At 46.2% G+C, this 64,489-nt stretch overlaps 2 protein-coding genes across 5 annotated transcripts; one reads left to right on the forward strand and one right to left on the reverse strand.

The window, feature by feature from the left end:
• The first annotated feature begins 6,631 nt into the window (after window positions 1-6,631).
• On the forward strand, window positions 6,632-18,319 carry LOC120042622 (SOSS complex subunit C-like). Its single transcript, XM_038987440.1, has 4 exons — window positions 6,632-6,923; window positions 12,503-12,599; window positions 17,442-17,517; window positions 17,839-18,319. The coding sequence occupies exons 1-4, from the start codon at window positions 6,905-6,907 to the stop codon at window positions 17,944-17,946; spliced, it is 300 nt and encodes a 99-aa protein (XP_038843368.1). The 5' UTR covers window positions 6,632-6,904; the 3' UTR covers window positions 17,947-18,319.
• Window positions 18,320-23,007: 4,688 nt separating this feature from the next.
• Window positions 23,008-45,727, reverse strand: LOC120042618. Of its 4 annotated transcripts, none has more exons than XM_038987435.1 (7): window positions 45,575-45,727; window positions 42,911-43,138; window positions 40,132-41,032; window positions 29,716-29,895; window positions 25,711-25,920; window positions 24,584-24,741; window positions 23,008-24,397 (listed from the first exon to the last, which is right to left on the reverse strand). In XM_038987435.1, exons 2-7 carry the CDS (start codon window positions 43,115-43,117, stop codon window positions 24,248-24,250), a joined length of 1,806 nt encoding a protein of 601 aa, XP_038843363.1. In that variant the 5' UTR covers window positions 43,118-43,138; window positions 45,575-45,727; the 3' UTR covers window positions 23,008-24,247. The 4 variants fall into 4 exon arrangements, with proteins under 4 accessions (XP_038843363.1, XP_038843364.1, XP_038843365.1 ...); XM_038987436.1 differs by lacking the exon at window positions 45,575-45,727 and adding an exon at window positions 45,408-45,504 and having other exon boundaries at window positions 42,911-43,141; XM_038987437.1 differs by having other exon boundaries at window positions 23,009-24,397; window positions 40,132-41,020; window positions 42,911-43,141.
• Window positions 45,728-64,489: the final 18,762 nt, after the last annotated feature.

The raw sequence follows: 64,489 nt of genomic DNA on the forward strand, positions 1-64,489 counted from the left end.
CACTATGAGCTGAACATAACAGTCAGTGGAAGGGAGGACAGTAACAGGAGACACTATGAGCTGAACATAACAGTCAGTGGAAGAGAGGACAGTAACAGGAGACACTATGAGCTGAACATAACAGTCAGTGGAAGAGAGGACAGTAACAGGGGACACTATGAGCTGAACATAACAGTCAGTGGAAGGGAGGACAGTAACAGGAGACACTATGAGCTGAACATAACAGTATGTCAGTGGAAGGGAGGACAGTAACAGGAGACACTATGAGCTGAACATAACAGTCAGTGGAAGAGAGGACAGTAACAGGAGACACTATGAGCTGAACATAACAGTCAGTGGAATGGAGGACAGTAACAGGAGACACTATGAGCTGAACATAACAGTCAGTGGAAGAGAGGACAGTAACAGGAGACACTATGAGCTGAACATAACAGTATGTCAGTGGAAGAGAGGACAGTAACAGGAGACACTATGAGCTGAACATAACAGTCAGTGGAGGGGAGGACAGTAACAGGAGACACTATGAGCTGAACATAACAGTCAGTGGAAGAGAGGACAGTAACAGGAGACACTATGAGCTGAACATAACAGTCAGTGGAGGAGAGGACAGTAACAGGAGGACACTATGAGCTGAACATAACAGTATTCAGTGGAAGAGAGGACAGTAACAGGAGACACCTATGAGCTGAAGCATAACAGTCAGTGGGAAGGAGAGGACAGTAACAGGAGACACTATGAGCTGAAGGCATAACAGTTCAGTGGAAGAGGAGGACAGTAGCAGGAGACACTATGAGCTGAACATAACAGTCAGTGGAAGAGAGGACAGTAACAGGAGACACTATGAGCTGAACATAACAGGATGTCAGTGGGAAGAGAGGACAGTAACAGGAGACACTATGAGCTGAACATAAAGTCAGTAGTAGGAAGAGGGAGGACAGTAACAGGAGACACTATGAGCTGAACATAACAGTCAGTGGAAGAGAGGACAGTAACAGGAGACACTATGAGCTTGAACATAAACAGTATGTCAGTGGATAGCGAGGACAGTAACAGGAGACACTTATGAGGCTGAACATAACAGTCAGTGGAAGGGAGGACAGTACCAGGAGACCTATGATGGCTGAACATAACAGTATGTCAGTGGAGGAGTACAGTAACAGGAGACACTAGGAGCTGAACATAACAGTCAGTGGAAGGGAGAGGACAGTAACAGGAGACACTATGAGCTGAACATAAACAGTCAGTGGAAGAGAGGACAGTAACAGGAGACACTATGAGCTGAACCGATAACAGTCAGTGGAAGAGAGGACAGTAACAGGAGACACTATGAGCTGAACATAACAGTCAGTGGAGAGAGAGGGACAGTAACAGGAGACACTATGAGCTGAACATAACAGATCAGATGGAAGGGAGGACAGTAACAGGAGACACTATGATCTGAACATAACAGTCAGTGGAAGAGAGGACAGTTACAGAGAGACACTATGAGCTAGACATAAACAGTCAGTGGAAAGAGAGGACAGTAACAGGAGACACTATGAGCTGAACATAACAGTCAGTGGAAGAGAGGACAGTAACAGGAGACACTATGAGCTGAACATAACAGTATGTCAGTGGAAGAGAGGACAGTACACAGGAGACACTATGAGCTGAACATACAGTATGTCAGTGGAAGAGGAGGACAGTAACAGGAGACACTATGAGCTGAACATAACAGTCAGTGGAAGAGAGGACAGTAACAGGATACACATGAGCCTGAACATAACAGTCAGTGGAGGAGGACAGTAACAGGAGACACTATGAGGCTGAACATAACAGTATCAGTGGAAGAGAGGACAGTAACAGGAGACCACTATGAGCTGAACATAACACGTCAGTGGAAGGGAGGACAGTAACAGGAGACACTATGAGCTGAACATAACAGTCAGTGGAAGAGAGGACAGTAACAGGAGACACTATGAGCCTGAACATAACAGTCAGTGGAAGAGAGGACAGTAACAGGAGACACTATGAGCTGAAACATAACAGTCAGTGGAAGAGAGGACAGTAACAGGAGACACTATGAGCTGAACATAACAGTATGTCCGTAGAAGAGAGGGACAGTAACAGGAGACACTATGAGCTGAACATAACAGTCAGTGGAAGAGTAGGACAGTACAGGAGACACTATGAGCTGAACATAACAGTCAGTGAAGGAGGACAGTAACAGGAGACACTATGAGCTGAACATAACAGTCAGGTGGAAGAGAGGACAGTAACAGGAGACACTATGAGCTGAACATAACAGTCAGTGAGAAGGGAGGACAGTAACAGGAGACACTATGAGCTGTGAACATAACAGTAGTCAGTGGAAGGGAGGACAGTAACAGGCGACACTATGAGCTGAACATAACAGTCAGTGGAAGGGAGGACAGTAGCAGGAGACACTATGAGCTGAACATAACAGTCAGTGGAAGAGAGGACAGTAACAGGAGACACTATGAGCTGAACATAACAGTATGTCAGTAGAAGAGAGGACAGTAACAGGAGACACTATGAGCTGAACATAACAGTATGCAGTGGAAGAGAGGACAGTAACAGGAGACACTATGAGCTGAACATAACAGTCAGTGGAAGAGGAGGACAGTAACAGGAGACACTATGAGCTGAACATAACAGTCAGTGGAAGAGAGGACAGTAGCAGGAGACACTATGAGCTGAAACATAACAGTCAGTGGAAGAGAGGACAGTAACAAGGAGACACTATGAGCTGAACAACAGTCAGTGGAAGGGAGGACAGTAACAGGAGACACTATGAGCTGAACATAACCAGTCAGTGGAAGAGAGGACAGTAACAGGAGACACTATGAGCTGAACATAACAGTCAGTGGAAGAGAGGACAGTAGCAGGAGACACTATGAGCTGAACATAACAGTATGTCAGTGGAAGAGAGGACAGTAACAGGAGACACTATGAGCTGAACCATAACAGTCAGTGGAAGAGAGGACAGTAGCAGGAGACACTATGAGCTGAACATAACAGTCAGTAGAAGAGAGGACAGTAACAGGAGACACTATGAGCTGAACATAACAGTCAGTGGAAGAGAGGACAGTAACAGGAGACACTATGAGCTGAACATAACAGTCAGTGGAAGAGAGGACAGTAGCAGGAGACACTATGAGCTGAACATAACAGTCAGTGGAAGAGAGGACAGTAACAGGAGACACTATGAGCTGAACATAACAGTCAGTGGAAGAGAGGACAGTAACAGGAGACACTATGAGCTGAACCATAACAGTATGTCAGTGGAAGAGAGGACAGTAACAGGAGACACTATGAGCTGAACATAACAGTCAGTGGAAGAGAGGACAGTAACAGGAGACACTATGAGCTGAACATAACAGTCAGTGGAAGAGAGGACAGTAACAGGAGACACTATGAGCTGAACATAACAGTCAGTGGAAGAGAGGACAGTAACAGGAGACACTATGAGAGAGGACAGTAACAGGAGACACTATGAGCTGAACATAACAGTCAGTGGAAGGGAGGACAGTAACAGGAGACACTATGAGCTGAACATAACAGTATGTCAGTGGAAGGGAGGACAGTAACAGGAGACACTATGAGCTGAACATAACAGTATGCCAGTGAAAGAGAGGACAGTAACAGGAGACACTATGAGCTGAACACAACAGTCAGTGGAAGAGAGGACAGTAACAGGAGACACTATGAGCTGAACATAACAGCCAGTGGAAGAGAGGACAGTAACAGGAGACACTATGAGCTGAACATAACAGTCAGTGGAAGAGAGGACAGTAACAGGAGACACTATGAGCTGAACATAACAGTCAGTGGAAGGGAGGACAGTAACAGGAGACACTATGAGCTGAACATAACAGTCAGTGGAAGAGAGAACAGTAACAGGAGACACTATGAGCTGAACATAACATTCAGTGGAAGAGAGGACAGTAACAGGAGACACTATGAGCTGAACATAACAGTCAGTGGAAGAGAGGACAGTAACAGGAGACACTATGAGCTGAACATAACAGTCAGTAGAAGAGAGGACAGTAACAGGAGACACTATGAGCTGAACATAACAGTATGTCAGTGGAAGAGAGGGACAGTAACAGGAGACACTATGAGCTGAACATAACAGTCAGTGGAAGAGAGGACAGTAACAGGAGACACTATGAGCTGAACATAACAGTCAGTGGAAGGGAGGACAGTAACAGGAGACACTATGAGCTGAACATAACAGTCAGTGGAAGAGAGGACAGTAACAGGAGACACTATGAGCTGAACATAACAGTCAGTGGAAGAGAGGACAGTAACAGGAGACACTATGAGCTGAACATAACAGTCAGTGGAAGGGAGGACAGTAAACAGGAGACACTATGAGCTGAACATAACAGTCAGTGGAAGAGAGGACAGTAACAGGAGACACTATGAGCTGAACATAACAGTCAGTGGAAGGGAGGACAGTAACAGGAGACACTATGAGCTGAACATAACAGTCAGTGGAAGAGAGGACAGTAACAGGAGACACTATGAGCTGAACATAACAGTCAGTGGAAGAGGAGGACAGTAACAGGAGACCTATGAGCTGAACATAACAGTCAGTGGAAGAGAGGACAGTAACAGGAGACACTATGAGCTGAACATAACAGTCAGTGGAAGGGAGGACAGTAACAGGAGACACTATGAGCTGAACATAACAGTCAGTGGAAGAGAGGACAGTAACAGGAGACACTATGAGCTGAACATAACAGTCAGTGGAAGAGAGGACAGTAACAGGAGACACTATGAGCTGAACATAACAGTCAGTGGAAGAGAGGACAGTAACAGGAGACACTATGAGCTGAACATAACAGTCAGTGGAAGAGAGGACAGTAACAGGAGACACTATGAGCTGAACATAACAGTATGTCAGTGGAAGAGAGGACAGTAACAGGAGACACTATGAGCTGAACATAACAGTATGTCAGTGGAAGGGAGGGCAGTAACAGGAGACACTATGAGCTGAACATAACAGTCAGTGGAAGAGAGGACAGTAACAGGAGACACTATGAGCTGAACATAACAGTCAGTGGAAGAGAGGACAGTAACAGGAGACACTATGAGCTGAACATAACAGTCAGTGGAAGAGAGGACAGTAACAGGAGACACTATGAGCTGAACATAACAGTCAGTGGAAGTGAGAACAGTAACAGGAGACACTATGAGCTGAACATAACAGTATGTCAGTGGAAGAGAGGACAGTAGCAGGAGACACTATGAGCTGAACATAACAGTCAGTGGAAGAGAGGACAGTAACAGGAGACACTATGAGCTGAACATAACAGTCAGTGGAAGAGAGGACAGTAACAGGAGACACTATGAGCTGAACATAACAGTATGTCAGTGGAAGAGAGGACAGTAACAGGAGACACTATGAGCTGAACATAACAGTATGTCAGTGGAAGGGAGGACAGTAACAGGAGACACTATGAGCTGAACATAACAGTCAGTGGAAGGGAGGGCAGTAACAGGAGACACTATGAGCTGAACATAACAGTATGTCAGTGGAAGGGAGGGCAGTAGTAAGTGACCCAACAGTGGTTTGTGACTACTGTGATTTCCCATTGCAGAAAATTAAATTGCAGTAATTCCATACCGATTTGATAACACAATTACAAGTTTTAATCAATTCATTTTTTTTTTTTTTTTTAAAGCTTGATATCTGTAAAAACACTTAACTAATTGGTAGGTCTACCTTTACTTGTTTCTTCTGTGAACTTTCATTATCCTCCCTCCTCACGAAGGAGAGACATTAGAAAATATCTTAAACATATGTGGCTTTTTGGTAACAAAATTACAATTCACAAGTCAATGTTTCATAAACGTACAGAAGGCAAATATTTTCTCCAAAACTCAATACAAGTGTTGATATTAGTTGGCAGGGGGCTTTACTTCAACATTAATGAGTTAATTCTAATCGCTTTTAAGACTTTTTCTGGTAGATGGTGTCTAAGATCTCTTTTCCATCTGTTTGACAAGAGACCAAAGCCTTTGCTTCTTCTTAATTTTTAGGATGGAAAATGGTTAAAAATGTATATATGCCTTAATTTCTTTTTAAAAAATATAGACAATTACATTTCATTTGACAAGCTCCTACGAACTTCGTTGGTGCGCATGTGTCCTTTTAGATGGAAATGCCCTAGGCTTGACGATCTATCATCCCAAAACTACATCAGCACATGAAAGTACGGAATACGGGCCAAACTATCTATTTAGTTAGCTTTTCTAGCGATCTATTTTTTTTTACCTTCCCTTCGATGCTGGTAATGGTGTTTCCGACATCTGGACTGGGTGTGAGGACTGCCGCTGTCTCCTCGGCTCCAAGCGGATGACAGATCTCCTGAATGGGCTTTTGCCCCGACGATGCAAGTGATTTTGGGGTGCCACCACTCATTGCGCAAGAGATGGAAATCCGAGAACAGATTTTCTGGGAAAAATCTTAATTTTTTGGCCTGGAATGCTATTTTTTGTGTGTGATTATTTCCAATCCCGTGTATCAAATGCTGGACACTCTAGCTGCAACCAAAAGCTGTCAGCTGACTTGCACCGCGCAGTCTCGGAAGTACAATAACACTACCGGAAGTAATGACACTATGAGCAATCACGTGACTTTTGTTGACACACAGTAAAAAGTAATTTAGCGGTGTTTGTTTCTGTATCTAGCAAAGTAGTTTAGTTGAAGTCAAACATACGATTATCTGTGATAGTTGTGTAGCTATTTGAACGATGGGTAAAATCTGAAACACCTGCTATCCGTGGTCGATTCGTCTGTCCCCAGTGCAAATGTTAACTAGCTAGCACTGTGATAGCATAGCGGGCTCTATGTATGTTTTATATTGTTTAGGTTGCAACCAGTCTTTCTGACATGGCGTCGCCTGCACCGGGTAAGTCAAGCAGCAAAAGGCAGGGTAGAATATCCAGGGCGTTTTGTGCGGCTTGTTGATGCCGAGTCCTGGGGCTCTATTCAATCCGCATCGCGGAAATTCAGTTCTTTAATACCTCAGTGGTGTAACTGCGTTGGAGCTGTCAAATCGGGGATACAGACACACAATGATACGGTTATTGTGGATAGTCAGATTCATGTAATAGTTCGTTTTAAAACGTTGACATGATTTGCAAGAAGAACGATTTTCCTAATAGTCCTGTTTTTATATGGACACATCTGAAATGTCTACTTAATGATCAAACTTCCTTCCCTATGGAGTATAGATCCATTACACTTTGTGATGGGAAAGCGGAACCAGGAAAACATTTTAAATTAAAAAAAAAATACATATTTTCATTAACCTACTAACTAACCCTATACTCATTAAACCCTATGTGATCCTACCCCAGGCCAACGACCTGAGATGACGGGACACCACCACTCAACATACCCTGTCACTCTTCTGAAGTCAGATCTCGTACCCCCAAGCACTTCTCTGCATCTGCCACCACATCTTTTTTTCCGTGATTTACATTCTATTTCTGCAGTATAGTTGACAACCATTGCTATAAATGCTAAGAAGCCAACCTCACTGAAGAATATCACTCACTAGCCTATCCTTCTGTTCTGGTGTAACAGTATAACTTTAGTCCGTCCCCTCGCGCGAACCAGGGACCCTCTGCACACATCAACAACAGTCACCCACGAAGCATTGTTACCCATCGCTCCACAAAAGCCGCGGCCCTTGCAGAGCAAGGGGAACCACTACTTCAAGGTCTCAGAGCAAGTGACGTCACCGATTGAAAGGCTATTCGCGCGCACCACCGCTAACTAGCTAGCCATTTCACATCCGTTACACTGGCACAGATCTACTATATCACAGAGATCCTCTCAGAATCCCTCACCCTTGACCCCATCCTCCTCTACTTTCTTCACTGCCTCAGGAGCTGCCTCTGGCCACATCAACCTGCCTCTTTCGCTCCGGACACTTCCGATTCCCAGCAACATGAGCACCTCTACAGATGACACACACAACTTTATCCACCCGAAATGACACAATCCTCTATCCCATGACCTCCTGCACACTTCCCACGTCTTGGAATCTCCCTCTTACACACGGCTGCGACGTGACCATAACATTGCACCTGAAACAGTGCAGTGGATTCGCTGCAAAATTTGCACTGACAGGATAGCTGATATCCTAACATGACCTTGTTGGGTAAAGACTCTGACTCAAAACTCTTAAGGACTGACAGTGACTGGTTCACCACGCGATTGGCGTCGCACCACAAACACCAGGAATCTTCAACTTCAACTGCTCCACCTCCACCTGTAACGTTACCCTAGAAATCACTCCTTTCAAAAGGTGCCCTGTTTCTAAAGCCAAGCAAGAAACAGATCTTGACCCAATTTGAGTGACACGGAGCGCCCGCTCCCCCTGGTCAGAAGAAACACAAACAAATATCACAAGTCCACTACAGGTTACCTTCACTGATTCAACTGCACCCAACTCCTTTCCCAGCCACCCTGAAACCACTAATGGATCTGCCAAAAGGCAAGGATCCACCTTCTCAACAAAATCTCACTCCTACTGGACCAGATTCTTCTTTATGCTGTCCATTGATGCCAGGCTCGGGTTCTGAGCTCTTCACCACACCTTCCTCCTTACTTAACTCATGCACTTCCATAATTCAGTCTGGTGCACGGCTCACTCTGTTTAGACTTGACACCAATCTCCTCCAGGTCTCACTCTGTTTAGACTTGACACCAATCTCCTCCAGGTCTCACTCTGTTTAGACTTGACACCAATCTCCTCCAGGTCTCACTCTGTTTAGACTTGACACCAATCTCCTCCAGGTCTCACTCTGTTTAGACTTGACACCAATCTTCTTCGACATGCCATCTCCATTTTTATCACCCTCTTCCTCAGATTCAAAACCAACCTCCTCTTCCTCATTTCCCCCCTCCATTCCTCCTCAGAAATCCACCTTTCTGTGTCCCAATATTCCTCTTCTCCCGACTTTGCTTGCGGCCTGGTGGCATTCCGACGTCACTCCATCTCATAATTGTACTGCTCGCCTCTACGGGCACCGACATTTTGAGAGTATCTTCCCAGTGACCAGGTTAGTCCAATATCTGATGATGGGACTTAAATAAATGCAGAAAATCGACAAATCAAAGTAGACGTTCTACCACAGTGACCAATCAAAGTAGACGTTCTACCACAGTGACCAATCAAAGTAGACGTTCTACCACAGTGACCAATCAAAGTAGACGTTCTTCCACAGTGACCAATCAAAGTAGACGTTCTACCACAGTGACCAATCAAAGTAGACGTTCTACCACAGTGACCAATCAAAGTAGACGTTCTACCACAGTGACCAATCAAAGTAGACGTTCTTCCACAGTGACCAATCAAAGTAGACGTTCTACCACAGTGACCAATCAAAGTAGACGTTCTACCACAGTGACCAATCAAAATAGACGTTCTACCACAGTGGCCAATCAAGTTCTTCCACAGTGACAAATCAAAGTAGACATTCTACCACAGTGACCAATCAAAATAGACATTCTACCACAGTGGCCAATCAAAGTAGACGTTCTTCCACAATGACGAATCAAAGTAGACATTCTACCACAGTGACGAATCAAAATAGACATTCTACCACAGTGGCCAATCAAAATAGACATTCTACCACAGTGACCAATCAAAATAGACGTTCTACCACAGTGGCCAATCAAAGTAGACGTTCTTCCACAGTGACGAATCAAAATAGACATTCTACCACAGTGACCAATCAAAATAGACGTTCTACCACAGTGGCCAATCAAAGTAGACGTTCTTCCACAGTGACGAATCAAAATAGACATTCTACCACAGTGGCCAATCAAAATAGACATTCTACCACAGTGGCCAATCAAAGTAGACGTTCTTCCACAGTGACGAATCAAAATAGACATTCTACCACAGTGGCCAATCAAAATAGACGTTCTACCACAGTGACCATGTTATTTTTGCGACTCCTATTTGAGTTCAGACATATAAAGTTTGTGTGAAAACTATATTTCTAAGATGCATATGTAACGGATGTGAAATGGCTAGCTAGTTAGCGGGTACGCGCTACTAGCGTTTCAATCAGTTACGTCACTTGCTCTGAAAACCTAGAAGTAGTGTTGCAGGGCCGCGGCTTTTGTGGAGCGGTGGGTAACGACGCTTCGTGGGTGACTGTTGTCGATGTGTGCAGAGGGTCCCTGGTTCGCGCCCGGGTCGGGGCGAGGGGACGTACTAAAGTTATACTGTTACACTTCGTGGGTGTCAGTTGTTGATGTGTGCAGAGGGTCCCTGGTTCGCGCCCGGGTCGGGGCGAGGGGACGTACTAAAGTTATACTGTTACACTTCGTGGGTGTCAGTTGTTGATGTGTGCAGAGGGTCCCTGGTTCGCGCCCGGGTCGGGGCGAGGGGACGGACTAAAGTTACTACTGTTACACATACTTTGTTTTTCTACATTCACTTCACTCACGCATAAAGTCATCCGCATGCTTCCCATCCGGAACAGTTCAGAACAGTTCCTGCATGTATTATTATGATGATGTTTTGGTCTAAGCAAGGGAAGGGTTTTTTGGAGAAGGGTGGAACTGCAGTCTGCAATTTGGGGCTTTCCTGCGTCTCCAGTAGTGATGGGCATTCCGAGTATTTCGGTCTAATGTAACTTATCTGCAGAAAAACGTTGTTTTGAGCTCAGAAATAAGTATTATCACTAAGACCAGGATGAATATGTATGAACTTTCCAATTTGTAAGTCGCTCTGGATAAGAGCGTCTGCTAAATGACTTAAATGTAAATGTAAATGTAAGACAATCAGGGAGCCAAATGAACGGCTCTTTCACCGACGCGATTCGGTTCCCGACGTTCACCAAAAAGAGCCGTTCGTTCGTGAACTACCCATCACTACACTCCAGTACAGTAGGTGGCGTTAATGCACAATAACGTTGGATGCCAGCTGCCGATAAACCCCACAGACGGGGCGGTGGAGACAACCGTAGCTAGCTAGCTGTACACCGGTAGACAGTGTTTTCCAGCAGTTCTGTTAACGACAGCGAGGGCAGGAGTTTGGCAGGCTGGAGGGAAGGACACAGTGTGCTAGCTTAGCCAGCTCGTCCTAAGGAGGACTCCGGTACACAGCAGGCGCGATGCCGGGGCGAAACAAGTTCATCAGTACCAATATTATCTCAGCCAAATGACAAGCCATGAAGGATCCTGTCTTTCTCCCAGCTCAGTGCTTTCTCCTTGTGCGCTAGCTAGCAGATAGTGTCGCTAACTAACACGTTAGCTGCTGTGCAACCATAGATGAGTTTGACATTTTTTTCACTTGAGAAATACTGCACCAAACATCTTAGATGTAAAATTGCGCGACTAAGATCTATTTGGCAAAAACGTCAAAGGGAGGATTGGGCTACTGATGCTGGCACATGTACAGATCAAATACACCGCTGAAACTCCAATTAAACTGTGTACATGCCCTTTTAATTCAAAAGAACCAGGTGTTTTAATCCGCGTACTCGTACTTACATTTTGACCTCACGCCGATTTATGATAAACAGAGTAAGGTGTTTACATGCCTATTGCCATACTCAGTTTATCAAATTATTAGTGTGCTCGTTACATTTCCAGGAAATAATGAAGATTTATATCAGCCAAATCGAGGTGTAGATTACATCTCACATTCCAGTGTTTCAACTTGCAAACAAGGCTGCATGGGATTTCTCTTATTGCCATTGGTTGCACAGAGTCACATTGTCTGCTTTAGATATAATGCTAGGAGCCGCTTGTGGATTTGACAGCTCTAACCCAGTTCCACCTCTGACACCGCCAAAAACAACCGCTATGCAGATGTGGGCTAAAGAATATCTGATTGAATAGAGCCCTGAATCTTCAACAGTCCTGGATAAGAGCTAGCTAGAATAGAGCCCTGGATAAGAGCTCGCTAGAATAGAGCCCTGGATAAGAGCTCGCTAGAATAGAGCCCTGGATAAGAGCTCGCTAGAATAGAGCCCTGGATAAGAGCTAGCTAGAATAGAGCCCTGGATAAGAGCTAGCTAGAATAGAGCCCTGGATAAGAGCTAGCTAGAATAGAGCCCTGGATAAGAGCTAGTTAGAATAGAGCCCTGGATAAGAGCTCGCTAGAATAGAGCCCTGGATAAGAGCTAGTTAGAATAGAGCCCTGGATAAGAGCTCGCTAGAATAGAGCCCTGGATAAGAGCTCGCTAGAATAGAGCCCTGGATAAGAGCTCGCTAGAATAGAGCCCTGGATAAGAGCTAGTTAGAATAGAGCCCTGGATAAGAGCTAGCTAGAATAGAGCCCTGGATAAGAGCTAACTAGAATAGAGCCCTGGATAAGAGCTAGCTAGAATAGAGCCCTGGATAAGAGCTAGCTAGAATAGAGCCCTGGATAAGAGCTAGCTAGAATAGAGCCCTGGATAAGAGCTAGCTAGCTATTTGTGCTGCTTATTTTCATGATCTTGTTTTTTCTGTCATCAGGAGTCCAGAACAAGAACCGTGTTGCCATTTTGTCTGACCTCAACAAGGAGACGAGACACTTGATACATAACTCATCCATGAATAACCCTGGAGCTAGGTATTAGGAATGAAACATGTATCTGTCAATAGGGGGTCGTGTCAGTGAAATAAATCTTGGTTGTGTCTCATATAGTGCACTACTATAGACCAGGGCCCACTTCCAGTGTTCTGCTATAGACCAGGGCCCACTCCCAGTGTTCTACTATAGACCAGGGCCCACTCCCAGTGTTCTGCTATAGACCAGGGTCCACTCCCAGCGTTCTACTATAGACCAGGGCCCACTCCCAGTGTTCTGCTATAGACCAGGGCCCACTCCCAGTGTTCTGCTATAGACCAGGGCCCACTCCCTGTGTTCTACTATAGACCAGGGCCCACTCCCAGTGTTCTGCTCTTGACCAGGGCCCACTCCCAGTGTTCTACTATAGACCAGGGCCCACTCCCTGTGTTCTACTATAGACCAGGGCCCACTCCCAGTGTTCTGCTCTTGACCAGGGCCCACTCCCAGTGTTCTACTATAGACCAGGGCCCACTCCCAGTGTTCTACTATAGACCAGGGCCCACTCCCAGTGTTCTGCTATAGACCAGGGCCCACTCCCTGTGTTCTACTATAGACCAGGGCCCACTCCCTGTGTTCTACTATAGAACAGGGCCCACTCCCAGTGTTCTGCTCTTGACCAGGGCCCACTCCCAGTGTTCTGCTCTTGACCAGGGCCCACTCCCAGTGTTCTACTATAGACCAGGGCCCACTCCCAGTGTTCTGCTCTTGACCAGGGCCCACTCCCAGTGTTCTGCTATAGACCAGGGCCCACTCCCAGTGTTCTGCTCTTGACCAGGGCCCACTCCCAGTGTTCTACTATAGACCAGGGCCCACTCCCAGTGTTCTACTATAGACCAGGGCCCATTCCCAGTGTTCTACTATAGACCAGGGCCCACTCCCAGTGTTCTACTATAGACCAGGGCCCATTCCCAGTATTCTACTATAGACCAGGGCCCATTCCCAGTATTCTACTATAGACCAGGGCCCACTTCCAGTGTTCTACTACAGACCAGGGTCCACTCCCAGTGTTCTGCTATAGACCAGGGCCCACTCCCAGTGTTCTGCTATAGACCAGGGCCCACTCCCAGTGTTCTGCTATAGACCAGGGCCCACTCCCTGTGTTCTACTATAGACCAGGGCCCACTACCAGTGTTCTGCTATAGACCAGGGCCCACTCCCTGTGTTCTACTATAGAACAGGGCCCACTCCCAGTGTTCTACTATAGACCAGGGCCCACTCCCAGTGTTCTACTATAGACCAGGGCCCACTCCCAGTGTTCTACTATAGACCAGGGCCCACTCCCAGTGTTCTACTATAGACCAGGGCCCACTCCCAGTGTTCTACTATAGACCAGGGCCCACTCCCAGTGTTCTGCTATAGACCAGGGCCCACTCCCAGTGTTCTACTATAGACCAGGGCCCACTCCCAGTTTTCTACTATAGACCAGGGCCCACTCCCAGTGTTCTGCTATAGACCAGGGCCCACTCCCAGTTTTCTACTATAGACCAGGGCCCATTCCCAGTATTCTACTATAGACCAGGGCCCATTCCCAGTATTCTACTATAGACCAGGGCCCACTCCCAGTGTTCTACTATAGACCAGGGCCCACTCCCAGTGTTCTGCTATAGACCAGGGCCCACTCCCAGTGTTCTGCTATAGACCAGGGCCCACTCCCAGTTTTCTACTATAGACCAGGGTCCACTCCCAGTGTTCTACTATAGACCAGGGCCCACTCTCAATGTTCTGCTATAGACCAGGGCCCACTCCCAATGTTCTACTATAGACCAGGGTCCACTCCCAGTGTTCTACTATAGACCAGGGCCCACTCCCAGTGTTCTGCTATAGACCAGGGCCCACTCCCAGTGTTCTACTATAGACCAGGGCCCACTCTCAATGTTCTGCTATAGACCAGGGCCCACTCCCAGTGTTCTGCTATAGACCAGGGCCCACTCCCAGTGTTCTGCTATAGTCCAGGGCCCACTCCCAGTGTTCTGCTATAGTCCAGGGCCCACTCCCAGTGTTCTACTATAGACCAGGGCCCACTCCCAGTGTTCTGCTATAGACCAGGGCCCACTCCCAGTGTTCTACTATAGACCAGGGCCCACTCCCAGTGTTCTGCTATAGACCAGGGCCCACTCCCAGTGTTCTACTATAGACCAGGGCCCACTCCCAGTGTTCTGCTATAGACCAGGGCCCACTCCCAGTGTTCTGCTATTGACCAGGGCCCACTCCCAGTGTTCTGCTATAGACCAGGGCCCACTCCCAGTGTTCTACTATAGACCAGGGCCCACTCCCTGTGTTCTACTATAGAACAGGGCCCACTCCCAGTGTTCTGCTATAGACCAGGGCCCACTGCTATAGACCAGGGCCCACTCCCAGTGTTCTGCTATAGACCAGGGCCCACTCCCTGTGTTCTACTATAGAACAGGGCCCACTCCCAGTGTTCTGCTATAGACCAGGGCCCACTCCCTGTGTTCTACTATAGACCAGGGCCCACTGCTATTGACCAGGGCCCACTCCCAGTGTTCTGCTATAGACCAGGGCCCACTCCCTGTGTTCTACTATAGACCAGGGCCCACTCCCAGTGTTCTGCTATAGACCAGGGCCCACTCCCCGTGTTCTGCTATAGACCAGGGCCCACTCCCAGTGTTCTGCTATAGACCAGGGCCCACTCCCAGTGTTCTGCTATAGACCAGGGCCCACTCCCCGTGTTCTGCTATAGACCAGGGCCCACTCCCCGTGTTCTGCTATAGACCAGGGCCCACTCCCAGTGTTCTGCTATAGACCAGGGCCCACTCCCAGTGTTCTACTATAGACCAGGGCCCACTCCCAGTGTTCTGCTATAGACCAGGGCCCACTCCCAGTGTTCTACTATAGACCAGGGCCCACTCCCTGTGTTCTGCTATTGACCAGGGCCCACTCCCAGTGTTCTACTATAGACCAGGGCCCACTCCCAGTGTTCTACTATAGAACAGGGCCCACTCCCAGTGTTCTGCTATTGACCAGGGCCCACTCCCAGTGTTCTGCTATAGACCAGGGCCCACTCCCAGTGTTCTGCTATTGACCAGGGCCCACTCCCAGTGTTCTGCTATTGACCAGGGCCCACTCCCAGTGTTCTGCTATTGACCAGGGCCCACTCCCAGTGTTCTGCTATAGAACAGGGCCCACTCCCAGTGTTCTGCTATTGACCAGGGCCCACTCCCAGTGTTCTACTATAGAACAGGGCCCACTCCCAGTGTTCTGCTATTGACCAGGGCCCACTCCCAGTGTTCTACTATAGAACAGGGCCCACTCCCAGTGTTCTACTATAGACCAGGGCCCACTCCCAGTGTTCTACTATAGAACAGGGCCCACTCCCAGTGTTCTGCTATTGACCAGGGCCCACTCCCAGTGTTCTGCTATAGACCAGGGCCCACTCCCAGTGTTCTGCTATAGACCAGGGCCCACTCCCAGTGTTCTACTATAGACCAGGGCCCACTCCCAATGTTCTGCTATAGACCAGGGCCCACTCCCAGTGTTCTGCTATAGACCAGGGCCCACTCCCAGTGTTCTACTATAGACCAGGGCCCACTCCCAGTGTTCTGCTATTGACCAGGGCCCACTCCCAGTGTTCTGCTATAGACCAGGGCCCACTCCCAGTGTTCTGCTATAGTCCAGGGCCCACTCCCAGTGTTCTGCTATAGACCAGGGCCCACTCCGTGTTCTGCTATTGACCAGGGCCCACTCCCAGTGTTCTACTATAGACCAGGGCCCACTCCCAGTGTTCTGCTATAGACCAGGGCCCACTCCCAGTGTTCTGCTATAGACCAGGGCCCACTCCCAGTGTTCTGCTATTGACCAGGGCCCACTCCCAGTGTTCTGCTATTGACCAGGGCCCACTCCCAGTGTTCTACTATAGACCAGGGCCCACTCCCAATGTTCTGCTATAGACCAGGGCCCACTCCCAGTATTCTGCTATAGACCAGTGCCCACTGCTATAGACCAGGGCCCATTCCCAGTATTCTGCTATAGACCAGGGCCCACTCCCAGTGTTCTGCTATAGACCAGGGCCCATTCCCAGTATTATACTATAGACCAGGGCCCATTCCCAGTATTCTGCTATAGACCAGGGCCCATTCCCAGTATTCTGCTATAGACCAGGGCCCATTCCCAGTATTCTGCTATAGACCAGGGCCCATTCCCAGTATTCTGCTATAGACCAGGGCCCACTCCCAATGTTCTGCTATAGACCAGGGCCCACTCCCAGTGTTCTGCTATAGACCAGGGCCCACTCCCAATGTTCTGCTATAGACCAGGGCCCACTCCCAGTGTTCTGCTATAGACCAGGGCCCACTCCCAGTGTTCTGCTATAGACCAGGGCCCATTCCCAGTATTCTGCTATAGACCAGGGCCCACTCCCAGTGTTCTGCTATAGACCAGGGCCCATTCCCAGTATTCTACTATTGACCAGGGCCCACTCCCAGTATTCTACTATAGACCAGGGCCCACTCCCAGTGTTCTGCTATAGACCAGGGCCCACTCCCAGTGTTCTGCTATAGACCAGGGCCCACTCCCAGTGTTCTACTATAGACCAGGGCCCACTCCCAATGTTCTGCTATAGACCAGGGCCCACTCCCAGTGTTCTGCTATAGACCAGGGCCCACTCCCAGTGTTCTACTATAGACCAGGGCCCACTCCCAGTGTTCTGCTATAGACCAGGGCCCACTCCCAGTGTTCTGCTATAGACCAGGGCCCATAAGCCTCTGGTCAAAACTCAAAAGTAGTGCATGTACTATATAGGGAATATGGTGCTATTTGGGACACATTCCTTGATTCAGAGACGCGTGTGACCCCTGACCTCTACCCCTCCATCCCTCTCTCCAGACCTGCCCTGAATAAATCCTTCAGAGACCACACTGAGCAGCAGCACATCGCTGCCCAGCAGGAAGCAGCTCTGCAGGTAAGGTCTTGACCCCGTTGTAAAACTTCAGAAATGCATCCTTCCCTGTTTCCTTTTTAAGTATGAATAGATCTATAAGTGATTGGACGGGTGTAAGCGAGGCGACCACACTATAACTTAGACCAATCCAACCACTTCAGATCTGGGATTTTAACAGGGCCCTTGGGTAGGTGGCTCTAGAGCCATCCTGCTCTCTGAATATACAGGAAGTGCCGTTTGTTGCTGTACTGTCCCGACTAAGGCTCCCTTGTTGCCGCGGTTATTGTTCTCGTACATTATTGTGTAACTCATCTTCCTTGTGTTTTTTTGTTGTTGTTACAGCATGCCCATGCTCACTCTTCTGGTTTCTTCATCACTCAAGACTCGTCGTTCGGGAACCTCATCCTCCCTGTGCTGCCACAATTAGACCCACCTTCACCAGCAGAATAACAGAACCTGAAGAAAACACGACAGAAAGTCCAACGGTTAAAAGCAGCATGTGGCCATGGTGTGTTACAGATCAGCTGTTGGGTGTTGTCCATTCAACATGTAGAATCGTCGGGAAATGAACTGAAATTGGCGGTATAGATATTCTGGTCAGAAGTGGTATTAAATTTTGAGGGCACCCGCTGCGTTTCAGGACATTTAGCCATTAGCTGCTCTGGAGTTTGTTCCCTTCCAGAGGCCACTAGACCTTCCATCACCATGGAGACTGGGGATGTGACAAATGGAGAATTTCTGTTAACTTTAAAACTGCCTGTTTTTTTTATTGGTTTTCCGAGAAAAATTAATACAATTCCGCTGTGCTTCTGCCAGCAACGGTTTGGGTCTCACGGTGCGTCCCTTTCAGATGGTGAAGCATTGTCCATGTACCGCCATTACTTTACCTCAATTCCACCTCCCCAAAGTCTGCATTTCCTTCTCATTTAACTTCTCAAAGTATTACCACGCAGGACTTTGCTGCGGATGCTTGCCTTTGACATTTTTACAGCTGTTAACTATGGTGGTGTAGTGGTGGAGAGTCGACTCCAAAATATTTGATTCCTCGACTCCTTACACGTCAACTCCATTTCCATTCCCATTTATTCGTGTCAAGATTCGATTCCTCTAGGCTTCGATTCCTACGATTCAGTATTTTTTGAACGGAGGAGACTGATTAGTTGCTGTACTTCCGAGAACAGAAACACTTGCATCTTTCATAGCGAGCGACGGAGAGGCACAGTATAGATAGGTCTATCTATCAGTATAGGCAGGTCAGCCACCAGACAGAACCGTGCACTAGGTCGATCTATCAGTATAGGCAGGTCAGCCACCAGTCAGACAGAACCGTGCACTAGGTCTATCTATCAGTATAGGCAGGTCAGCCACCAGACAGACAGAACCGTGCACTAGGTCTATCTATCAGTATAGGCAGGTCAGCCACCAGACAGACAGAACCGTGCACTAGGTCTATCTATCAGTATAGGCAGGTCAGCCACCAGACAGACAGAACCGTGCTCTAGGTCTATCTATCGGCAATCAAAACGCTTTATCTCGCAATTTCTTAGCTTGCAATGTCTCGCAACTTCAGTTGCAGGGCCTATCATCAATGAACAGGCTAGCATATTCTACACGCAACAGACCGAAGAATGAACACACACTGGCATCATTAGTGAAGAGAAAGAGCAGGTGAGCCAGCGTGAGAGAGAGGGGGCAGGCAGAACGAACCATACGTCATCTTGACTGTACCTCGTCCTCTCTGTTTTTATATAAATTATACCAACTTTCCCCAGACCTTTATAGCCTATCATCTAGTTAGGCTATAGCACAGAAAATAACATGTTTTGTGATAACTGCACTGTGAGGGGGGGGGGGGGTTGTTTTTCAGTTAGGGATTTTTCTTAACTTTAAGGATCCCAATTTCATTTTAACGTTTAAATGTTCCGCTCCTAATGGAGACCAGCGGAGTAGGGTGAAGTTGCCCTAGACGCTGATCTTGGGTCAGTTTTGACCATCTTCCTCACTCCTGGTTAAGGCTAGGATTGGGGGAGGGCTAGGATTGGGGGAGGGGATACTGATCCTAGATCTGTACCCGGGGGAAACTTCATCCCAGAGCAGAGACCAACACAAGTGACAACAGACTCTTTGTTGCACGTTTCTCTCTCTTTTTTTGAACAAGGTCTCATTGTTTGTTGAAGATAAGGGTCGTATTGTTTCAGTCTGTGTGTGGTAGAGTGCACCGTACGTCCATGTGGTTTAACAACAAGTCAAAGACAATTTGTTGTTATTTTTTTGTAACATTTTTATACATTAAGGCATAATCCAATAATAAAATCAACACCACCAACATTTGGACCTTTACTTAGGGATTGGCAAACTGAGGTTATAACATGGAACTATGAACATAGATTAGCTATCATTAAAACATGGAGGAACTCTGTCTAGAAGGCCAGCATCCCGGAGTCGCCTCTTCACTGTTGACGTTGAGACTGGACAGAGGAACTCTGCCTAGAAGGCCAGCATCCTGGAGTCGCCTCTTCACTGTTGACGTTGAGACTGGACAGAGGAACTCTGCCTAGAAGGCCAGCATCCTGGAGTCGCCTCTTCACTGTTGACGTTGAGACTGGACAGAGGAACTCTGCCTAGAAGGCCAGCATCCCGGAGTTGCCTCTTCACTGTTGACGTTGAGACTGGACAGAGGAACTCTGCCTAGAGGGCCAGCATCCTGGAGTCGCCTCTTCACTGTTGACGTTGAGACTGGACAGAGGAACTCTGCCTAGAGGGCCAACATCCTGGAGTCGCCTCTTCACTGTTGACGTTGAGACTGGACAGAGGAACTCTGCCTAGAAGGCCAGCGTCCTGGAGTCGCCTCTTCACTGTTGACGTTGAGACTGGACAGAGGAACTCTGCCTAGAGGGCCAACATCCTGGAGTCGCCTCTTCACTGTTGACGTTGAGACTGGACAGAGGAACTCTGCCTAGAAGGCCAACATCCTGGAGTCGCCTCTTCACTGTTGACGTTGAGACTGGACAGAGGAACTCTGCCTAGAAGGCCAACATCCTGGAGTCGCCTCTTCACTGTTGACGTTGAGACTGGACAGAGGAACTCTGCCTAGAAGGCCAGCATCCTGGAGTCGCCTCTTCACTGTTGACGTTGAGACTGGACAGAGGAACTCTGCCTAGAGGGCCAACATCCTGGAGTCGCCTCTTCACTGTTGACGTTGAGACTGGACAGAGGAACTCTGCCTAGAAGGCCAGCATCCCGGAGTTGCCTCTTCACTGTTGACGTTGAGACTGGACAGAGGAACTCTGCCTAGAGGGCCAACATCCTGGAGTCGCCTCTTCACTGTTGACGTTGAGACTGGACAGAGGAACTCTGCCTAGAAGGCTAGCGTCCTGGAGTCGCCTCTTCACTGTTGACGTTGAGACTGGACAGAGGAACTCTGCCTAGAAGGCCAGCATCCTGGAGTCGCCTCTTCACTGTTGACGTTGAGACTGGACAGAGGAACTCTGCCTAGAAGGCCAGCATCCCGGAGTCGCCTCTTCACTGTTGACGTTGAGACTGGTGTTTTGCAGGTACTATTTAATGAAGCTGCCAGATGAGGACTTGTGAGGAATCTGTTTCTCAAACTAGACACCCTAACCTACATGTACATAGTACTTCAATCAATTACCTACTCAAACCTACATGTACACAATCACCCCAACTACCTTGTACCCCAGTACACTGACTCTGTACCGGTACTTCTTGTGTATAGCTTGTCTATGGCCTGTATATGGTCTGTCTATGGCCTGTATATAACCCGTCTATGGCCTGTATATAACCCGTCTATGGCCTGTATATAACCTGTCTATAACCTGCCTATGACCTGTCTATGTCCTATGGCCTGTATATAACCTGTATAAAGCCTCATTATTATTTTGTTAATAACTGCATTGTTTGGCAAAGGGCTCATACATAAGCATTTCATGGTAAAGTCACTTGGTGACAAATAAGATTTGATTTTGATTAGCTGTAATGCTGCTCCTTCAGGTAGCACTCCAGACCACACTGGTAGTTGACCAGGCTGTTGGGTTCATACTCCGAGCCGTCCTTCTACCTGGCGTCCCTGAAGAAGGAGGCCAGGCTGTTGGGTTCATACTCCGAGCCGTCCTTCTACCTGGCGTCCCTGAAGAAGGAGGCCAGGCTGTTGGGTTCATACTCCGAGCCGTCCTTCTACCTGGCGTCCCTGAAGGAGGAGGCCAGGCTGTTGGGTTCATACTCCGAGCCGTCCTTCTGCCTGGCGTCCCTGAAGGAGGAGGCCATGTAGGACTCCAGCTGGCTGGGCAGAATAAAAAAATTAAAAATTCCCAGAGGGAACTTCAGCTGTGGCAAGTCAGAGAAGATGTAGAGACACTATATTAAACATTACAGCATCATTAACACATAAGATCCTATATTAGATACAAGAGAACATAAGTCACAAAAAATACATTTTCAAATAATGTCAGTACAAAACAGTAAGTGTATCTGATGCCAGTACAAAACAGTAAGTGTCTCTCTTGATTTTGTAAATAACGTGCAGGGGAGGCAGTAGATTTCCTGGCTCTCAGATAGATACCAGGAAGTCTCTGAAGTTACGGAGAGCTGTCTGGGTGCTGCGGCTTCTCGTTCTGCTCAAACCGGTCAGCTGCTTCAGCCTCCTCCTGTCTCTCTCCTCCATCTCTGTCAAAACAAATGAGTCAGACAGAGCCTCTGGTGATCAATGGCACCATATTACCCTGGTCTAAAGTAGTGCACTATATAGGGAATAGGGCTCTGGTCTAAAGTAGTGCACTATATAGGGAATAGGGTGCCATTTGAGACAGTCAAACTGAGGGAAGAGGTTCATCAGAATGTTTATCAAATCTTGTGGATGAATGCATTTTATACCGCAGTGTTGTAGTATTGAGGCCTTGCAGTATCATACCTTACACAGAACAGAAGGGACTTTAATCATGAGGAAAGAGAATTGAGAACTGTTAGGTGCAGTGCATTTTACATCTGCAACAACGAATGTTTCTTCTTGTTGAAGTCTCCCGTTTAATAACGATGATGATTAACTGATGATGTGCGTCACAAATTACATAATATTCCCGTAATAGTGCACTACTTTTGACCAGTACACTATGTAGGGTGCCATTTTGGAACACACATTGTTCTGTTGCCATAGTGATGCAGACGTCCACATGCTTCAGAATGTCTTCTAGAACTCTGTTCCAATGTTTAAAAAATAAAGAGGTTTCAGACTACTGAAGTGTTATAGCCATTCATACCAGGTTATAACCATTCATAATCAATAGTTGGAAAGATCTTACGCATTTGCACATACTACCCAGTGTAGTAGGGTCAGGAGTCGAGAAACACTTCAAGAATATCATTTGTAAACGTCAGTATTGTGAAAAGATCGACATGAATTAAAAATAAGTGTTTTCCTGAGGTTTTTCTACTAAAATAAGATTCTTATTTGAATAGTCTTTTCCAAAGGTTTCTCTTCTAAAGAATATTATAATTTTTTTTAAACATCTAAGCATTAATACATCATCCAATAATCAGAATTCATTTTTCCCATAGTCGACCATTACAGTAATGATGAACAACAAAATCAACCATTTGTGTGTACAACAATGTTTTTTAATGACAGCCAAGTGTGCAGCCTACATAGTGTGTGTGTTATCATTGGTGGTTGGGGTGGACAGACGTGAAATGGAGCATAAAGGACAGATCCCTTGTTTTGAAAAGGCATCGGTGCCCAATCACATCCCCATGACAACCACAGGGCATCATAGGACTAGCCTGGTCCCAGAGTGGGTTGTGCCAACTTGGCGAGATATTACAAACTGACAGATCTGGGGCCAGACTATCATGAGGACAAGATGCACCTACAGGAATGTCCGTCGGGTCCCGTCTCCTCTGACTACAGGAACGTCCGTCGGGTACCGTCTCCTCTGACTACAGGAACGTCCGTCGGGTACCGTCTCCTCTGACTACATGAACGTCCGTCCATCCCGTCTCCTCTGACTACAGGAACGTCCGTCGGGTCCCGTCTCCTCTGACTACATGAACGTCCGTCCATCCCGTCTCCTCTGACTACATGAACGTCCGTCCATCCCGTCTCCTCTGACTACAGGAACGTCCGTCGGGTACCGTCTCCTCTGACTACAGGAACGTCCGTCGGGTACCGTCTCCTCTGACTACATGAACGTCCGTCCATCCCGTCTCCTCTGACTACAGGAACGTCCGTCGGTCCCGTCTCCTCTGACTACAGGAACGTCCGTCCGTCCCGTCTCCTCTGACTACAGGAACGTCCGTCCGTCCCGTCTCCTCTGACTACAGGAACGTCCGTCCGTCCCGTCTCCTCTGACTACAGGAACGTCCGTCCGTCCCGTCTCCTCTGACTACAGGAACGTCCGTCCGTCCCGTCTCCTCTGACTACAGGAACGTCCGTCCGTCCCGTCTCCTCTGACTACAGGAACGTCCGTCCGTCCCGTCTCCTCTGACTACAGGAACGTCCGTCCGTCCCGTCTCCTCTGACTACAGGAACGTCCGTCGGTCCCGTCTCCTCTGACTACAGGACATTGGCTGCCGTTTTCTGTTCATTTCCAGATGATTCTACATGTTGAATCGCCGCCGTTCATTAACACCCAGCAGGTGATCTATCGCGCACAGCCAATGTCCCCGCGCCCCTCAGTCCCCGTCCCATAGGACGCGCCCCTCAGTCCCCGTCCCATAGGACGCGCCCCTCAGTCCGGGGTTATTTGCTGACTATAGGTAGCAGGTCTCCCTTGGTTTTCATGGTTTTGATCTTGGCTCTGATGGTGTCGTCCATGGCCAGCCGGCAGCGGTGGGCGTAGTGAGCCAGCGTCTCCTCCTTCTCGTCCCACGGCGGCAGGGCATGGAACACCTAGGATAAGATACATTAAAAACACCAATAATAGTTTATCGTTGACAGATTCAGGACTCAAATTGATTTCCAAAATGGAGATTCGCTAGGACTATGCTTAATAAAAAGGCAGCACATCATCAACGCCTGCTCATAATAAAGATATTATAAAGTCTCGTAGCCGGACAGTCCAAAGGAATTACAAACCTCCGGAGCAGCCAGGCTCAGCTCGGCGATGGCCGCCGTCCGTGAGATGGTGTTCCGGTCGACGCCCACGCGGTCGAACGCCACCTTCATGGAGACGCTGCGTCTGAACTCCTGCAGGGCCGCCATGTATCTGGCGATGACGCCCACCACGTTCTTCACTGGCGAGAGAGAGATAAGAGGACAGGGTTTGTTAAAACTACCAAGACTAACTCATTTATGTTTTAAATGCTGTCTGCCCAACTCTTTATTTTTCAGGTGAGTGATAATGAGGATGTTGACCGCCTGACAGAGGACAATGCTGTTTAAGGGCCATCTACAGTACTGTACTCCCGACTCTGTTTAAGGGCCATCTACAGTACTGTAGTCCCGACTCTGTTAAAGGGCCATCTACAGTACTGTAGTCCCGACTCTGTTAAAGGGCCATCTACAGTACTGTAGTCCCGACTCTGTTAAAGGGCCATCTACAGTACTGTAGTCCCGACTCTGTTAAAGGGCCATCTACAGTACTGTAGTCCCGACTCTGTTAAAGGGCCATCTACAGTACTGTAGTCCCGACTCTGTTTAAGGGCCATCTACAGTACTGTAGTCCCGACTCTGTTAAAGGGCCATCTACAGTACTGTAGTCCCGACTCTGTTAAAGGGCCATCTACAGTACTGTAGTCCCGACTCTGTTAAAGGGCCATCTACAGTACTGTAGTCCCGACTCTGTTAAAGGGCCATCTACAGTACTGTAGTCCCGACTCTGTTTAAGGGCCATCTACAGTACTGTAGTCCCGACTCTGTTAAAGGGCCATCTACAGTACTGTAGTCCCGACTCTGTTAAAGGGCCATCTACAGTACTGTAGTCCCGACTCTGTTAAAGGGCCATCTACAGTACTGTAGTCCCGACTCTGTTAAAGGGCCATCTACAGTACTGTAGTCCCGACTCTGTTAAAGGGCCATCTACAGTACTGACTCTGTTAAAGGGCCATCTACAGTACTCCCGACTCTGTTTAAGGGCCATCTACAGTACTGTACTCCCGACTCTGTTTAAGGGCCATCTACAGTACTGTACTCCCGACTCTGTTTAAGGGCCATCTACATTACTGTACTCCCGACTCTGTTTAAGGGCCATCTACAGTACTTACTCCTGACTCGTGTGTTCTCTCCATCTCTGCTCCTCTTGGAGCTCTTCATCACCCTGTGTCGGTCAAGGGGGTGGAGCTCCACTTCCTCAAAGCTTTCGAACAGGGCCGAGTTCTCAAATACCACGCCCTCGTCAGAGAACCCCACCCCCATGTGGGTGGAGCTGCCCAGCCCCACCTCCATCTGGCTGGATGAATGACCACACCTTTTCTCTAAAGGGAAAAGAAGAAATGAAAAGGCTACTGTTTATCTCAGCTGTCTCGTCATTCGTTATCTTCCATCGGGTCTCTGTCTGGGAAGTGGATCATTCCTCACATTAGTGCCCTCTCAATCACTGTTCTACTCTGATTGGGTAAATGAGAGGAATGAGAAGAGCGTACCTGGGGGGGCGGAATGAGAGGAGCGTACCTGGGTGGGGGCGGAATGAGAAGAGCGTACCTGGGTGGGGGCGGAATGAGAAGAGCGTACCTGGGTGGGGGCGGAATGAGAAGAGCGTACCTGGGTGGGGGCGGAATGAGAAGAGCGTACCTGGGTGGGGGCGGAATGAGAAGAGCGTACCTGGGTGGGGGCGGAATGAGAAGAGCGTACCTGGGGGGGGAATGAGAGGAGCGTACCTGGGTGGGGGCGGAATGAGAGGAGCGTACCTGGGGGGCGGGGGGGTGAGAGGAGCGTACCTGGGGGGCGGGGGGGTGAGAGGAGCGTACCTGGGGGGCGGGGGAGTGAGAAGAGCGTACCTGGGGGGCGGGGGAGTGAGAAGAGCGTACCTGGGGGGCGGGGGAATGAGAAGAGCGTACCTGGGGGGGGGGGGGAATGAGAGGAGCGTACCTGGGGGGGGGGGGGGGGGGGGAATGAGAGGAGCGTACCTGGGGGGGGGGGGGGGGGGGAATGAGAGGAGCGTACCTGGGGGGGGGGGGGGGGGGAATGAGAGGAGCGTACCTGGGTGGGGGGGGGGGGAATGAGAGGAGCGTACCTGGGTGGGGGGGGGGGGAATGAGAGGAGCGTACCTGGGTGGGGGGGGGGGAATGAGAGGAGCGTACCTGGGTGGGGGGGGGGAATGAGAGGAGCGTACCTGGGGGGGGGGGGGGAATGAGAGGAGCGTACCTGGGGGGGGGGGGGGAATGAGAGGAGCGTACCTGGGGGGGCGGGGGAATGAGAGGAGCGTACCTGGGGGGGCGGGGGGGGAAATGAGAGGAGCGTACCTGGGGGGGCGGGGGGGGAAATGAGAGGAGCGTACCTGGGGGGGCGGGGGGGGAAATGAGAGGAGCGTACCTGGGGGGGCGGGGGGGGGGGAATGAGAGGAGCGTACCTGGGGGGGCGGGGGGGGGGAATGAGAGGAGCGTACCTGGGGGGGCGGGGGGGGGGAATGAGAGGAGCGTACCTGGGGGGGCGGGGGGGGGGGAATGAGAGGAGCGTACCTGGGGGGGCGGGGGGGGGGGAATGAGAGGAGCGTACCTGGGGGGGCGGGGGGGGGGGAATGAGAGGAGCGTACCTGGGGGGGCGGGGGGAATGAGAGGAGCGTACCTGGGGGGGGGGGGGGAATGAGAGGAGCGTACCTGGGGGGGGGGGGGGGAATGAGAGGAGCGTACCTGGGGGGGGGGGGGGGAATGAGAGGAGCGTACCTGGGGGGGGGGGGGGGAATGAGAGGAGCGTACCTGGGTGGGGGCGGAATGAGAAGAGCGTACCTGGGTGGGGGCGGAATGAGAAGAGCGTACCTGGGGGGCGGGGGGGTGAGAGGAGCGTACCTGGGGGGGCGGGGGAGTGAGAGGAGCGTACCTGGGGGGGCGGGGGAATGAGAGGAGCGTACCTGGGGGGGCGGGGGAATGAGAGGAGCGTACCTGGGGGGGCGGCGGGGGAATGAGAGGAGCGTACCTGGGGGGGCGGGGGGGGAATGAGAGGAGCGTACCTGGGGGGGCGGGGGGGGAATGAGAGGAGCGTACCTGGGGGGGCGGGGGAATGAGAGGAGCGTACCTGGGGGGGCGGGAATGAGAGGAGCGTACCTGGGGGGGCGGGGGGGGAATGAGAGGAGCGTACCTGGGGGGGAGAATGAGAGGAGCGTACCTGGGGGGGAGAATGAGAGGAGCGTACCTGGGGGGGAGAATGAGAGGAGCGTACCTGGGGGGGAGAATGAGAGGAGCGTACCTGGGGGGGAGAATGAGAGGAGCGTACCTGGGGGGGGGGGGAATGAGAGGAGCGTACCTGGGGGGGGGGGGGGGCGGAATGAGAGGAGCGTACCTGGAGGGGAGAATGAGAGGAGCGTACCTGGGGGGGAGAATGAGAGGAGCGTACCTGGGGGGGAGAATGAGAGGAGCGTACCTGGGGGGGGGGGGGGGGGGGGAATGAGAGGAGCGTACCTGGGGGGGAGAATGAGAGGAGCGTACCTGGGGGGGAGAATGAGAGGAGCGTACCTGGGGGGGAGAATGAGAGGAGCGTACCTGGAGGGGAGAATGAGAGGAGCGTACCTGGGGGGGAGAATGAGAGGAGCGTACCTGGGGGGGAGAATGAGAGGAGCGTACCTGGGGGGGGGGGGGGGGGAATGAGAGGAGCGTACCTGGGGGGGGGGGGAATGAGAGGAGCGTACCTGGGGGGGGGGGGAATGAGAGGAGCGTACCTGGGGGGGGGGGGGGGAATGAGAGGAGCGTACCTGGGGGGGGGGGGGGGAATGAGAGGAGCGTACCTGGGGGGGCGGGGGAATGAGAGGAGCGTACCTGGGGGGGCGGGGGAATGAGAGGAGCGTACCTGGGGGGGCGGGGGAATGAGAGGAGCGTACCTGGGGGGGCGGGAATGAGAGGAGCGTACCTGGGGGGGCGGGGGGGGAATGAGAGGAGCGTACCTGGGGGGGCGGGGGGGGAATGAGAGGAGCGTACCTGGGGGGGAGAATGAGAGGAGCGTACCTGGGGGGGAGAATGAGAGGAGCGTACCTGGGGGGGGGGGGGGGGGGAATGAGAGGAGCGTACCTGGGGGGGGGGGGGGGGGGGGGGGGGGATGAGAGGAGCGTACCTGGGGGGCGGGGGGAATGAGAGGAGCGTACCTGGGGGGGCGGGGGGGGAATGAGAGGAGCGTACCTGGGGGGGCGGGGGGGGAATGAGAGGAGCGTACCTGGGGGGGCGGGGGGGGAATGAGAGGAGCGTACCTGGGGGGGCGGGGGGGGAATGAGAGGAGCGTACCTGGGGGGGCGGGGGGGGAATGAGAGGAGCGTACCTGGGGGGGAGAATGAGAGGAGCGTACCTGGGGGGGCGGGGGGGGAATGAGAGGAGCGTACCTGGGGGGGAGAATGAGAGGAGCGTACCTGGGGGGGCGGGGTGGGAATGAGAGGAGCGTACCTGGGGGGGAGAATGAGAGGAGCGTACCTGGGGGGGCGGGGTGGGAATGAGAGGAGCGTACCTGGGGGGGGAATGAGAGGAGCGTACCTGGGGGGGGAATGAGAGGAACGTACCTGGGGGGCGGAATGAGAGGAGCGTACCTGGGGGGCGGAATGAGAGGAGCGTACCTGGGGGGCGGAATGAGAGGAGCGTACCTGGGGGGCGGAATGAGAGGAGCGTACCTGGGGGGCGGAATGAGAGGAGCGTACCTGGGGGGGCGGAATGAGAGGAGCGTACCTGGGGGCGGAATGAGAGGAGCGTACCTGGGGGGGGGGAATGAGAGGAGCGTACCTGGGGGGGGGGAATGAGAGGAGCGTACCTGGGGGGGGGGAATGAGAGGAGCGTACCTGGGGGGGGGGAATGAGAGGAGCGTACCTGGGGGGGGGGTGAGAGGAGCGTACCTGGGGGGGGAATGAGAGGAGCGTACCTGGGGGGGGAATGAGAGGAGCGTACCTGGGGGGGGAATGAGAGGAACGTACCTGGGGGGCGGAATGAGAGGAGCGTACCTGGGGGGCGGAATGAGAGGAGCGTACCTGGGGGGCGGAATGAGAGGAGCGTACCTGGGGGGGGGGGGAATGAGAGGAGCGTACCTGGGGGGGGGCGGAATGAGAGGAGCGTACCTGGGGGGGCGGAATGAGAGGAGCGTACCTGGTCGTAGCTGGTCTTGCAGGAAGTCACAGATGAGTTCAGCCTTCTTAGTGAGTTCCTGCTGCAGCAGCTCCTTGTCCTGTTTCAGACCGGAGATGGTCTCTCCCATCTGCTCACTGCGGCTCCGCTCCACACTCAGCAACGCCCGCAGACGGTCGATCTCATAGAGAGGAGGACCCACTGATGGAACAGAGACAGGAAGACTATACCGTTTACAAAATGTACATAATACATTTAACTTGTATAGCATTTTTCATTCGAGAAATAATCAAGCGCATAAAAAGCCAAAACAAACGCATTGTAAAGAGACTAAATAGTGTCACTTATAAAATATAATTGTGGTTTGTTTAACATTTGTTTGGTTACTACATGATTCCGTTGTGTTAGCTAATCCAAGTTTATCATTTTAAAAGACTAATTAATTGATCATTAGAAAACCCTTTTGAAATTATGTTAGCACAGCTGAAAACTGTTGTCCTGATTAAAGAAGCAATAAAACTGGCCTTCTGTAGACTAGTTGAGTATCTAGAGCATCAGCATTTGTGGGTTTAATTAACGGCTCAAAATGGCCAGAAACAAAGAACTTTCTTCTGACACTCGTCAGTCTATTCTTGTTCTGAGAAATTAAGGCTATTCCATGTGAGAAATTGCCAAGAAACTGAAGATCTCATACAACGCTGTGTACTACTCCCTTCACAGAACAGCACAAACTGGCTCTAAACAGAATAGAAGAGTGGGAGGCCCCGGTGCACAACTGAGCAAGAGGACAAGTGCATTAAAGTGTCTAGTTTGAGAAACAGATGCATCACAAGTCCTCAACTGGTAGCTTCATTAAATAGTACCCACAAAACACCAGTCTCAACGTCAACAGTGAAGAGAAGACTCTGGGATGCTGGCCTTCTGCATGTCAGAGCAAAAATCAAGCCATGGGGTTGAAGGAATTGTCCGTAGAGCTCCGAGACAGGATTGTGTTGAGGCACAGATCTGGGGAAATTTCTGAAACATTGAAGGTCCCCAAGAACACAGTGGCCTCCATCATTCTTAAATGGAAGAAGTTTGGAACCACCACAAATCTTCCTAGAGCTGGCCACCCGGCCAAACTGAGCAATCGGTGGAGAAGGGCCTTGGTCAGGGAGGTGACCAAGAACCCGATGGTCACTCTGACAGAGCTCCAGAGTTCATCTGTGGAGATGGGAGAACCTTCCAGAAGGACAACCATCTCTGCAGCACTCCACCAATCAGACCTTTATGGTAGAGTGGCCAGACGGAAGCCACTCTGCAGTAAAAGGCACGACAGCCCGCTTGGACTTTGCCTAAAGGACTCTGAGACCATGAGAAAAAAAGATTCTCTGGACTGATAAAATCAAGATTGTACTCTTTGGCCTGAATGCCAAGCGTCACATCCGGAGGAAATCTGGCACCATCCCTACAGTGAAGCATGGTGGTGGCAGCATTATGCTGTGGGGATGTTTTTCAGCGGCAGGGACTGGGAGACTAGTCAGGATTGAGGGAAAGATGAACGGAGCAAGGTAGAGAGAGATCTTTGATGAAAACCTGCTCCAGGATCTGTCGCAGCCGGCCGCGACCGGGAGACCCAAGGGGTGTCGCACAATTGGCCCAGCGTCTTCCGGGTTAGGGGAGGATTTGGCCAGCAGGGATGTCCTTGTCCCATCGCGTTCTAGCGACTCCTTGTGGCGGGCTGGGCGCAGTGCACGCTGACACGGTCGCCAGGTGTACAGTGTTTCCTCCGACACATTGGTGCGGCTGGCTTCCGGGTTAAGTGGGCATCGTGTCAAGAAGCAGTGCGGCTTAGTTGGGTTGTGTTTCGGAGGACGCACGGCTCTCGACCTTCGCCTCTCGAGTGATGAGACAAAACTGCAACTACCAATTGGACACCATGAAATTGGGGAGAAAAAAGGGGTAAAAATATATATATAAAAATTAAAAAACGAGTGGCTACAGAACAATGTTCTCAGAATGTCCTTGAGCCAGAGCCTGGATTGAACCCGATCGAACACCTCTGGAGAAACCTGAACATAGCTGTGCAGCGACACTCCCCATCCAACCTGACAGAGCTTGAGAGGATCTGCAGAGAAGAATGGGAGAAACTCCTCAAATACAGGCGTGCCAAGCTTGTAGTGTCACATCCAAGAATACTTGATGCTGTAAGAGCTGCCAAGTACACTTATGTAAATGTCATGTTTCTTATTTAACCTTTATTATATTTAAACTAGGCAAGTCAGTTAAGAACAAATTGTTATTTACAATGACGGCCTAGGAACAGTGGGTTAACTGCCTTGTTCAGGGGCAGAATGACAGATTTTTACCTTGTCAGTTCAGGGATTCGATCTAACAACCTTTCGGTTACTAGTCCAACGCTCTAACCACTAGGCTACCTGCCGCCCTAATAAATTTGCAAAAATTTCAAAAAATCTGATTTTGCTTTGTCATTAGGGGGTATTGTGTATAGATTGATGACGGGGAAAATACAATTTAATACATTTTAGAATTAGACTGTAACGTAACAAAATGTGGAAGAAGTCATGGCTTTCTGAATGCACCGTATCTATAAAGAAATGTCTTGACACCATCGAGGAATTACCATTTATTTCAGTGCAACATACATTCAACCCTTTTACCATTAGCCATTGGTGATAAAGAAGGTAATGTAGCTATGGCAGGACCTGTCTAAAGTCATCAGGACATGTAATAATGATTATCCTCTGACATGCTCAGACTGTACTCATTGAGAGAAGGGGAAGGGAGGAGGGAGAGAGAAGGAAAGAGGGAGAGAGAAGGAAAGAGGGAGAGAGAAGGAAAGAGGGAGAGAGAAGGAAAGAGGGAGAGAGAAGGAAAGAGGGAGAGAGAAGGAAAGAGGGAGAGAGAAGGGGAAGGGAAGAGGGAGAGAGAAGGGGAAGGGAAGAGGGAGAGAGAAGGGGAAGGGAAGAGGGAGAGAGAAGAAGAAGGGGAGAGGGAGAGAGAAGAAGAAGGGGAGAGGGAGAGAGAAGAAGAAGGGGAGAGGGAGAGAGAAGAAGAAGGGGAGAGGGAGAGAGAAGAAGAAGGGGAGAGGGAGAGAGAAGAAGAAGGGGAGAGGGAGAGAGAAGAAGAAGGGGAGAGGGAGAGAGAAGAAGAAGGGGAGAGGGAGAGAGAAGAAGAGAGGGAAAGAGAAGGGGAGAGAAGGGAAGAGGGAGAGAAAAGGGGAGGAAGGGGGAGAGGCTTTCTTCAGTTTGGACGATCGATGTCCATCCATCCAGGGCAGTGGAGGACGTACGCTGTGGGACCAATATTAATACCAACTTTACATACATGTTGACCTACTGATTCAATAAATACATGTCTAGAGTAGAACACCAGTCATTTATGCATCCCAAATGGCACCCTATTCCCTATATAGTGCACTACTTTAGACCAAGCCCTGGTTAAAAGTAGTGCACTATATAGGGAATAGGGTTCCATAGGGCTCTGGTCTAAAGTAGTGCACTATATAGGGAATAGGGTAGAGCTTTGGCAGTCACAAATTTCGTCAGCCGGCAAATAACTGTTGGTCTTCACGGTAATTTACCATTAACTAACATAAACACATTTAGCATGTCTTCCACACGTAGCCTACAAGCCACTGACACAGACCTTGGGAACATCTACATTTTGTTGTGGGTTACACTAGTTCATTTAGCAGACAAGATTTGCTTATAATTATGTGGCATTATTTTATATTATGAAGAATATAATTGAACAAAGCTGAATAAAATAGGAGGGATATTTTCTCCAAATGATTAGCCTGCGGCTATGGAACCCTGACCTGTTCACCGGACGTGCTACCTGTCCCAGACCTGCTGTTTTCAACTCTCTAGAGACCGCAGGAGCGGTAGAGATACTCTGAATGATCGGCTATGAAAAGCCAACTGACATTTACTCCTGAGGTGCTGACCTGCTGCACCCTCGACAACTACTGTGATTATTATTATTTGACCATGCTGGTCATTTATGAACATTTGAACATCTTGGCCATGTTCTGTTATAATCTCCACCCGGCACAGCCAGAAGAAGACTGGCCACCCCTCATAGCCTGGTTCCTCTCTAGGTTTCTTCCTAGGTTCTGGCCTTTCTAGGGAGTTTTTCCTAGCCACCGTGCTTCTACACCTGCATTGCTTGCTGTTTGGGGGTTTTAGGCTGGGTTTCTGTACAGCACTTTGAGATATCAGATGATGTACGAAGGGCTATATAAATAAATTTGATTTGAGGGAGTGCCCTCATGCGGCTATTCTGTGTTGAGTGGTTGTACAGTCACTCATTCACAATTTGACAAACACTTGATAATGCCTAGAATTTCCCGGCGGCATCCCCTTTGGCCGTAAATCACCCCAAACACATCCATGCCGTTTAGCGGCCAGTGGCTGTTGTTCTCCCTGAGTGCTACACGCTCCATCACGTGATCGGGTCTCACAGGCTACAAGTGAAGACAGACACATCAGGAACGCAACTGCGAGCGTCCTGATCCAATTCAGAGGTGCATATTGAAGATATTGGAAGAAACTGTCCACATTTACTTTTCGGTCAGCCAACAAGATGAGTAGGCCTAACGAACAGCAAAAGCACTAGCTTATGTCAATCTACTATCCCCCAAAAGTACAATATATATGACATTTTTTATTTATTTAGAATGGACCATTATCATGCACCTGTATCGAAACAGTGGCATGGGGGAAAAAATGTTTACAAATGTTTTTATCTTTATTTAACTAGGCAAGTCAGTTAAGAACAAATTATTATTTTTAATGATGGCCTAGGAACAGTGGGTTAACTGCCTTGTTCAGGGGCAGAACGACAGATTTTTACCTTGTCAGCTCAGGGATTCGATCTTGCAACCTTTCGGTTATTAGTCCAACACTCTAACCACTAGGCTACCTCACACCTCTACACGCTCTAACCGCTAGGCTACCTGCCGCCTGCCAAGCTCTAACCGCTAGGCTACCTGCCGCCTGCCAAGCTCTAACCGCTAGGCTACCTGCCGCCTGCCAAGCTCTAACCGCTAGGCTACCTGCCGCCTGCCAAGCTCTAACCGCTAGGCTACCTGCCGCCTCCACGCTCTAACCGCTAGGCTACCTGCCGCCTCCACGCTCTAACCACTAGGCTACCTGCCGCCTCCACGCTCTAACCACTAGGCTACCTGCCGCCTCCACGCTCTAACCACTAGGCTACCTGCCGCCTCCACGCTCTAACCACTAGGCTACCTGCCGCCTCCACGCTCTAACCACTAGGCTACCTGCCGCCTCCACGCTCTAACCACTAGGCTACCTGCCGCCTCCACGCTCTAACCACTAGGCTACCTGCCGCCTCCACGCTCTAACCACTAGGCTACCTGCCGCCTCCACGCTCTAACCACTAGGCTACCTGCCGCCTCCACGCTCTAACCACTAGGCTACCTGCCGCCTCCACGCTCTAACCACTAGGCTACCTGCCGCCTCCACGCTCTAACCACTAGGCTACCTGCCGCCTCCACGCTCTAACCACTAGGCTACCTGCCGCCTCCACGCTCTAACCACTAGGCTACCTGCCGCCTCCACGCTCTAACCACTAGGCTACCTGCCGCCTCCACGCTCTAACCACTAGGCTACCTGCCGCCTCCACGCTCTAACCACTAGGCTACCTGCCGCCTCCACGCTCTAACCACTAGGCTACCTGCCGCCTCCACGCTCTAACCACTAGGCTACCTGCCGCCTCCACGCTCTAACCACTAGGCTACCTGCCGCCTCCACGCTCTAACCACTAGGCTACCTGCCACCCCTACACGCTCTAACCACTAGGCTACCTGCCACCCCTACACTCTAACCACTGGGCTACCTGCCGCCCCCACGCTCTAACCACTGGGCTACCTGCCGCCCCCACGCTCTAACCACTAGGCTACCTGCCGCCTCCACGCTCTATAGAATAACTATCTTCAAAGTAATGACTCGGGACGTCGGGTTTGATATGAAAGCTTCTTTTAGTAATAATTCTTGATCACGTTACATTTAACAACTTTAGATTCTACAGAGCAATGCCAGTAAGATGCTAGCGCAAAGGAGCCAAATAATCACCTGTTAATTGCACTTAACTAGCGCGTTCACTCTACTTCCTGTCGCAAGGCATTCTGGAACTTGCAGTCAAAAGCGTAATTCAATACTAACCAATACAATTACATATGTAAATAACTGTAAAGAAATATCTTTAGATACAGCTCAATGAATTAACTTAAACATTAACTCTGTAACACATTAAAGTTACAACACGCTCTAACCACTAGGCTACCTGCCGCCTCTACGCTCTAACCACTAGGCTACCTGCCGCCTCCACGCTCTAACCACTAGGCTACCTGCCGCCTCCACGCTCTAACCACTAGGCTACCTGCCCTTAAATAGCGAATGGAGGACGCTTTCACATGGTTCATTTTCATGTCAGCCAGGTAGGCTATACTCCTGCTGTAAATATAAGCAATGTGCTTCATATTAGGAAAGTTGAGAAATAAATATAGTAGGCCTAGCATATAGAAAGCTGATCCTCCTCTTTTTAATAGAGGACATCACTCTGTTTTATCACGCAATTGCATAGCCTATAGAAATGTTGCACAACATGAGCTCATGAAGTGTTTGATTAGATTTTCCATTACATTTGCATTGAAATCAAAGTGATTAGAGGGACAATAGAGTGCTGAGTACCAGGCAGTTAGCAAGTTGAGTATGCTACTAATGACCAGCAGCAGCATCAGAGCTTGTAGAAGCCTAATTACCGTGACTAAACAGTCATGTGGAATTTGACTGCCTTCATGACTCGCCAGTGTGGCGGTAATACGGTCACCGCAACCGCCCTAGTGAAGAGGGGGGCAAGCGCCCTAGAGAAGAGGGAGGCAAGCGCCCTAGAGAAGAGGGAGGCAAGCGCCCTAGAGAAGAGGGAGGCAAGCGCCCTAGAGAAGAGGGAGGCAAGCGCCCTAGTGAAGAGGAGGGCAAGCGCCCTAGTGAAGAGGAGGGCAAGCGCCCTAGTGAAGAGGAGGGCAAGCGCCCTAGTGAAGAGGAGGGCAAGCGCCCTAGTGAAGAGGAGGGCAACTGCCCTAGTGAAGAGGAGGGCAACTGCCCTAGAATAGGGCGCCATTTAGGATATACACTATCTCATAGACACTTATGATTGCGTCTGTCTCGCAGTCCAGAATCTTCTTGCCGTCGGGTACCTTCCTCCTCCGTCCGAAGGCCACCGCCCCTATGAGGTCTTCCTCTGAAGAAGTGTTCAAACAGGAGGTGGAAAAGCCTCATGCAGTTCCCCCTGGGCTCCTGAAACATGGCAGCTAGCTTCAGGGAGGACCCCTGAGCTCGGGTAGGGCTCTTGCTGGCCATGTGACGGCCACGCCAACGCTTCAGCTCGGGTTGACTGGGCTGGGGGTGCCGAGGCTGGCCGGGGGTGCCGAGGCTGGCCGGGGGTGCCGAGGCTGGCCGGGGGTGCCGAGGCTGGCCGGGGGTGCGGATGGCCATGCTGCTGGATCTGAAAGTGAGGTTGATGCTGAAATGGGGATTCTGGGACAGAGCCTGGTGCTGTGGCTGGGAGTAACAAATCTCTATCCCCCCTCTCCTTTCTCCTCTCACGGAAGGAAATAACTTGATGTATGACTGTCTGAAGACTCTGAAGCAAAACTGTAGAGAACAATGGAGATATTTACACACCAAAACCCAGAGTTATCTATACAGGCTGTACCCCAAGGAGAAACGTCCAATAATAGTGGCAATTGAAAACTTAGTTCAAATCAAAAATGGTCTCATCTATACTACCAAAACTTCTCAACTGTCCTCTTCACTGTTGGTTCGCTGGTTGGATTGAAGAAGTGGGCCCACATTTTTGATTTTTTTTTTTTTTTTTAGCAACGAAAAATTTGACAGACTTTTATAAAACATTCCCAGACATGAACAAAAGGGTTACAGGATAGACAACACACACCTATAAAACATTTTAAAAGTAATATTTTACACAGTATTCAGTGTACACGGTTGAGTGGACATCACTGGACAGTGCCAAGTCTTAGGTTAAGCACATTTAGTTAGAACTGTACACTCAAATAACAACTAACCATTCTCTCAACAAGGTACAAACTGCTCTCCGCCTTCTTGTCACAGTCTGGTGAACCTGTAAACGACATCAAGCGCCTGTTCATTCACTCGCGTCACATGAAGGAAACATATGCCTTCCATTTGGGACACAACCTACTCATTTTAAATAAAGCACAGGCATTCTAATTAAATCAGATTTTATGTTACAATTTTTTATCTGCTAGAATTGGATGGATCACTTTAGAAAAAGGTTTACAACAATAAGTTGGACAGGAGGTGTTTTATAACTCCCCTTTATTCAGTGACTGTTCCGGTTCAGTTTGAAGAAACGTAATATCCGCCGTGCTCTAACTGAAACGTAATGTCCGCCGTGCGCTAACTGAAACGTAATACCCGCCGTGCGCTAACTGAAACGTAATGTCCGCCGTGCGCTAACTGAAACGTAATGTCCGCCGTGCGCTAACTGAAACGTAATATCCAGCCGTGCGCTAACTGAAACGTAATATCCAGCCGTGCGCTAACTGAAACGTAATATCCAGCCGTGCGCTAACTGAAACGTAATATCCAGCCGTGCGCTAACTGAAACGTAATGTCCGCCGTGCGCTAACTGAAACGTAATATCCAGCCGTGCGCTAACTGAAACGTAATATCCAGCCGTGCGCTAACTGAAACGTAATATCCGCCTTGCGCTAACTGAAACGTAATATCCGCCTTGCGCTAACTGAAACGTAATATCCGCCGTGCGCTAACTGAAACGTAATATCCGCCGTGCGCTAACTGAAATTTCAAAACATGCATAGCCGATTTGGATAATATGTTCATTGAAAGTTTTCATATAAAGAAACATGTTTGTGTGGTGATGTGTGGCTCAGTCAGTAGAGCACGGCAGATTGTTGGTTCAAGTCCCACTGAAGCCACACATACAAAAATGTATGCAGGCCCTCCCGAGGAGCAACAGGCCCTCCCGAGGAGCAACAGGCCCTCCCGAGGAGCAACAGGCCCTCCCGAGGAGCAACAGGCCCTCCCGAGGAGCAACAGGCCCTCCCGAGGAGCAACAGGCCCACTGTGGGGGAACAGAGCAGCCATCCATTTTAGAACACAATACAGACAAGCCTCTGAAATAAAACACAAGAGATAGCCAGCCAGCAAGCCAGCCCCCCCCCCCAAAAAAAACACTTATGTCCCCTGTTATTGTAATGGTGAGAGGTTAGCATGTCTACTGTGTATGATATTTGTTTGTCTGTAACTTTCTCACTCATCATCATCATTATTCCCGATTCATTCAGGACTATCCGTAATCATGGTAGCATCCACATTAACGTAGAAGTGTTTAGAAACATTTAGAATAAAAGTGACTCCAAAATAACAATACATACATTTACCATTCATTTCTATTGGGCACAAAATAGTCTGAAATGCAACCAAAACAAAACAGCAAATGCATCCAACTAGTTCGTAGAGTCTCTAGCTTGATGTAGTCATTGTGTGCTAGGAATATGGGACCAAATACTACACTTTTTACTACTTTAATACGCATATAAGTGAATTTGTCCCAATACTTTTGGTCCCCTATAAAAATGGGGGGACAATGTACATAAAGTTATGTCATTTCTAAACGGTTCACCCAATGTGGATGAAAATACCCTCAAATGAAAGCTGACAGTCCGCACTTCAATGTCGTGGTCATTGTATCATTTCTTTGAGTTCACTGCATACTGTAGGCCTACAGACGAACCCACAAGAGCACCTTTTCTACACAAGTGAAAACTAGATTCTAGATAGGCTACTTGTACAGGATCATCTTGAATTTACACTTCATTAAAGACATGCTCCAGAACTTTACCAAATACTAAGTATTCTTTTTTACTTTTAGGATGTGTGTATTGTTGTGAATCGTTTTTTTAGATGCTAACGCACGGTTGGATGCTAACGAACGGTTGGATGCTAATGAACGGTTGGATGCTAATGAACACAAGCATTGAAATCTCTAGTTTAAAAAAGGTGCCATTTTCCCTACACTTTCAAACCCAATGTGTGCACACACAGCAGAGCAATGACATGGTACACATACTGTATCTGCTCATTTGTGTAAGCAAAACAAAAGTACCAGAGAATCTATTTAAATTGGTAGCTAGGTCCATGAACCTCACAGGTATACCCCTCAGGAATGTGAACTTGATGTATGTACAATTTAACATTTCAGTGGGCATTTGGTGAGAATTTGTTGTTTGTTCGACTGCAGAACCAGTGGTGATATACTTGAAAGAGCAGAGGGAGGGAAGCGGACAGAGAGAGCGCGACAAAGAGAGAGAAAGAAAAGAGAGAGAAGAGTCAGATGTATCTGTACCTGTAACCTCTCCTTTGGTCTCTGCTCCCAGGAGGTCAGAGTTCATCCCACTGGGGGAGGAAGGAGTCAGGTCCCCAAAGGGCCCCTCGGATCCTCCAGGCTTCAGCAGGTCCTCCGACAGCTCACTACCTGCCCCAGGGAGGGTTCTCAGGCACTGGGTTGACACCGAGGACGAGTCCTGATGTCTGGGGGAACCAACGCTCATCATGGAGGGCTTGGAGACAGAGCCTCGTAGCGGTTTGTCTAGCAGGCGTATGTTAGGAGAGGAGTGCCCCAGCGGAGATGACACACCACCACCACCACCCAAACAGTCTGCAGCCTTCGGGAAGGGCTTGTGTGGTGAGGTGTGGGACAGGGACAACTGGGACAGAGAGTTATTAGGCTTTGGGGACTGGGAGACTGAGTCAGAGGCCATGCCAGAGTCAGTACACCCCCCTGCTGCTAGCTGGGCTTTAGGCACTGTGTAACATTCCTCAGCAGTCTCCTGCTTGATTTTCTTCACTGATTTGTCCCCGTGTCCCCTGTCCTCAGACCCTGGTCCCTGGGGGCCGGGTATGTCCCCTAGAGGACCCCTTTTCCTGGGTCTGTGATGAGGCTCGTAGTCCGCGTCTCCATCCTCGTCCGTCGTGGCTGAGGACTCACAGACAATATCAAACAGGTTGCGGTTATCTTCCTCGATGTTGTCATCAGCCTCAGTGTTGTCGTCGCTGCAATTGGAGAAGTCGCAGGAGTCCCGGGTCTGGCTGCTGTCACCCCCCTTGGCCTCGCTGGAGCGGCCCAGAATCCTCTCTCCTCCCGGGCTGCTCTGGCAGGCAGAGGCCCCTCCCTGGAGACTGAGGCTGTCTGAGTTGATGCTGCGGCTGTCCTGGTAGCAGCCGCCGCCCCTCTCCTTCAAAATAACCTTTATTCACCATTTACATGTACCAGGCAGTGACTTGATGAATCGCATCCGTTAAGTACTCGGACCACTTCCCTTTTTCCACATTTTGTTACATTACGGCCTTTTTCTAAAAAGGATCAAATAAATGTTTTTTCCTCATTAATCGACACACAATACCCCATAATGCAAAGCGAACCGTTTTATTTTTGTTTGTTTTTCAAAAGTATTAAACAGAAATATCTTATTTACATAAGTATTCAGACCCTTTGCTGTGAGACTCTAAATTGAGCTCAGGTGCATCCTGTTTCCATTGATCATCCTTGAGATGTTTCTACAACTTGATTGGAGTCCACCGGTGGTAAATTCAATTGAAAGAAGTTTGGAACCACCAAGGCTCTTCCTAGAGCTGGCCGCCCGGCCAAACTAAGTCATTGGGGGAGAAGGGCCCGATAGTCAGTCTGACAGAGCTCCAGAGTTCCTCTGTGGAGATGGGAGAATCATCCAGAAGGACAACCATCTCTGCAGCACTCCACCAGTCAGGCCTTTATGGTAGAGTTGCCAGACGGAAAGGCACCTAAAAGACTCAGACCACGAGAAACAAGATTCTCTGTTCTGATGAAAGCAAGATTGAACGCTTTGGCCTGAATGCCAAGGGTCACATCTGGAGAAAACCTGGCAAAACCTGGAAGCATAGTGGCAGCATCATGCTGTAGGGATGTTTTTCAGCGGCAGGGACTGGGAGACTAGTCAGGATCGAGGGAAAGATGAACAAAGCAAAGTAGAGAGAAATCCTTGATGAAAACCTGCTCAGGGGCTCAGACTGGGCCGAAGGTTCACCTTCCAACAGGACAACGACTTTAAGCACACAGCCAAGTCTCTGAATGTCCTTGAGTGGCCCAGCCAGAGCCCAGACTTGAACCTGACCGAACATCTCTGGAGAGACCTGACAACACTCCCCATCCAACCTGACATAGCTTGAGAGGATCTGCAGAGAAGAATGGGAGAAACTCCCAGAATACAGGTGTGCCAAGCTTGTAGCGCCATACCCAAGAAGACTCGAGGCTGTAATCGCTGTCAAAGGTGCTTCAAGAAAGTACTAGAGTAAAGGGTCTGAATACTTTATTTTATAAATGTACAAACATTTCTAAAAAAAAAACAGTTTTAGCTTTGTCAATATGGAGAATTGTGTGTAGATTGATGAGGGAAAAAAACAAAGGCTGTAACGTAACAAAATGTGGAAAAAGTAAAGTGTTCTGAATACTTTCCGAATGCACACAATATACAGTAAAGATAGTCAAAACAGGATCAGAAACTGCATAATATACTACATAAATACTATATAAATAATATACTATATAAATAATATACTATATAAATAATATATTATATAAAAGTGAGGACATAGACACTGAGTGTACAAAACATTAGGAACACCTGCTCTCTCCATGACAGACTGACCAGGTGAATCCAGGTGGAAGATACGATCCCTTATTGATGTCTCTTGTTAAATCCACTTCAATCAGTGTAGATGAAGGGGAGGAGACGGGTTAAAGAAGGATGTTTAAGCCTTGAGACAACTGAGACATGGATTGTGTATGTGTGCCATTCAGAGGGTAAAAGGGCAAGACAAAATATTTAATTTCCTTTGAACGGGGTATGGTAGTAGGAGGCAGGCACAGCGGTTTGAGTGTGTCAAGAACTGCAACGGTACTGGGTTTTTCACACTCAAGTTTCCTGTGTGTATCAAGACTGGTCCACCACCCAAATGACATCCAGCCAACTTGACACAACTGTGGGAAGTATTGGCATCAACAAGGGCCAGCATCCCTGTGGAATGTTTTGGACACTCAGTATATATATATATATATATATATAAATTGCAGTGACAGAAATGCCTACCTTCTGGCCCGTCTTGCAGGTGGCTGGGAGGGGCCAGTGGTAGGCGTGGCCCGCGCTGCACCCCCACATGGCGGTCAGGTTCCCATGGGAACCCTCGGTGAGCAGGTGTTTGAGGTTCGGAATGAGAGCACAGATGGTGCCGTGACTGTGGGCCCAGCAGACCAACTTAGACAGGTTCTCTGAAGAGGTGTGCAAGCAGTCTTCCATAATGAGTTGGACCGGTTTCCTCTGCTGAAAAAAAGAACAGTACCAGTCAAATGTTTGGACACACCTACCCATTCAAGAGTTTTTCTTAATTTGTTACTGTTTTCTACATTGTAGAATAATAGTGAAGACATCAAAACTATGAAATAATACACATGGAATCATGTAGTAACCAAAAAAAAGTGTTAAACAAATCAAAATATGAGATTCCTCAAAGTAGCCATCCTTTGACAAGAGTGTGCAAAGCTGTCAAGGCATTCTCTCAACCAGCTTCATGAGGTAGTCCCCTGGAATGCATTTCAATTAACAAGTGTGCCTTGTTAAAAGTTAATTTGTGGAATTTCTTTCCTTCTTAATGTGTTTGAGCCAATCAGTTGTGTTGTGGTAGGGGTGATATACAGAAGATAGCCCTATTTGGTAAAAGACCAAGTCCATATTATGGCAAGAACAGCTCAAATAAGCAGAGAGAAACAATAGTCCATCATTACTTTAAGACATGAAGGTCAGTCAATGCGGAACATTTTGCAGTCGCAAAAATCATCACGTGCTATGATGAAACTGGCTCTCATGAGGACCGCCACAGGAAAGACCCAGAGTTACCTCTGCTGCAGAGGATAAGTTCATTAGAATTAACTGCACTTCAGATTGCAGTCTCCTCTGAACAGTTGACGTTGAGATGTGTCTGTTACTTGAACGATGTGAAGCATTTATTTGGGCTGTGTGAATCAGGCCTTCATCATACAATTGCTACAAAGAGAGGTAGTTAACAAACCAGGCCAAAGACCCTCAGAGACACCAATACTCCTTAGCCGGCCCACAAGAATGCAATGGTCTACCGTATCAAAAGGCCAAGACAATAAAAATAGCAACACAACATTGCTTATAATCAAGGGAAATGGTGACATGATAGAGGACATTTAAGGTTGCAGTGACACATCCATAACCTGAGCGGAAACCAGATTGCACACCAGAGAGAATACTATAGACATCAAGAAAGCCAGTCAGTTGATTATTGACAAGTTTTTCCAACACGTTTGATAAACAGGGCAAAATAGAAATAGGCAAGAAGCCGGATTATACAGCATGACCATTACACAGGTGCACCTTGTGCTGGGGGCAACAAATGCCCACTTTAAAAATGTGCTGTTTTGTCCCGACACAATACCACAGATGTCTCAAGTTGAGGGAGCGAGCGAGCAATTGGCATGCTGACTGCAGGAATGTCCACCAGAGTTGTTGCCAGATAATTTAATGTTCATTTCTCTACCATATGCTGCCTCCAATGCCGTTTTAGAGAATTTGGCAGTATGTCCAACCGACCTCACAAACGCAGACCACTTGTAACCACGCCAGCCCAGGACCTACAGATCCGGCTTCTTCTTCACCTGTGGGATCGTCTGAGACCAGCCACCCGGACAGCTGATGAAACTGAGGAGTCTTTTGGTCTGTAATAAAACCCTTTGAGGAAAAACTCATTCCGATTGGCTGGGCCAGGCTCCCCAGTAGGTGGGCCTATGCCCTACCAGGTCCCCCCACAGCTGTGCCCCTGCCCAGTCATGTGAAATCCATAGATTAGGGCCTAATGAATTTATTTAAATTGACTAAACTCTTAAATTGTTGCGTTTCTCATTTTTGTTCTGTGTAGATTTGCCTTTGTTGACAGGAAACTTTTTATTTTAAGCCGGTTATATTGTAATATTGTTATTTTCTGTCTCCTTTTCGCAACCAAGAGAGAGTCCAGCACAATGTAACAACTATATTGGTTGCATCGAAGCTAGGTTGGGTAGCCTATAGTACTCGGGAGTAAACAAGCACATTTACGTAGGTCTAGTCTACATCCATGTAGAGCAGTCTATACATTAAAACGAGGCTCCAACACAATCTTTCAAACAGTAAAGCTATTTCAAACCCCAAACACAATTTCCTGGTGATTGGAGGTATTTGTGTCGAGGTGAATTATAAAACCAGTCAGTGGCTCCATGGTGTCAGCTAGCAGCCTGAAGAAAACAGTCAAGACAACAACACAGCAGGCTGAGAATGGCCTATTCTTTTACAATGGTCTTACTAGTTGATTATGATAAGGAAATTAAATGCTTTGAATTGCGTTATCTACTGTAGACAACTAGTCATTGGTGGTTTACGATATTGACTGCCGTTCTCAACTATTCTGCAGTTAGCTAGCAATGACTCTAGCCTGCTAACGTTTGAAGAAAAGCCCGTGAGATATCAAATCTCGCCACTCTAGACTAGTAGGCGTTTTTTTTTTTTTATCAGTACTTCGCTACTATAATACCTGGCTGAATGTTGTACAAAAATGGTCAACTAGCTAGGTATAGCATTAGCAATCAGCCTGCTAGCCTGGCTAGCTAACGTTAGCGGTCGATTGGGGTAGCTGGCGCTACGCGTTGGTTCGTCAGTCATAGAACAAAAAGACACCTGTGTGTTATCAGAAACACTTACCTTTACACCGAACACACACACTTCCTATGTCTTCTAACATAAAGGAAATAAATGTTTTGGCTAATATTACTACCAAGCATGTAAAATACAGCAGACAAGAAAACACAACTCCGACTGGCTAGCTAGATTGCGTCTGGCGCACTAAAACATAGGTAACTGGACCTGTGTGAAAACAGCCACAATAGTGGAATTTGAGTTTCGCCTTCAAAATAAAGGTCCCCCATTGGAAGTGACACAAACGGTGGAATCAAGCCACATTTGGACTAGAAAAGGCAACAACAAAAAAAGTTGTGTAATGTTGTTACATTATTTAAATAACATAAATGATTGTCAATAAAGTTGTGTAATGTTGTTACATTATTAAAATAAAATAAATGATTGTCAATAAACAGAAAACACTGGTGAAATCACACTGTGTATATGTATTAGACTTTAGTATTGCATTGGGGGCATACTAATATGCATTTTACAGATTAAACTAGAGATTGTGCATCCATGAAATGGGGTATCAGTCTACCTACTCAGTGGCACCAACAGAACAACTACGTAGAATTTACACAAATATGATTGTGTAAGCTCTTATTGTGGGACTCTAAAAACCAGTGTGAAATGAGCCACATTAAGACTATTACATCAACGGGCACCATCAAACCAACTACTTGAATGCCCTGGCCTACTCCTTGAAGTTTGCAGTTCTGTAAAAAAAAAAAACACTACTTTATCTTTTAGTATGTGTACTTTACTGTATTTATGTGTATTACATGTCAGACCAAGCGATTGACTCGAGGCATTTTGATTTAAATGTGTAAAGGTGCATCACCATTAGGGTAATGTAGGTCATTAACAGCTATGCCAGTCCATCATTGAATGAGCTGTACTCCGCCATAGGGCAAACAAGAAAACGCTCACCCAGAGGCGGCGCTCCTAGTACCCGGGGACTTTAATAATGCAGGGCAACTTAAATCAGCTTTACCTGATTTCTATCAGCCTGTTAAATGTGCAACCAGAGGGGAAAAAAACTCTAGACCGCCTTTACTCCACACACAGAGACACATACAAAGCTCTCCCTCATCCTCCATTTGGCTAATCTGACCATAATTCTATCCTCCTGATTCCTGCTTACAAGCAAAAATTAAAGCAGGAAGCACCAGTGACTCGGTCTATAAAAAAGTGGTCAGATGAAGCAGATGCTAAGCTACAGGACTGTTTTGCTAGCACAGACTGGAATAAGTTCCGGGATTCCTCCAATGGCATTGAGGAGTACACCACATCTGTCATTGGCTTCATCAATAAGTGCATCGATGACGTCGTCCCCACAGTGACCGTACGTACATACCCCAACCAGAAACCATGGATTACAGGCAGCATCCGCACTGAGCTAAAGGCTAGAGCTGCTGCTTTCAAGGTGCGGGACTCTAACCCGGAAGCTTATAAGAAATCCCGCCATGTCCTCCGACGAACCATCAAACAGGCAAAGCGTCAAAACAGGACTAAGATCGAGTAGTACTACACCGGCTCTGACGCTCGTCGGATACGACAGGGCCTCCAAACCATTACAGACTACAAAGGGAAGCACAGCCGAGAGCTGCCCAGTGACACAAGCCGACCAGACGAGCTAAACTACTTCTATGCTCGCTTCGAGGCAAATAACACTGAAACATGCATAACAGCACCATCTGTACCGGAAGACTGTGATCACGCTCTCCGCAGCTGATGTGAGTGAGAACTTTAGACAGGTCAACATTCTCAAGGCCGCAGGGCCAGACGGAATACCAGGACGTGTACTGCGAGCATGCGCTGACCAACTAGCAAGTGTCTTAACTGACATTTTCAGCCTCTTCCTGTCCGAGTCTGTAATAGCAACATGTTTCAAGCAGACCACCATAATCCCTGTGCCCAAGAACACCAAGGTAACCTGCCTAAATGACTACTGACCCGTGGCACTCACGTCTGCAGCCATGAACTGCTTTGAAAGGCTGGTCATGACTCACATCAACACCATCATCCCAGAAACCCTAGACCCACTCCAATTTGCATACCGCCCCAACAGATCCACAGATGATGCAGTCTCTATTGCACACCACACTGCCCTTTCCCACCTGGACAAAAGGAACACCTATGTGAGAATGCTATTCATTGACTACAGCTCAGCATTTAACACCATAGTGCCCTCAAAGCTCATCACTAAGCTAAGGACCCTGTGACTAAACACCTCCCTCTGCAACTGGATCCTGGACTTCCTGACGGGCTGCCCCCAGGTGGTAAGGGTAGGTAACAACACATCCGCCTCGCTGATCCTCAACACAGGGGCCCCTCAGGGGTGCATGCTCTGCCCCCTCCTGTACTCCCTGTTCACTCATGACTGCACGGCCAGGCACAACTCCAACACCATCAGGTCAGAGACCTAGCCGTCCCTCAACGTGATCAAGACAAAGGAGATGATTGTGGACTATAGGAAAAGAGGATGGAGCACGCCCCCATTCTCATCAACAGGGCTGATGTGGAGCAAGTTGAGAGCTTCAAGTTCCTTGGTGTCCTCATCACCAACTGTAATGCCCGGGGTGTAGTGGATGAAAGGAGTCAAGCGCAGGAGACAGAGAGTACAGAGTAGCGTTCCAAATTTAATTCCCCACACGGGTGAAAACATGACGCTACTCTAAAACAAATGCTTCACCACAAACAAAGTGAGAAACACGAAAATCAAACCAACGTACACGTACCCTGACACATAAGAATGTACAGACTGTACACACAACATAGAATTCCCACCCAGCTCACGTCCTGACCAACACTAAACAAGCAAAACACATAAGAACTCTGGTCAGGACGTTACAGTACCCCCCTCCTGAGGTGCGGACTCCGAACGCACCCCTAAAACTCAAGAGGAGGGTCTGGGTGGGCATCTGTCCGCGGTGGCGGCTCCGGCGCAGGACGAGGACACCACTCCACCACTGTCTTTGTCCCCCTCCTTAGCGTCCTTTGAGTGGCGACCCTCGCCCCCGACCTTGGTCTAGGAACCTTCACCAAGGCCCCCCCTAGATAGAGGAGATAGCTCAGGACAGAGAGGTAGCTCAGGACAGAGAGGTAGCTCAAGACAGAGAGGTAGCTCAAGACAGAGAGGTAGCTCACGACAGAGGGGCAACTCCGGACTGAAAAGCAACTCCGGACAGAGAGGCAGCTCTGGACTGAAGATCAGCACCGGACTAATGGCAGCTCCGGACTGAATGGCAGCTCCGGACTGAGTGGCAGCTCCGGACTGAGTGGCAGCTCATGACTGAGTGGCAGCTCATGACTGGAGGGCAGCTCATGACTGGAGGGCAGCTCATGACTGGCGGGCAGCTCATGACTGGAGGGCAGCTCATGACTGGAGGGCAGCTCATGACTGGAGGGCAGCTCATGACTGGAGGACAGCTCATGACTGGAGGACAGCTCATGACTGGAAGGCAGCTCATGACTGGAAGGCAGCTCATGACTGGAGGGCAGCTCATGACTGGAGGGCAGCTCTTAACTGGAAGGCAGCTCATGACTGGAAGGCGGCTCTGGCAGCTCCTGACTGGCTGGCGGCTCTGGCAGCTCCTGACTGGCTGGCGGCTCTGGCAGCTCCTGACTGGCTGGCGGCTCTGGCAGCTCCTGACTGGCTGGCGGCTCTGGCAGCTCCTGACTGGCTGGCGGCTCTGGCAGCTCCTGACTGACGGACGGCTCTAGCGGCTCGGGACAGACGGGCGGCTCTAATTGCTCGGGACAGACGGATGGCTCAGACGGCGCTGGGCAGACGGATCGCTCAGACGGCACTCGGCAGACGGATAGCTCAGACGGCGCTGGGCAGGCAGGCAGCTCAGACGGCGCTGGGCAGACGAGCAGTGCAGGCGGCGTTGGGCAGACGGCCGACTCTGACCTGCTGAGGCGCACAGTAGGCCTGGTGCGTGGTACCGGAACTGGAGGTACTGGGCTGGAGACACGCACCATAGGAAGAGTGCGTGGAGGAGGAACAGAGTTCTGGAGACGCACAGGAAGCCTGGTGCGTGGTGTAGGCACTGGTGGTACTGGGCTGGGGCGGAAAGGTGGCGCCGGATATACCGGACCGTGCAGGCGTACTGGCTCCCTTGAGCACCGAGCCTGCCCAACCTTACCTGGTTGAATGGTCCCCGTAGCCCTGCCAGTGCGGCAAGGTGGAATAGCCCGCACTGGGCTATGCTGGCGAACCGGGGACACCATTTGTAAGGCTGGTGCCATGTACACCGGCCCGAGGAGACGTACTGGAGGCCAGATATGTTGAGCCGGCTTCATGGCACTTGGCTCAATGCTCACTCTAGCCCGGCTAGTGCGGGGAGGTGGAATAACCCGCACCGGGCTAAGCACACGTACAGGAGACTCCGTGCGCTCTTCCGCACAACACGGTGTCTGCCCGTACTCTCGCTCTCCACGGTAAGCCCGGGAAGTTGGCGCAGGTCTCCTACCTGACTTCGCCACACTCCCCATTAGCCCCCCCCCCCCCCCCCACCAATACATTTTTGGGTGAGCCTCTCGGGCTTCCAGCTGCTCTGCCCAGGGTCCTTTTCCATCCAGAATTTCCTCTCGTGTCCATTCCTCCTGGTACCGCTGCTGCTGTCGCTGCTGCCTGTTTCCACGCTGCTTGGTCCGAGTTTGGTGCGGGATTCTGTAATGCCCGGGGTGTAGTGTATGAAAGGAGTCAAATGCAGGAGACAGAGAGTTCAGAGTAGCGTTCCAAATTTAATTCCCCACACGGGTGAAAACACGACGCTACTCTAAAACAAATGCTTCACCACAAACAAAGTGAGAAACACGAAAATCACAAACCAACGTACACGTACCCTGACACACAAGAATGTACAGACTGTACACACAACATAGAATTCCCACCCAGCTCACGTCCTGACCAACACTAAACAAGCAAAACACATAAGAACTCTGGTCAGGACGTTACACCAACAAACTAACATAGTCCAAGCACACCAAGACAGTCGTGAAGAGGGCATGACAAAACCTATTCCCCCTCAGGAGACTGAAAAGATTTGGCATGGGTCCTCAGATCCTCAAAAGGTTCAACAGCTGCACCATCGCGAGCATCCTGACTGGTTTCATCACTGCCTGGTATAGCAAATGCTCAGCCTCCGACCGCAAGGCACTACAGAGGGTAGTGCGAACGGCCCAGAACATCACTGGGGCCAAGCTTCCTGCCATCCAGGACCTCTATACCAGGCGGTGTAAGAGGAAGGACCTAAAAATCATCAAAGACTCCAGCCACCCTAGTCATAGAATGTTCTCTCTGCTACCACACGGCAAGCGGTACCGGAGAGCCAAGTCTAGGACCAAAAGGCTACTAAACAGCTTCTACTCCCAAGCCATAAGACTCCTGAACATCTAGTCAAATGGCTACCCAGACTATTCGCATTGCCCCCCCCACTGCCACTCTCTGTTGTCATCTATTCAGTCACTTTAATTAATTAACTCTACCTACATGTACATACTACCTCCACTAACCGGTGCCCCCGCACATTGACTCTGTACCGGTACCCCCCTGTATATATTGTTATTTTACTGCTGCTCTTTAATTACTTGTTATTTTTATCTCTTATTCTTATCTGTATTTTTTTAAAACTGCACTGTCGGTTAGGGGCTCGTAAGTAAGCATTTCACTGTTGTATTCGGCGCACGTGACTAATAAAATTGGATTTGATTTGTGTCTTTGAAGCAGTTGACTTCTCAACTAAAGTATTGGCCCTCCGATTTGACACCCTGAACTCCGTCTGAGAAGTAGTTGGTGAACCAGGCGAGGCAGTCATTAGAGAAACCACGGCAGTTGAGTCTGCCGATAAGAATACGGTGATTGACAGAGTCGAAAGCCTTGTGCCAGGTCGATGAATACGGCTGCACAGTAATGTCTTTTATCGATGGCGGTTATGATATCGTTTAGGACCTTGAGCGTGGCTGAGGTGCACCCGTGACCAGCTCGGAAACCGGATTGCACAGCGGAGAAAATACGGTGGGATTCGAAATGGTCAGTGATCTGTTTATTATCTTGGCTTTCGAAGACTTTAGAAAGGCAGGGCAGGATGGATATAGGTCTGTAACAGTTTGGGTCTAGAGTGTCTCCCCCTTTTAAGGGCTTTGTCCCAATAACAAGCCTTTTACCTTTTCTCATCTTTCTTTTTGTATTTATTTTCATGTTGCTGGTATTGATTATTATTGAACCTTTGTCTTAAGACTGAATGAACACAGTAGACATTGCACAGTCAGTGGTGCCTGAATTTCATGCATCTTGCTTAAAAGGTGTCCCCCACCCACCAGCTTTTTAAAAAATGATGTATTTAAAAATATATAATTCAGACGTTAGTGATGTACTGGGCCATCCGCACTACCCTCTGTAGTGCCTTGCGGTCAGATGCCAAGCAGTTGCCATACCAAGCGGTGAAGCAGCCAGTCAAGATGCTCTCGATGGTGCAGCTGTAGAACTTTTTGAGGATCTGAGGGCCCGTGCCAAATCTGTTCAGCCTCCTGAGGGGGAAGAGGCGTTGTCATGCCCTCTTCAAGACTTTGTTGGTGTGTGTGGACCACGATAGATCCTTAGCGATGTGTACACCGAGGAACTTGAAGCTCTCTACCTGCTCCACTAAAGCCCCGTCGATGTGGATGGGGTCGTGCTCGGACCTCCGTTTCCAGTAGTCCACGTTCAGCTCCTATGTCTTGCTGACGTTGAGGGAGAGGTTGTTGTCCCGACACCACTCTGAAGTTGAGCAACACTACACAGTTGCATTCTGTGAGTGTCACTGAGTATGCTGATGTAACAGTATAACTTTAGTACGTCCCCTCGCCCCGACCCGGGCGTGAACCAGGGACATTCTGCACACATCAACAACAGTCACCCACGAAGCATCGTTACCCATCGCTCCACAAAAGCCGCGGCCCTTGCAGAGCAAGGGGAAACCCTACTTCAAGTCTCAGAGCAAGTGACGTAACCGATTGAAACGCTATTAGCGCGTACCCGCTAACTAGCTAGCCATTTCACATCCGTTACACTGATACCCCATTTCATGGGTGTACAATATTTTTGTCTATACAGTGCATAAAGTCTAATACATCCACAGTGCGATTTAAGAAAAATAGTTTGTCTCAAATTAACTATATTTTTTGTTCAATTTACATAACATTCCGAACTTGTTTAGCATAATCTAGTCCAAATATGGCGTATTTGTATGCGTTTGAATCACTTTAAAATGAGGGACTTTTATTTAGAAGCCGAATCACAAATTACACTATTGTGGCTAATTCTTGTGGCTAGTTTTACACAGGCGGTAGGCCTAACTGGCCCACTGTGAAGCTAGCGTCAAAGATGTTATATTATATTGACAAGAGAGTCGAGTGACCACTCTAACAATGGAAATACCTGTCCTCCAAGATAGAAGACAGTCGGGAGGAGGCGAGATCAGGTGAAACCATTCTAGCCAATGAGAGTACAATTCCGAAGTATGTTTTTTTCCAAAGTTGCCAAAATGCTACGTGCATCAACTTACTTCAGTGTAGTCGTAACAACCTAACCATTACGAAACTTAGCTCGATTAAATAAGCCTCACGTAGCTAGTGCATTAGCAATTAAATGTGTTGACAAAATTCGACCTACATACAAAAAATATTTCCGCGTCAAGGAAATTCAGAATTCTTCTAAATAAAAGTCCCCCACATAATAGTAGACGTGTCGATAACCTTGGTTATTTGACAAAAGTTACGAAAACAATGTGAGCGCTTCCATGTGGAAGAAGTCAGATTGTGGATGGTCAGATTGATAGCACAAATGACAATAAACCGCCATGTGGCGAGTCTTAACGTGAAGTGTCTCGTTTCATCTCGTTCTTAATACCATGTCTTGTTTTGAGGTGTTTTGACTGATGTCAATGCTAATATGGCAACAACAAAAAATCGCTAGCTAACCAACAATTAACGATGTCTTTGAGAGACAACGAGTGCTCATTGTGCAAATTTATTTATTGTTTTAAATTAAATAAAAATGGGAGACGAAATATAGTTTACATGTCAACAATCTAAACTAACTCAGTCTGGTGTGCCCCATAGTTGCGCAGGCATCGGTTTTGAAGCTAAAAGACCAACCCGTCTATTGATGATATATGAAAAATAATTGTCTAAACATTAACAATGATTAACAGTTGTTCATATTTAAGTGACATTTGCATTACATTTGGATTTTAAAACATGTTCCAAGGTCAAAAGGAAGCAATAAGGCCAGAAGGGGTGTGATACATTGCCAATATACCACGGCTAAGGTCTGTTCTTAGGCACAACGCAACGCTATTACAAACTGGTTACCAATGTAATTACAAGAGTAAAAATAAATGTTTTGTCATACCCGTGGAATACGGTCTGATAGATCATGGCTTTCAGCCAATCAGCATTCAGGGCTCGAACCACCTGGTTTATAATAAAGAAAAACACATCTGTATACAGCAAATATAGCACTGTACAGGACAAATTATTGATTGTGTGTCCATAAAGCCATGGTCCAGTCTACTCACGAGTCCCTACAATACAAAACAGATGAGTTTTAACAGAAATATAGGTCATAGCACATGTTGCTGGACTTTCTCAGTCTTCATTTCATCATCTACCAATACTTTTTTTTATGACTAAAACTATAATGAGATGGGGAAAAAATGAGTACATGAGGTTGTTCAGATGTACCCCTATAGACCAGGGAGGTTGTTCAGATTCACCCCTAAAGACCAGGGAGGCCTCGCAAAGGTGGCCACCTATTGGTAGATGGGTAAAACATATATTTTTTTAAAGAAGCAGACATTGAATAACCCTTTGCGCATGGTGGTTATTAATTACACTTTGGATGGTGTATCAATACACCCAGTCACTACATAGATATAGATCTTCCTAACTCAGTTGCCGGAGAGGAAAGAAACTGCTCAGGGATTTCACCATGAGGCCAATGGTGATTTTAAAACAGTTACAGAGTTTAATGGCTGTGATAGGAGAACACTGAGGATGGACCACCACATTGTAGTTTCTCCACAATACTAACCTAATTTACAGAGTGAAATGAAGGAAACCTGTACAGAACACAAATATTCCAAAAACATGCATCCTGTTTGCAATAAGGCACTTAAGTAATACTGCAAAAAATGGGACCAAGCAATGAACTTTTTCTCCTGAATACAAAGTGTTACGGTCGGAGACATGTTGGGCTGGGGGGAATGGGATGGAGATTTGGGGTGATGTTGGGCTGGGGGGGGGGGGGGGGGGGGTCGGGGGGTAATGGGCTGGGGGGATATTATGACAGAACCAGTGTTATCATGTTATTATTATGACAGAACCAGTGTTATCATGTTATTATGACAGAACCAGTGTTATCATGTTATTATTATGGCAGAGCCAGTGTTATCATATTATTATTATGACAGAACCAGTGTTATCATGTTATTATTATGACAGAACCAGTGTTATCATCATATTATTATGGCAGAACCAGTGTTATCATATTATTATTATGACAGAACCAGTGTTATCATGTTATTATTATGACAGAACCAGTGTTATCATGTTATTATGACAGAACCAGTGTTATCATATTATTATTATGACAGAACCAGTGTTATCATGTTATTATTATGACAGAACCAGTGTTATCATATTATTATGACAGAACCAGTGTTATCATGTTATTATTATGGCAGAACCAGTGTTATCATGTTATTATTATGACAGAACCAGTGTTATCATGTTATTATGACAGAACCAGTGTTATCATGTTATTATTATGGCAGAACCAGTGTTATCATATTATTATTATGACAGAACCAGTGTTATCATGTTATTATTATGACAGAACCAGTGTTATCATCATATTATTATGGCAGAACCAGTGTTATCATATTATTATTATGACAGAACCAGTCTTATCATGTTATTATTATGACAGAACCAGTGTTATCATGTTATTATGACAGAACCAGTGTTATCATATTATTATTATGACAGAACCAGTGTTATCATGTTATTATTATGACAGAACCAGTGTTATCATATTATTATGACAGAACCAGTGTTATCATGTTATTATTATGACAGAACCAGTGTTATCATATTATTATGACAGAACCAGTGTTATCATATTATTATGACAGAACCAGTGTTATCATGTTATTATTATGACAGAACCAGTGTTATCATATTATTATTATGACAGAACCAGTGTTATCATGTTATTATTATGACAGAACCAGTGTTATCATGTTATTATTATGACAGAACCAGTGTTATCATATTATTATTATGGCAGAACCAGTGTTATCATGTTATTATTATGACAGAACCAGTGTTATCATGTTATTATTATGACAGAACCAGTGTTATCATGTTATTATTATGACAGAACCAGTGTTATCGTGTTATTATTATGATAGAACCAGTGTTATCATGTTATTATGACAGAACCAGTGTTATCATGTTATTATTATGGCAGAGCCAGTGTTATCATGTTATTATTATGACAGAGCCAGTGTTATCATGTTATTATTATGACTGAACCAGTGTTATCATGTTATTATTATGACAGAACCAGTGTTATCATATTATTATTATGACAGAACCAGTGTTATCATGTTATTATTATGGCAGAACCAGTGTTATCATGTTATTATTATGGCAGAACCAGTGTTATCATGTTATTATTATGACAGAACCAGTGTTATCATATTATTATTATGACAGAACCAGTGTTATCATGTTATTATTATGGCAGAACCAGTGTTATCATGTTATTATTATGACAGAACCAGTGTTATCATATTATTATTATGACAGAACCAGTGTTATCATGTTATTATTATGACAGAACCAGTGTTATCATATTATTATTATGACAGAACCAGTGTTATCATATTATTATGACAGAACCAGTGTTATCATGTTATTATTATGACAGAACCAGTGTTATCATGTTATTATTATGACAGAACCAGTGTTATCATATTATTATTATGGCAGAACCAGTGTTATCATGTTATGACAGAACCAGTGTTATCATATTATTATTATGACAGAACCAGTGTTATCATGTTATTATGACAGAACCAGTGTTATCATGTTATTATTATAACAGAACCAGTGTTATCATATTATTATTATGACAGAACCAGTGTTATCATATTATTATGACAGAACCAGTGTTATCATGTTATTATTATGACAGAACCAGTGTTATCATATTATTATTATGGCAGAACCAGTGTTATCATGTTATTATTATGACAGAACCAGTGTTATCATGTTATTATGACAGAACCAGTGTTATCATGTTATTATTATGGCAGAGCCAGTGTTATCATGTTATTATTATGACAGAACCAGTGTTATCATGTTATTATGACAGAACCAGTGTTGTCATGTTATTATTATGACAGAACCAGTGTTATCATATTATTATTATGACAGAACCAGTGTTATCATGTTATTATTATGACAGAACCAGTGTTATCATGTTATTATTATGACAGAACCAGTGTTATCATGTTATTATTATGACAGAACCAGTGTTATCATGTTATTATTATGACAGAACCAGTGTTATCATGTTATTATTATGGCAGAACCAGTGTTATCATGTTATGACAGAACCAGTGTTCTCATATTATTATTACGACAGAACCAGTGTTATCATGTTATTATGACAGAACCAGTGTTATCATGTTATTATTATGGCAGAACCAGTGTTATCATGTTATGACAGAACCAGTGTTATCATGTTATTATTATGACAGAACCAGTGTTATCATGTTATTATTATGACAGAACCAGTGTTATCATGTTATTATTATGACAGAACCAGTGTTATCATAGTATTATGGCAGAACCAGTGTTATCATGTTATTATTATGACAGAACCAGTGTTATCATGTTATGACAGAACCAGTGTTATCATGTTATTATTATGACAGAACCAGTTTTATCATATTATTATTATGGCAGAACCAGTGTTATCATATTATTATTATGACAGAACCAGTGTTATCATGTTATTATTATGACAGAACCAGTGTTATCATGTTATGACAGAACCAGTGTTATCATATTATTATGGCAAAACCAGTGTTATCATATTATTATTATGGCAGAACCAGTGTTATCATATTATTATTATGACAGAACCAGTGTTATCATGTTATTATTATGACAGAACCAGTGTTATCATATTATTATTATGGCAGAACCAGTGTTATCATATTATTATGACAGAACCAGTGTTATCATGTTATTATTATGACAGAACCAGTGTTATCATGTTATTATTATGGCAGAACCAGTGTTATCATGTTATTATTATGGCAGAACCAGTGTTATCATGTAATTATTATTGCAGAACCAGTGTTATCATATTATTATTATGGCAGAACCAGTGTTATCATATTATTATGACAGAACCAGTGTTACCATATTATTATTATGGCAGAACCAGTGTTATCATACTATTATGGCAGAACCAGTGTTATCATGTTATTATTATGACAGAACCAGTGTTATCATATTATTATTATGGCAGAACCAGTGTTATCATGTTATTATGACAGAACCAGTGTTATCATATTATTATTATGACAGAACCAGTGTTATCATGTTATTATTATGGCAGAACCAGTGTTATCATGTTATTATGACAGAACCAGTGTTATCATATTATTATTATGACAGAACCAGTATTATCATGTTATTATTATGACAGAACCAGTGTTATCATATTATTATTATGACAGAACCAGTGTTATCATGTTATTATGGCAGAACCAGTGTTATCATGTTATTATTATGACAGAACCAGTGTTATCATATTATTATGACAGAACCAGTGTTATCATATTATTATTATGACAGAACCAGTGTTATCATGTTATGACAGAACCAGTGTTATCATATTATTATTATGACAGAACCAGTGTTATCATATTATTATGGCAGAACCAGTGTTATCATGTTATAATTATGACAGAACCAGTGTTATCATGTTATTATTATGACAGAACCAGTGTTATCATATTATTATTATGGCAGAACCAGTGTTATCATGTTATGACAGAACCAGTGTTATCATATTATTATTATGACAGAACCAGTGTTATCATATTATTATGGCAGAACCAGTGTTATCATGTTATGACAGAACCAGTGTTATCATATTATTATTATGACAGAACCAGTGTTATCATGTTATTATGACAGAACCAGTGTTATCATGTTATTATTATAACAGAACCAGTGTTATCATATTATTATTATGACAGAACCAGTGTTATCATATTATTATGGCAGAACCAGTGTTATCATGTTATTATGACAGAACCAGTGTTATCATGTTATTATTATGACAGAACCAGTGTTATCATATTATTATTATGCCAGAACCAGTGTTATCATGTTATTATTATGACAGAACCAGTGTTATCATGTTATTATTATGACAGAACCAGTGTTATCATGTTATTATTATGACAGAACCAGTGTTATCATGTTATTATTATGGCAGAACCAGTGTTATCATGTTATGACAGAACCAGTGTTCTCATGTTATTATTACGACAGAACCAGTGTTATCATGTTATTATGACAGAACCAGTGTTATCATGTTATTATTATGACAGAACCAGTGTTATCATGTTATGACAGAACCAGTGTTATCATGTTATTATTATGACAGAACCAGTTTTATCATATTATTATTATGGCAGAACCAGTGTTATCATATTATTATTATGACAGAACCAGTGTTATCATGTTATTATTATGACAGAACCAGTGTTATCATGTTATGACAGAACCAGTGTTATCATATTATTATGGCAAAACCAGTGTTATCATATTATTATTATGGCAGAACCAGTGTTATCATATTATTATTATGACAGAACCAGTGTTATCATGTTATTATTATGACAGAACCAGTGTTATCATATTATTATTATGGCAGAACCAGTGTTATCATATTATTATGACAGAACCAGTGTTATCATGTTATTATTATGACAGAACCAGTGTTATCATGTTATTATTATGGCAGAACCAGTGTTATCATGTTATTATTATGGCAGAACCAGTGTTATCATGTAATTATTATTGCAGAACCAGTGTTATCATATTATTATTATGGCAGAACCAGTGTTATCATATTATTATGACAGAACCAGTGTTACCATATTATTATTATGGCAGAACCAGTGTTATCATACTATTATGGCAGAACCAGTGTTATCATGTTATTATTATGACAGAACCAGTGTTATCATATTATTATTATGGCAGAACCAGTGTTATCATGTTATTATGACAGAACCAGTGTTATCATATTATTATTATGACAGAACCAGTGTTATCATGTTATTATTATGGCAGAACCAGTGTTATCATGTTATTATGACAGAACCAGTGTTATCATATTATTATTATGACAGAACCAGTATTATCATGTTATTATTATGACAGAACCAGTGTTATCATATTATTATTATGACAGAACCAGTGTTATCATATTATTATTATGACAGAACCAGTGTTATCATATTATTATTATGACAGAACCAGTGTTATCATATTATTATGACAGAACCAGTGTTATCATATTATTATTATGACAGAACCAGTGTTATCATATTATTATGACAGAACCAGTGTTATCATATTATTATTATGACAGAACCAGTGTTATCATGTTATGACAGAACCAGTGTTATCATATTATTATTATGACAGAACCAGTGTTATCATATTATTATGGCAGAACCAGTGTTATCATGTTATAATTATGACAGAACCAGTGTTATCATGTTATTATTATGGCAGAACCAGTGTTATCATGTTATTATGGCAGAACCAGTGTTATCATGTTATTATTATGGCAGAACCAGTGTTATCATGTTATTATTATGACAGAACCAGTGTTATCATGTTATTATTATGACAGAACCAGTGTTATCATCATATTATTATGGCAGAACCAGTGTTATCATATTATTATTATGACAGAACCAGTGTTATCATGTTATTATTATGACAGAACCAGTGTTATCATGTTATTATTATGACAGAACCAGTGTTATCATGTTATTATTATGACAGAACCAGTGTTATCATGTTATTATTATGACAGAACCAGTGTTATCATATTATTATGACAGAACCAGTGTTATCATATTATTATGACAGAACCAGTGTTATCATGTTATTATTATGACAGAACCAGTGTTATCATATTATTATGACAGAACCAGTGTTATCATATTATTATGACAGAACCAGTGTTATCATGTTATTATTATGACAGAACCAGTGTTATCATATTATTATTATGACAGAACCAGTGTTATCATGTTATTATTATGACAGAACCAGTGTTATCATGTTATTATTATGACAGAACCAGTGTTATCATGTTATTATTATGACAGAACCAGTGTTATCATGTTATTATTATGACATAACCAGTGTTATCATGTTATTATTATGACAGAACCAGTGTTATCGTGTTATTATTATGACAGAACCAGTGTTATCATGTTATTATGACAGAACCAGTGTTATCATGTTATTATTATGGCAGAGCCAGTGTTATCATGTTATTATTATGACAGAGCCAGTGTTATCATGTTATTATTATGACAGAACCAGTGTTATCATGTTATTATTATGACAGAACCAGTGTTATCATATTATTATTATGGCAGAACCAGTGTTATCATGTTATTATTATGGCAGAACCAGTGTTATCATGTTATTATTATGGCAGAACCAGTGTTATCATATTATTATTATGGCAGAACCAGTGTTATCATGTTATTATTATGACAGAACCAGTGTTATCATGTTATTATGACAGAACCAGTGTTACCATATTATTATTATGGCAGAACCAGTGTTATCATGTTATTATTATGGCAGAGCCAGTGTTATCATATTATTATGGCAGAACCAGTGTTATCATGTTATAATTATGACAGAACCAGTGTTATCATGTTATTATGGCAGAACCAGTGTTATCATGTTATTATTATGGCAGAACCAGTGTTATCATGTTATTATTATGACAGAACCAGTGTTATCATGTTATTATTATGGCAGAACCAGTGTTATCATGTTATTATGGCAGAACCAGTGTTATCATGTTATTATTATGGCAGAACCAGTGTTATCATGTTATTATTATGACAGAACCAGTGTTATCATATTATTATTATGGCAGAACCAGTGTTATCATATTATTATTATGACAGAACCAGTGTTATCATATTATTATGACAGAACCAGTGTTATCATGTTATTATTATGGCAGAACCAGTGTTATCATGTTATTTTTATGACAAAACCAGTGTTATCATATTATTATTATGACAGAACCAGTGTTATCATGTTATTATTATGACAGAACCAGTGTTATCATGTTATTATGACAGAACCAGTGTTATCATATTATTATGACAGAACCAGTGTTATCATGTTATTATTATGGCAGAACCAGTGTTATCATATTATTATGACAGAACCAGTGTTATCATGTTATTATTATGACAGAACCAGTTTTATCATGTTATTATTATGACAGAACCAGTGTTATCATGTTATTATGGCAGAACCAGTGTTATCATATTATTATTATGACAGAACCAGTGTTATCATGTTATGACAGAACCAGTGTTATCATGTTATTATTATGACAGAACCAGTGTTATCATATTATTATTATGACAGAACCAGTGTTATCATGTTATTATTATGACAGAACCAGTGTTATCATATTATTATGGCAGAACCAGTGTTATCATATTATTATGACAGAACCAGTGTTATCATGTTATTATTATGACAGAACCAGTGTTATCATGTTATTATTATGACAGAACCAGTGTTATGTTATGACAGAACCAGTGTTATCATATTATTATTGTGGCAGGACCAGTGTTATCATATTATTATTATGACAGAACCAGTGTTATCATATTATTATTATGACAGAACCAGTGTTATCATATTATTATTATGACAGAACCAGTGTTATCATGTTATTATTATGACAGAACCAGTGTTATCATATTATTATGGCAGAACCAGTGTTATCATATTATTATGACAGAACCAGTGTTATCATATTATTATTTTGGCAGAACCAGTGTTATCATGTTATTATGGCAGAACCAGTGTTATCATATTATTATTATGGCAGAACCAGTGTTATCATATTATTATTATGGCAGAACCAGTGTTATCATATTATTATTATTGCAGAACCAGTGTTATCATGTTATTATTATGACAGAACCAGTGTTATCATGTTATTATTATGACAGAACCAGTGTTATCATGTTATTATTATGGCAGAACCAGTGTTATCATATTATTATTATGGCAGAACCAGTGTTATCATATTATTATGACAGAACCAGTGTTATCATGTTATTATTATGACAGAACCAGTGTTATCATGTTATTATTATGACAGAACCAGTGTTATCATATTATTATGACAGAACCAGTGTTACCATATTATTATTATGGCAGAACCAGTGTTATCATGTTATTATTATGGCAGAGCCAGTGTTATCATGTTTTATTATGGCAGAACCAGTGTTATCATGTTATTATTATGACAGAACCAGTGTTATCATGTTATTATTATGACAGAACCCGTGTTATCATGTTATTATGACAGAACCAGTGTTACCATATTATTATTATGGCAGAACCAGTGTTATCATGTTATTATTATGGCAGAGCCAGTGTTATCATATTATTATGGCAGCTTCGCATCGAAAGATGTCCAGAAGTGCAATCGGCTCAGAATAGGCAGGAAACAGTTTTAATTGATCATGTACAGTAGCAGTCATAAGTCTGGACACACCTACTCGTTCTAGGGTTTTTCTTTATTTTTGACTATTTTCTACATTGTAGAATAATAGTGAAGACATCAAAACTATGAAATAACACATTTGGAATCATGTAGTAACCAAATAAGTGTTAAACAAATCAAAGTATATTTTATATTTGAGATTCTTCAAAGTAGCCACCCTTTGTCTTGATGACAGCTTTGCACACTCTTGGCGTTCTCTATCACCAGCTTCATGAGGAATGCTTTTCCAACAGTCTTGAAGGAGTTCCCACATATGCTGAGCACTTGTTGGCTGCGTTTCTTTCACTCTGCAGTCCAACTCATCCCAAACCATCTCAATTGGGTTGAGGTTGGGTGATTGTGGTTCCAGGTTATGTGATGCAGCACTCCATCACTCTCCTTCTTGGTCAAATAGCCCTTACACAGCCTGGAGGTGTGTTGGGTCATTGTCCTGATGAAAAACAAATTATAGTTTCACTAAGCCCAAACCAGATGGGAATGGCGTATCGCTGCAGAATGCTGTGGTAGCCATGCTGGTTAAGTGTGCCTTGAATTCTAAATAAATCACAGTGTCACCAGCAAAGCACCCCCACACCATCACACCTCCTCCTCCATGCTTCACGATGGGAACCACACAGGCGGAGATCATCCGTTCACCTACTCTGCGTCTCACAAAGACACGTCGGTTGGAACAACAAAATCTCACATTTGGACTCATCAGCCCAAAGACAGATTTCCACCTGTCTAATGTCCATTGCTCGTGTTTCTTGGCCCAAGCAAGTCCTTCTTATTATTGGTGTCCTTTCGTTGTGGTTTCTTTGCAGCAATTCGACATGAAGGCCTGATTCATGCAGTCTCCTCTGAACAGTTGATGTTGAGATGTGTCTGTTACAAGAACTCTGTGAAGCATTTATTTGGGCTGCAATTTCTGAGGCTGGTAACTCTAATTAACGTATCCTCTGCAGCAGAGGTAACTCTGGGTCTTTCTTTCCTGTGGCGGTCCTCACGAGAGC

This window comes from Salvelinus namaycush, unplaced genomic scaffold (assembly GCF_016432855.1).
Source record: "Salvelinus namaycush isolate Seneca unplaced genomic scaffold, SaNama_1.0 Scaffold73, whole genome shotgun sequence".
NCBI lineage: Eukaryota > Metazoa > Chordata > Actinopteri > Salmoniformes > Salmonidae > Salvelinus > Salvelinus namaycush.

Coding starts and splice junctions, on each gene's coding strand:
- LOC120042622 (XM_038987440.1), top strand. Junction 12,600..17,441: donor ATGAATAACCCTGGAGCTAG/GTATTAGGAATG, acceptor CCCTCTCTCCAG/ACCTGCCCTGAATAAATCCT. Junction 17,518..17,838: donor AGCAGGAAGCAGCTCTGCAG/GTAAGGTCTTGA, acceptor TTGTTGTTACAG/CATGCCCATGCTCACTCTTC.
- LOC120042618 (XM_038987435.1), bottom strand. CDS start 43,117: ATGGAAGACTGCTTGCACACCTCTTCAGAGAACCTGTCTAAGTTGGTC. Junction 29,896..40,131: donor GACCAAAGGAGAGGTTACAG/GTACAGATACAT, acceptor CTGTTCCATCAG/TGGGTCCTCCTCTCTATGAG. Junction 25,921..29,715: donor GCAAGACCAGCTACGACCAG/GTACGCTCCTCT, acceptor TTTTCCCTTTAG/AGAAAAGGTGTGGTCATTCA.